Source organism: Vidua macroura, chromosome 2, assembly GCF_024509145.1.
Source record: "Vidua macroura isolate BioBank_ID:100142 chromosome 2, ASM2450914v1, whole genome shotgun sequence".
Taxonomy (NCBI): domain Eukaryota; kingdom Metazoa; phylum Chordata; class Aves; order Passeriformes; family Viduidae; genus Vidua; species Vidua macroura.
This window is the reverse complement of record NC_071572.1, coordinates 67,156,598-67,209,173: the sequence shown is the minus strand read 5'-3', so window position 1 is coordinate 67,209,173 and position 52,576 is coordinate 67,156,598. Positions and strand designations below refer to the sequence as shown.

Genomic DNA, 52,576 nt, shown 5'->3' with positions numbered 1-52,576 from the left:
ATATTCAGTATATGCTCAGCTGATATGCAGAAGAACAGCCTGTACACTAGTGACAGAAAAGCTTCATGCCCCACTTAGCAGTGTGAACTCACAGTACCATCCATTCTGCATTACCACTACAGCACACAGGAGAGGAATCAGATCCATCTGTACACAGGATGGTGGGATTTTATAGCTACCCCTTTTTCCCTACCACCAGCCTTAGCATTGCATGGTTCACCCCCTGCAAACCACTATCTTCTGTTGCTCTATACAGTCTTTCAGAATAATTCCCTTGTCTCACCTGTAACAAGGTCAGGACTTAAACATTTGCTTTTCTTTTTTTTTTTTTTTTGTGCATGTGTTTGTTTTGTAACTTTATATTAAATTAGCTCTACAGCTTTCTCTGGCATTCAAAAGACTTCCACATCCATAATAAAACAGACAGTATCTGATGTCAATTCTGAACTTGGCTGGTTCAGTATAACTAAGCAATCATTCTGATTTCAGGCTCATTCTGTTAGCATAATTCTGGACCATTTCACAGCTTATTACATGAGGATTTTTCCAAAATGGCCTCTACATTCAGTAACTTCCACTAAGAATATCAATTGCCTCATGGCACTGAGACAAATTAAAGAATTTGGATATGGTCATTTCATTGCCTTGTGAATAAGACCTAAAACTTCTTCTTAAACTGATCTTGCATCCAAGGCCTGCAATTCTGCTGCCTGGACAGTCTTTTACTGCATATAATATACATAACAAAGCTGAAACAAAGAGCCTTTGAAAAAGAAATGTGGTTTTACACTTGGTTTCCGAAGTCACTGAGCCAAATAGACCAGACTCTAAAAAACTTCAAGAACAAAACATAAAAACCAACCCACAAAAACATTCACCTACACTGCAGATAGCAAAATTACCAGAAAGACATCAGCTGTATAATTGCTATTCTGGGTACTTTCCAGGTAAGAAATGATTCATGATGGAAGTGGAAGAATAGGAAGAAGAGCTCTCTTTACCGTGACATGACTTAATTCAACAGTCCAGGTGCTACAAAATTAAAAATGGATAAAATGATCAGTCACTTCCTCAGACATATCTAGAGTTAGTTATTATAACTGGCACAATACCGCCCAGAAGCTCACTTCCCCATCATGACTTTACAAAGTAGGGTAAAGACAAGCACACCCACTGCTTTGTTCAGGAAGGAAAGGTACCCAGTTAAATGAATCAGTGGATCTTGCAGAATACAGACGATTCCTAAATTGCGAGGAATTTATGCAATTAGTGTGCCCTAAGTTAAGGCAGCACTGAATAACAGGAGTGCAGGGAAGTCCATCCAGCTGCTTCAGCAAGACCTGCTAAGCATCTCTCTTTGCAGTTTTGATGCCATAACTCTGAAAGCAAATTCCAACCAGACCAAGTTGACAGTGGTTGTGCAAGCTTACTACACTTAGATGCATCTGCAGGGGACCCTTTGAGTTTATAAAATTTATCTGCATTTTCATCAGTCATGCTATTTGTGAAGTATCATCCTACAAGGTTTATTCATCCCCCAGACCCGTTTACAAGACCTTCTAGAAATGTATGCTGGATTTTTCATATCATATTTGCCAACTAATCCTTTCCTTTGGGCCTCTGAAAGTAAACACTAAGATAAGAAGGAAATAAAAATAGGCTTTACATGTAAAACAATAGATCTTGAAACACTTCAAAAACATTTATACACCTTATACAGCCTCCAACCATAAGATCAGGTACAAGTTAGAAAGCATTTCCCACTGGGAAGTCAGAGGAAACCAAAACAGAGAGAAGCTAAGCCCGAGATAAGACAGAGCCCTGCTTTCTGTGTGACATGTTAGGCTGCACTGCAGGTCAAGTGCCCAGGCTGCAAGCAGAGATGCAGATGGGCTGGTGTCTGCCACAGCACAGCCCTTACCCAGGGCACACAGAAGCTGCAGGAAGGTAACATAAGCAGGAAGAAACACCTGCAGTAAGCCCCTGCAGCTGTGATGTAGGAATGTGCCAAAGCATTACTGTGCGTTCAGTGCGCAGGCTCCTCACATATGCCATTGGCCCTTCTACCTCACAAGCAGAAGGGCCACAGCAAAATTCAGAAAGGAATAAAAGGTTTGCAAGCAAGGTACAAAGCACAGTTAAGCAATTGTGCCCAGTCAGTTAGAAATAGGGAAGCACAAGCATTTCCAGCATCATTGACTCCATTGTTCCTTCAGGTTAATAACATCAGTGGAGAATGAAGCCCCCTCTGCCTGACACAGACAAGCACTTTTGAGATTGTTACAACTTCAGTTTGGTCAATGTGGAACTGCATCAGCAAAATGACAGCTCTGTAGCTGCTTCCTGTCCTGCTCCCAGGCACGCAGCTTGAAAGCAGGGTCCAGATCACTTTAACCTTCATCAAAGCCTACCTGAACAAGCTGCCATATAGTATTAATCTAATACAGAGCCCAGGTCCTTCCCAGCATATGTAAAGCTACAGTAGTTCCTTGGGTCTGGACACAATCAGTCTCAAGCACTACTCAAAATTCAAGAGATTTTATTTAATTATTATACAATCATGCTTGGAAGACAAAGGTAATTTCCAGTGTCCTACATCATTAGCATCAGATGCATTTAATCTGTTAAAGGACTGACTTACTCAGGAATAGAGCACCCTCACAAAGAACAGTGCAACTTGTGTACTCACAAAATATTTGTTAGCAGCCATAGCTGATGACATAACTGTAGTGGTGAAAGCTCCTTTCCTTTTAGGGGGGAAAAAGAAAAAAGAGAAGAGAGAGACAGAACTAGAAGGGGAAGGTAAAACACTCTCCTGTGTCTATCCAGGACAAGAAGTGATGGTGTCCCCAAGTGAGTGTCCTTGCCAGGCACACCTCCAGTGCAGCAGGTCATTTCTCCCCATCCCTTTCCCACAGGAAAAGATCAGAGCACATGCTGAGCAGGGCCAGGTGCCATGTGCCAGCTCTGTGCACACACCTTTGGGTGCCCTCAGGTAAAAGCAAGAGCTGCAGCCCAGCAGATAATGCTCACAGCTGTGGCTGTCACTTCAGGCTGTGAGTGCAAGGCCATGAGAATAACACAAACAACAAGGGAAAGGAAATAATGCCCTAGAGGCTCTGCAAAAGCAGAGTCATGGCAGCCTGAAGGCCAGGGCATGGAGTTGCCTGTGCAAGGCAGCTTATAGAACCACTAAGAGAAAGCCATGAGCAATACAAGGGGCTGAGGAACCTGATACCCTGTGCAACAATTGTGCTGAACAATCAGCTGTAAAACAAGAAGCAATACTACAATCTAGCTTGGATCACAACCTGGGATATAAGTAGGGCTGTCTGGTAAATACTTGTTAGATACAACCTTCAGTGCACACCATGGAGGAGGAGATGTATTTACAGCAACTACTGCTACTTCTAGCTTGATACCATATTCTCTGTCTTCATCACCAAGATCCCAGCTTACACTTCACTGCATTTCCAGATGACACTGTTGCCCATGGTCAGCCATAAAATTATCACTAAAATAAGCCAAGGGAGTGATAACACAGTTTTAATACTGGAAAACTGTCAGGTAATTCACCTCTCTGCTGTAACCATGCAATAGTCTTGTCAGAGGGAACCCACACACACATCCTCAGCTGTGTCCTGAGGTATGAGATGTGTGACCCTGTTGTCAGCATCCTGTGGGCTTGCTGGTGCTTAGGAGGCTCCTCATTGCAGCATCCTGGGACTCTGCATCAGCAGCTGCACTGCTACAATAATTGTGGTGTAACAGGGTCCAGCAAACCCTGGGCTGATCTGTTTAAAAGAGGCAGAGCTGCACTGTCTGCAGCACAGCTCTGTGCTTCTGGCTCCTTTTGGTGAGAGCATGCCTCACTGAAGGGTGTGAATTTTCTTCAGAAAACTGGCACTGTGTCAAGCAGTGGGCAGGATGACCTGGCCACCTCAGAAACACCACTGAAACTCTTTTGTTAACACTTGCTTTCCCTTCTGCACTTACCAAATCACCTGGGCTGGAAAATGAAAATGCAGGAAGATGATCAGGTGGCAAAATTCAGCTCTGCATTCCTTCATAATCAGGTTTAATGCACAAACTCCCTGCATGACTTTTGAAAGCCTGTTCCTAGGAGGTTTTTCTGCAATGCATTCACATACCCAAAATTACAGAAGGGTTTTCAGCAGTATTTCCACAAGACCAAGGTGTTCAACTTCAATTATTTTAATGCAGAGAAGTATGTGAAGAACAGAACAAAACACACATGAAAAACCATAAGCAACCTCCCTGACTTCCATTGGAAATGTGACAGTATGTGCTTCAGGTTCCCATCCATAAAATAAGGGACACAGGGCTGTCATGAGCGTAAATAAAATGTACTGTCATACTACCCAGGGTGCCTTGTAGTACCTTGAATACATACCTTTCCTCCTCGCTCTCACCAGCCTGGAAGGCAGGCAGGAATGGAATTTCATTACAGTGCTTGAATTCCCTAGAAAGCCTAATCACTTATTTGAACTAAGCATGAGAAGTACCCGACTCATTCATTGCACATCCCAGTTAAAGACATGACCAACATAGCAAAAGGAAACAAAAGAAATAGCTGTAGCCTGCAAAAGAAGAGTATTCCCTTATTCAGCATTCCAAGGAAAAAAAAAATAATCCAGCACTCTAATATTTTTTGATCAGCTTTTCTCCCACAAAGCAGGGTCTAATGAAGTCCACATTTACATGCAAAGTTTACCTTCAATTAGGAAAGGCAAAGTCATGTACTAACTGCTAGTCAGAAAGATGAAGGCTCCCATTGCTTTCACAAACCTCTCAAAACAAAAAAAAAACAAAACAAAAAAAAACCAAAAAAAAAAAACCAAAAAAAAAATCAAAATAGAACAGCAAACATAATTCAGAAACTACTGACCAGAGGGGAAAATCAGGCTACCATATTCTGTAGCATCATAAAACACTTGTACAGAAACAAGATTATTAGATTGAGAAGTACTTTAATATCTTTTGATCTTTTTTTTACATGTTGTAAATTTCTTGATGTTTGGGGAAAGTGGGCGCACACAAGTCCATGTGACTTTCCAGGAACAGATCCAAGCATGATGCTTCTCCGAAACAGATTTGTTTCCTTGTACAAAGACTACAAGATGCTCCATTCATGTTTTGTGCCCACTTCAGACTAGGCAGCATTGCCACAAGAATTCGTAGCAAGCTTGCAATGGCTCTAAAACCTTCTCACTGCAGAGACTGAGCATTCAGGGGACACTGGGCAGGGATTCCACCCAAGCAACAATGCCAGCCCACAGAAAGGAAACTAAAAGCAAACAAGCCATACTTCAAGCAGCAGGTTGCCAGGTCAGCAATCCCTGTGACAGAGCCCTCACTGCCACAGGGGGATGGAGCTATTCCTCATGTCAATTAAAGCACTACTACCATCTATTCACTCTAATTAAGCTTACAAATGCCCAGACAAAGGTTGGATGAAAAATTCCCCTCAAGACCATTCTGGTGGGCTTTCAACAACCTGTCAATCTGCTTCATATGAAAACACACTTTAAGTAAGGCATCACTCAGAACCATTTCTCTAGGTGTGACAAATTTTGTAAAAAGCAGGAAATTACATACATTAAGATATGCATGCCAGCAGTATTTTCATTGCTTAATGCAATTAGAGTGCTGTATAACAACCAGCTCCTGCTGCCCACAGAAAAGCAGGACTATCCTTGCAGGAGATCAGATAAACCAAAATATCAAGGGGCACTTGTCATTTCATGCCCAAGCCTTCTGCAAGGCCTTGCTATCTCACTTCCCGGGCACACCCATTAGTTCATTACAGCAACTGAAGAAGCAAACAAAGCAGGCATTTGATCTTGACAGCATCTCCAAAGACTACACTTTCAATCCTCCTTTATAGCTCCCCACTGCAAGATGCACTCCACACCAGGAAAGATAAGTCTTTCCCTTGCTCCATGATCTGCATCCAGACCTCTGCTGGTGTCTGAACCCAGGGAATGTCATTGTCCATACACACACACAGAGCCATCCCCATTGTGCTTACTGTTCTTCAAACATAAGAAACCATGCTTTACAGCTACAAAGCTTCCAGGGTGGTAGTTATCTGGAAAACCTCATCTCTGGGTGAACAAATAATTTGAAAGGTCAGGAATACTCATAGTCCAGCACTGCCTCTGCAGAGATGCAAATGGCAAGGCACAGATATGCTGAAGGATCACTCTATGCTCTTCTCTTACTTCTATGAAGAAAGAACCTATGGCCATGCAAGTAGCAAGGTTCATACTGATTTACACAGGGATCAGCTTGGAAATTGTTTTATTGCAGATACTTGTTTGCTCTCAATAGGTCAGAGCCCAAATGTATCTGCAAATCTGCCCCAGCGTCAGCTGGTGAAAGAGAATAAGTGGTAAGTGGAGAAGACCTTTTGCCACTTGAGAGCTGTTCCTGGGACACCTCTCCAACTCCCCTTCTCCCAGCCCCAGGCTGCTCTCAGCCTGTCCCTCCCGGGTGCCAAGCAAGCAGCAGTGCCAAGGAACATCAGCTACTAGCCTGGAGATTGCCGAACGAAGACATCAACCAGGCCAGGAAATACTTGCATGCCAGAGTATCAACAGTGAAGAGAGACTATCATGGAGAATTCAGACCATCACCTATTTAAAAATGAACCTCACTCAGCTGCTTCTTCACAAACAAGATATCTGGATTTCACATCCCATCACAAGGAACAGTAAGCAAGGAAATAGAGAATTAAAATCTAGAAATGAGTGACACTCCTCTGCTCAGCCTCTCTACCCAGCCAAAGTGACTTACCAACCCCCTATATCCTTCTATCCAGTTCACTCACTTCTAAAATGAGACATTTTTACTCAGAAAAGACATTGTCAAGTACTAAACCACTTAAAGTCCTTATGCCTGCCAGATTTTCTAGAAAGATCTCTACTATAGTACATGAGACAAACTGTCTCATGTCTGTCAGACCAACACTAATACTTCCCAACAAAAACTTGTGATAAGATTTAAGTGTACACACAAATACGAAAACAGAGCTTCTCTAATTTCTTAAACAAGTACTGGAAATTTTGTTTCCCAGGGAAGAAAATGAAGGACTCTATACTAGAAACTACAAAAACAAATTACATTGAAGGATGATGGAGATAAAAATTACAAATAAAGTCAGAGAACCATAGCTGTCCTGTTTTCAAAACACCAGGATCCATTTTCCTGTCGTGACCAGTCTGTAAACAGCTATTACCTCTGGAAAATGGGTTTCACTTGGTACGTGAAGGATTTATAGCTTAATGTGATTACTTACATGAGCACATTAGTGCTTCACTGACCAAATGATGAGACACAGCTGATCTTTTCCTTGAAAAATTCATAGAACTCAAAAAAGAAGCTGTCTGCCTCCATTTCCTGTTGGTGGTTCTTCAAATGTATGTGAAGGTTTTCACACCTTTGATGTGGGTATGGGGACAGGCAGGGGAAAAGTTATTTTAAGACACCTATCCCATCTTCTCAGCAGAACAGTGACATTTACACTCACATCACCAGATTCATTGAGAATTTACAATACAGGGCCACAAAGACTTAATTTCTTTGCACTTTTCAGACAAAAATATCTTCCTGCAGTAGCAACCATATTTGTTTCCCTGCCTCAATTTACTTATTTTTCTACCTCACTTGCATAGCCACACTGCTGATCCCATCTCTATTTATGCCTGCAGCAATACTGTTTGTGGCTTGATCTCACCAAGCACAGCATTGCCCAGTTTTACCGCCAGAAATAAGATCAAGAATTTACAAAATCACACTTTTCTTCTACAGCAGTGCCACATCACAAATACAAATACTGAAGTGCTGTAAACACTAGGGATAAGTCGAAAAGTAAAATAGACAATTTGGTGTTAGAAAGGATACAGCTGTAGTAACACATTTGGATGATCCTACACCCATTCACTGGGAGTAGAGGAGAAAGCCCAGCCTGACATCAGCCTCCTAACCATTCTGGAATCAGGCACGGGTTTCCAAAGGGAAGACCAGCAGCATCCAGCCTGCCTGCAGTGTCCTCCCCTCTTCATTTCATTCCTCAGATAGGACCCAGAATCTGTCTGCTATGCACACAGACCCAAGGTAGACTATATCCCAAAGGCAGCAGGCAAATTCTCAGAATCCTGGTTTTGTGGGGTTGGGGTTTTCACAGTGAACATCAGATAGGGATAAGAACTCCAACACAGAATTGATACTTATGTTCAGTGATTAATGTTGAAACTGGGAAGTGTCAGAGCTTCATTATAAAGACCAATATGAAAGAAAAAAAAAAACAGAACATTACTCCAAAAACCATCCTTTTGATATTTATTCTCCCTCAAAAAAGTTACTTGCAAATGTGTTGGTTTGACTGTCCTGAGTTTGCTTTCTGTTCCTATTGACCACACATCTCTGAACAAGCACACAGATCTGCTCCACATCAGCAGATCTGTTTATCAAGTCCCAGTCCTGATTACTTTGACTACACGTCCCTCTGAGATCAAAGCTGTGTTCCATTACTTCTCTGATAACAAAGCTGATTTAAAAGATTCATGCTTGTCCCTGGCCTTTCTCATTCTTCTCTTCTCTCCATTTCCCATCTTTGCCTCAGAGATGTGGGTGATCTCAACTGTGCCAGACTCAAATTTGATGACTGTTTAAAGTGGGAGAAGCTGAACCCCAGGACTTTAAGTTGTTTACATTGCACCAGCGCTAGAAGAAATATACATGGAATTGTAACCTTAGCAAACATCTTTTGAGAGGAAGGGCTTTTCACACCCACAGCAGACCAGTTTTAGGCACAGCTGCTCAGCTGCAGTTTGAAGCAGTACAGAACATGTGACAGAACTGTCAAACAGCTTTATTCTTTTATCCCAGCTACCAAAGAAGAGATAAAATGACATGGCATAAAATCTATGAGATAAAACCACCCCTTTGACATTTTCCAGTCAAACTTTAACTGGCAGAGTTTGTACTAGTTCAGCCTTTTTTTGTGTGGATAATCTTGTCCCTTTCTGTCATGGGGCTCATCACACAGAACCAGAGCCTGAGTTTGCAGAGGAGATAATTACAAAAAAGGCTCCCAGGTTTCTACTCACAGAATGAACACACTTGGTACAGAAGCATCAGGTTACTACACTTTTGGTTTTTTTTGTTTTGTTTTTTTTTTTTTAAGTAGAAAGAATGCATTTTTAAAGGCATCTCTATCAAACATTTTTGGAAGCTTTTTACAGTGAAGGGGTTGGTAGTTTCTATACCAAGAGAAGATTAATTCCCTGTATCTTCCACAGATTCTGAACTCTCCTACAGGGTCACAGAAGAAAAAAAGATAACACCCAATTACCCAATAACAGTGGCAGTAACACATCTGTTCTACAGCCAAGATCTCTCTGACAGCTATCATGTCCCAGGAACCATTCCATTATTTCAGATAGTTACTTGGAGTTGGAGGCCAGATGGCAGTAGCAAGATAATAGCTGGCAAACTTGTATTTGCCTTCACTTCTTCCAAGGTACAGAAAGATAGTTTCCAAAAATACTCAGTTAAAAATGGCTCTTCCTAGTCATTCCTGCTATTTTCTAATGGCTGCCTACCTCTGCTAAATTTGCATCACAAAATCAACACAGGAGTCTTTGTTAAAAGAGCACAGTCAGAGTGGGACCAGCCAGCTTAGGTATTACAATCACACTGAGCATTGCATTTTATTTTTAAGCCCATCTGTTTAATGAACAACCAGAAATAACTTTGATCTTTCCTACTGTAGATTTTTCTTCTACAGACATCATCTTGCAGTCTGCCTCATGCCTGATGATTTATTAATTGCCATCCTTGCTACTACTAAGAGCAGAAGTGTTATCAGTAGGGTACTGTTGCTTTCTGATAAAATAAGGGATGTTATCAATTACATATTGTAAAGATCTGTCAAATTGTACAGATCTACTGGCATTTGTGGATGAGGTTTATATGTGCTTCCTTGACTTTAAAAGGAACCTTCTTGTCCCATCCTGCTTCTCTATCATATTCTGGCTCCCAATATAGCTATACCATGGTTAAAGAAGCTACAGTTAAAAGTGGTCTTGCAAGAAAATGCAACATTAAACCAAACCACAACCATCTACACTCCATGTTTTCATCATCCAAACCAGGTGGGAGGCATAGAGATTTAAGTAACCTTCAAAAGAGAATCATTCATAGATCTCTGAATATTTCACTGATATACCTCAGTTCTCAGAGACCCCATAGAACAATGTGTTTTAGAAGAAGATATTATCTAAAAATGAATTGTTACATTAATAGTAAGAATAAAGATCTCATTTAACTTTAGAGCAAATAAAAACCAGTAAGATACCAGTCCAGAAAATTACCCTCTTTTTAGGGCAGTGCTTGAGAAAAAAACATAATATATGCTTGAATTTATTTATCTATGCTTATTTAGGGTATTTAGCTTTATACACAAATATAAATAAAGACACAGGCAAAAAAAAAAAAACCAAAAAAACAAAAAACAATGCCGCCTCCTTCCCCTGGGAAAGAGCTTTCTCTCTGCTGCTGGTATCCCAACAGGGCTGGAAGCAGAGAGCTGGGAGGCAAAGCCACACCAAACACCGACAGGGAGAACAGGCAAGCACCTCAGCATTTTGAGCTCTCACAGCCAGGCCTCTGGCTTGCACCCTGCTGCCAGAAACAAAGCTTCCCACTGCTGGGCTGTATTCAGGAACCCTGTGCTATTTCCTTGGGAACCAGTGCTAATTGAACACAGTTTTTCCCCTATAGAGATCTTTTGCTCCAGCCTCTGCAGTGGCAGGCAGAACCAAGGAAACCTTTTTGATTCTACCCCCTCCTTTGTACAGCACTTGTGTTTCAGGACTGAAGCAAGGTACAGACCTTGTCACTCCAGCAGGACACATGTGAGGAATAGAAAGAAAGCTAACAAGGGTTGAGTGTCAAGCATTATGGTGACAAAAATCAAAATCATTGAACAGCTTCCTGCTGGTGTGTATTATAAAGTAGAAACTGCTGTTGTAAGAAACCCAAACTACTCAAATGCTAATTTTGTGATAGGATGGTGCACCATGTTCATAGCACCCAGAAAACACTTCACACATATGCACTCAGTGGAGCAAAGACATAGAATATGAACAGTGGAACTGTTTTAAGGAAAAGTGTTGCTCTGTTCCCATCTCCCTCTCCACTATCCAATCTGCTAATCATGAGGGCAAAGTGTAGAATACCAGGCAAAAGCATAGGGAGGGTAGGAAGCTCTACACAATTACTTTCATCACTAAACAAATGTCAGAAACAAAGTTCAAAGCAACTACTTTCCCTCTTAACCAAAACAAAAATTCCACATCTAGTCAGTAGGCCAAAGAAAAGGCACAAAGCACAAATCCAGAATAACTCAGGACTCAAACCTGCAGGCTAAGTCCATCCTAGTAACACTAGATCTTGATTACTCACTAATAATTTGTCAGCATTACAGCATCTCTTAGCCCCCACATGGGATGAAACACACCCAAATATACCCACTTTTCCTGGTTCTGAACAGGACAGGGTTGATTTTTTGCAGCAGCCAGAAGGGGGCATAGCTTGGACAAGGAGTTTATTCTATACCACCCTCACATCACGGCCAGGGGAAAGGGACTCTTCTGGGGACAAAGGGTACCTTCCTGTAGAGAAAAGGTGATGGAGGGAGCCATCTACATTGTCTAATATTAGGTGTTTTTCCTTGTGAATAATTTATTTCCTTATATCTTTTGCTATTAATATTGTTGCTGTTACTGTTCCTTTTCTTTCCTCATTGCTCTTTACAGAAAATTTGTCTTATTTCAACCCATAAGCTTTGCCCTTTCTGCCTCTAATTGGAGGAGCAGAGGGGAAGAAGCAGCACATGATTTTTTTCCAGTGGGAGTACTAAATTGAGAATACCATTCCTAAACCAGGACACCGCTTTACAAGGCCAGGATTTACCCATCTTGTTGGCTCTGCCTTTTGATGCACAACCTGCTCTCAGAAGCAGCTCCCAATGTTTTGAATCACACCCTGTTAGTAATAATAGTGACCTAGCTTATTAAGACAACACTTCAAGTGTTCCAAGTTCTGCCTTTTACTCTTCCCTCACTTGTAAATGAAACTCAGAATAAACATTATTTTGCAGCCCCAAGAGGGACTGGAGCTGTGCTCGGTTCAGTTCTCTGCAGACACATGCTGAGAATCAGCCCCACACCATTGAATCTGTAGTTAGAGAGATGGGGATAAGGTCCAGAAAGCTATCTTAGAAAGCAAAAGGTTTAGTCCACAGTCAACTTGCAGAGCAGGAATAGAACCTAGGCCTCCTAGCTCTCTTTTCCTGGCTATTTAAAGCCATCTCTGTGTCTATCAGGTACTAATGGTAGCACATCATCACAGTCAGATTTATCTTAAAAAGGGAAACTGCCTGATCCAAAGATGCAGCTGAAGGGGAGCTCTTCAAGTCATCTGGTCCATATGTTTTCTCTGACACAAGATCAATTCTACCAGGATAATACCCAACATGTTAGTATGATAGTTGTAAAACACCTCCAATATCAAACACTTTATAACTTCCCAACATTACTGGATCTCATATTGGAACATTTTTTTTCCTGAAGGTCTATGTTAAATAACCCATGTTAGTTAGAGAATAATCTAAACCATGCACCTATGACCTAATTACTACCACAATAAATAAAGAATACAATTTTCACTGACATTTCTAAGTTGCAACTGTTTCTGGCACTTTTTTTCCCCTAGGCTCCAAGACAATGTGGTGGAATTAGCTACCATTTGCATTTTCAGCTGAAGCCTGGGAATTATTTGTCAAGGACTGTCCTTGAATGCTTTACTCCCAGAGTGAATTCAGTTGGATTTCATTTGAAAGACTAATTTATTTTTGACAATCAAAAAAAAATAGGAGTTGATGGTTCTCTCTGCTATGTCAGCAGTGAGAATGTGATTAGATGGCCTGGGTCCAGAAACTGTCCGTCCTTGATGATATCTGCCAAATTGACAAGCTCTGGTGCTCATAATTAAAAGCACCTTTCAGAGGGGGACTGAAAATGGTATCCAAGCCTTGCTTACTCTTAGGATACAGCAGGAAAGCCTGTTAGGTGAAACTCGAGGGCTGAACCAACGCTACTGAATGGTTGAGATGCTTTTGCACCCATTAGGAAGCCTCCAAGCATTTCCCTTTGTGTAGATCATTACCTTTTAATGAGTAAGAGGCAGCTGTAAGGGGAGGTGGGAGGTGCCCATCCATTTGGAAGCAGCAGCACCCTAACCGCCTCCTAGTCACATCATCCAGGATTCCTCCCAGGAACCACACACTGCTACAGCAGCAGGAAGGAAAGCCCAAAACAAAGTCCAGGCTTGGGACCCTCCATGTAGACCACATGAAAAGCTGTAGCCTCAAACTAAGATACACTGGGGAAAAGCTGTTTTTCTTGACCCATCAAAACCCTTGTGGCAGTCTTGAGTGCAATCCTCTCAAGAAGGAAGCTTTATGGGCTTTCCTCCACTGCCGAGTACAGGAATGGAGCATTCTGCATCCAAGTGCTATTCCTTAAGGCACTTTTCCTCACCTACCCTGCAGAGGGTTCATTGAGCTCACACTTGCCCATATTCGAGGTGTGGCCACACCATTTCATTTAGCAAGTGAGGAAATACTGCATGATACACTCTGTGCATGATCTGCCATAACTGCAATACTTGTAGGAATAAAAAGATTATCCTCTGACAAATAAGTGTGATAAGTTAGAGAAGACACTTTGTTCATCAAGACAGAAAGGAGAAGCCTTGTGTAGATAACAGAAAATCAAAGGAGAAGCCTTGTGTAAGATAACAGAGAGCCAAAGGAGAAGCCTTGTGTAAATAACAGAAAACCGCCAGACAGAAACTAGTTAGTATGTTGATTACTTAAGCTGGGTGTGTAATTAGAACTTAGGTGCATATGGAAAAAACCATTACAGGGCCGTGGACTTTCACCAAGGAAGAAAAGAGGAGCCTTCGTCAAACGACCACCAGAGAGTGGAAGACGACCCCCTAGCAACAGAGGGCGCAAGCGCAGAGTACACCCAGAGATACCGCGGCCCCGGAGAAAAAGAGTATAAAAAGACTGCGAGAAGGGGGAAACGGGGTGAGCCGTAGGCGGAGCGGGGACTCCCCGGCTGCACCCAGCGCTGTTTGCTTGCCATCGCTTGCTGTAATCAATAAATTTCTGATTGACTCTTGAAAGGCTGAACAAATTATTCGCCTCAATTTATAACAATCAGCAACATTTTGCCATCCCTCAGCATGCAGAATGAGATTTAAATCCCCATGAGTTATTCTCTGTGCTTGAGGAAACCATAATGTTTTCACCTTTGTGGTAATAACATCGGTCAAATCCTGTCCAGCTCTATTTAAATGCATATGAAGCTTCCATGCAAGAGCACAGAGTTCTGGAAGCTATGCTGTGCTGGTTCTTCAAATAAGAGTGATTTCATCTTATTGTTTATTGACTTTTTTAATTATACTTCACAGGCAACATGTCAGATAAAGGCATAAATTCTTATTGAAAAGAACTGCCACTCCAAAGTCATAACAAGAAAACCAAACCCAGACCAAGAGTTACAAGTGTCATAAATAGCAATCTCAAGAACATTTACTAAAGCTGATGAACTAAATTAGTAAAGGATAAAGCAAGCTCATGCTTCATTATAGCAGCGCCTGTGTAATGTTCTCACACTCCCAACAAGCTGAAGGACAGTGGCCTTCAGGTATTAGCAAAATTTTATGTTTCATCCCTAGTTACTCAGCAAGAGAAGCTCCCATATGATGTGGCGCTGCTGTCCCCACTTTGCTAAGGGCTGCAGAACTTGGGAAAAACCCAAGGTAAATAGGAATGCAGCCTCAGGCTGTGTTCCCCTTAACTGAAAACACTTCAAGGGCTGCTTTAATATGCTCCCTTCAGAACAACAAAAGGCTCTCTAGCCCTCAGCTGACTTCCAAGTAAAATGAAAGCATTGAAGGATCCTGTAGGAGGACAGCGTGGTGTATTTCTACAACATAATTTATTTCCACAGTAGTATCCTTAAAAATATTCATTCTTTTCATTAGGTGAGAGCTGCAAAATGGAAACATCTTTTGAAAGATAATTTCTACTTTTTTTTTTTTTTTTTGCCCTCTCCTAAAATAAAGGGGTTTAGATCTCCAGTCTTCAAATGGCATATCATAGGGGGGAAAAAGAAAGAAAAGGGGGGAAAAAATTAATTATGTGGGGGAAAATTCTTTTTTTCTACTGATGCTCCCAGGAATCCCCCAAAGCAGTGGTTGTTGTCGGTCTGGGAAATGTAAGTGCTGCTTAAAATAAAAAAGGTATTATGGAGAACCTAGTGGTAGCAAAAGGTGCCAAATACTCCTGGCAGCAAAAGCTCCAGACAAATAAGTGACAGGGTGCAGGGTGTTGATACACAATGTACAAGTGAGGAGACTGTATACACAGGTGACCTGTTAAAAAGGTTAGAAGAAAGGGCTGCTGTTAAAATAAGTGGTCTTCACCCAAATTCTTTGCACTGACAGGTCATTCAAATCACTTTGTCCTGTACTAGAGATGCACAGGAGGGGTCTTAAGTGAACTTACCTGCAAAGCCAGAGGAGGCACTGACACAAGTGCCATAATAATGAAGACACGATGGAAAAACAGAAAATAAAAGGGAGGGTGCGGAAGAATCAAGAGATTCCCCAGTCTCTTCCCTGACCTGAAGCCTGTGCCCAGCAAGCCACCCAGTCACAATGGTGCTAGTTAAGCTTCAGAGGTGACACGCAGCTGCTGAGCAGAGGAAATTAGGAAATTCTGCAGTGCTCAAGGGTGAAAACGTATGAGGAGCCAGCACAGGAAGAAAGCTAAAGATAACTTTGCTCACTGTTAAAGGCAACTGCATTCGCTACTGATAGTTCTTATCTGGGCAAAGCAGACTTGGCCCAAACTTCAGAGACAAATTTGCAGAGAAATCTCACCACACCTTAGGGGACAATGCAAAAGATAGGAGATGGCACTCAATTCTGAATCAGTGCCCAGGAGTGGCATAGATATTAGGGGCACACAGAGGAGAGATGAATAGAATTGACTATGAACACATTATTTTAAAAAAAGAGAGATAAGCCAGAGCTCTGCTAGACTGAGCTGCAACTGTTTCATGAAACAAAGACAGGAGATTTCTATCCTGTGGAAAGTACAGGCAGCTTAGGTTCACCTCCCCCCACAAAATAGAGACTAAATTTGAGTGCAATAACAGATTACCCAAAGCATTAGATTCTTCTTTGTTAATTACTTCAGAAACTTTAGTATCACAGGACCTTGACTACAAACAGCTTCTTCTGTGTCTCTTATACAGGAGATTTACTAACAGACAGCTCCATGCATCCCTAAACAAAAGAAATTCAGGTAGGTGTCTTTAAGGAAGCACAAAGGATAAAAATCAGTCCCATGAACAACAAGGAGCCCAGGAATGCTACAGGACTTTGATTTTCTCTGCCTTCATCCAGAAATGCTGGACCCACCTTCTCACTCATCATCCTGGTACTAGAAGGCATTGTGCAAATAGGGCATAATTTCATAGCACTGCGAGGAGTCGTGGTGCTATTCAGAGGTGATGCAGCAGCCATATCAGCTAGGATTTGCCATGCCAGACACTTCACAGCACCTACTCGAGGAGATCTAGCACCTCTCCCAAAAATTCAGTAATTGTGGCTTTTAAGGTTTAAGAAAGAAGTATTTCTACTGCTTCCCCTGCAAACCTATCAAAGTAATACATCTTACTACCAGGAAATATTATGCAGGAAAATGAAGGCAAACAAATTTATAAATCGCATTAGTGGGATGACTACGCTATCTCTTCAACAGCCTTCAATATTGTTTTCAAAAGACAGTCATCCAAATGCCAAAACTGAATTAGCAGTAAGTGGCTTCTCATTGGGAATTTCCATACAGAGGTGCCAAGCACTGACCAAGATGAGAACCATGCTTTTCTCTCCCTTGTTGGCATAGAGCATCATCAGGTATGATAAACCTGGTTTTTAAGTTTCCCCAAAGCCTTACATCCCAAAGACAAGATTCCTATTTTCTATAAACACTGACTTGGATCAGAGGGTTTTAAAGAGCACGTTATTAGAACAGGCAGTTTCAAAATCCAAATGAAAATATAAGCTCAGTTGTTTAGAAACTGGGATTTAGTTCACGCTGTTCCCAATGCTTAAATATTTCTTTCCTGTAAACTAACAAAGCCACATGTTTTTTAAGATATGAAAAACAATAAGACCCATTTGTACAGCACTTCCAGGGAGATAACTGAGCCTGGAGCTTTGTGAAGTCAAGGGCAGCTACTGATGTCTCCCAGAGGTTTGATGCCACTGTGTCAGTTTTTGCAGAGCTGACTGGCTCCATGGGATACCAGCTCAGTTCACAGCCATGGATGGTGCTCCTGCTCCAGCACCTCCAGGCTGCCAGCTGGCTCAGAAATCACATATACACGTGTGGAACTCAACCATTCTTCTGCCTCCACTGAACACACCTTCACACCTCACTCACTACACAAAGACTTCAACCACCAGCAAAGCTTTTTTTGATTTCCAAATCTGTTAATATTTGTTTCTGCAATCCAGGAAGCCAAGCCACTGCACTGCTGGCAGTCCATGGCAGGGGCAGACTTGGACACACAGGCTGGATCCTTTGCTTGCATGCAAGGCTAGAGGCTTGACCTCATTCATAGCATGGGACAGAGAAGAGAGACGAGACATCTTTGTCAGCTTCAGCAGTGGTTTTCTCTGCTTGATTCTGGTACTGCCCTGGATGACTTTGAAAGGGAGGTGGGTGCTACTTTCCCATAAGGCTCCCATAGTACAGGGTATCCAATGAGTAGATTTGGAAGAGTGTACCCTCAGTACAAAAGGCCTTCAGAAAGAAAATATCAAGGAGGGGACAGATTTCAAATATGCAATTTTACATATGTTGAGAAGCAGCAAGGGTACTAGTGTATGATTTGTGCATCAACTCCAAATATCCCATGGGTGCCCTGGTTATTAAAGGTTTTATCCACTCAGTTATTAGCAATTATGTCTTCCAAGAGCAAAAAGATATCAGGAAATACATTGTTGCCTTGTAAAGAAGTGAGGCTTCTATTCCTTATTAAATCATTTCACAGGTCTAAGAGTCCTTGGGGACCTTCAGGGGGTACATTGGTTTTAGCCAGCTTCTGTCCAGAACGTGCCTCCACAAACAAGCTACCCAAGAAACCAGCATACAACTCATTACAAATGCTGTTATCTACAGTCAGCATAGCAGATGTCATTCCATGAGATTTCAGGCAACTTACTGAAGTCTAACTGATCACAAAGTGCATTAGCAAGTCAATATATCCTTATCAGTAGTGAATATAACAGCATTAAAAATGCTTTTCCAAAAAGACAGAGAACGCACAAAATATATATGAGCTTAGCACAATTGATGATTTGATAATTTCACATAAGGATTTTGCTAGAACTGCAGAGCTTTGGGTGCTAACTTAAAATACATTAATAATACACATTATAATAAAACTAGCACAGCTAGGCAGGCCTGCAGTAATTGCTGCTGAAATTACAGATATGACTAACAGTATTTTTATTACATGTCATGCTGCCCGGGTAGCAAACACTCCCCATCTTGAGAGGTGAGATTAATCAATCAAAAATCTCATCTTCGGCTTTCCATTTTTTATTTCCAAAACAGTCTGCTCCTGGAAAGGACATCTTTCAACAAATTCACCAGTGCATACTATACTTAGTTCTCAAGAAAGGATGTGAAGTGAAGCAGAGCTAGTATCCTAAACCAGATATTCTAACCTGAACAAGGTTGCAGCATTAGGCATTGATCATAGAACAGATTTCCCCTTGGATACCCAAGATCTGACCATAGTTAGGAACAGCTGCACACCAAGAAAGAACTGTGGATCCCACAAGAACAAGAGGAGCCTCCACTGGTGATCTTTCAAACTTATTTCCCTTGAAGAGCAGCCACAGGACACTCATTAAGTGCTTACACATCCCACCCACTAACAAGAGACAGACTCACGACAATACATATTCATGTTATATAGGTACTTATTAGCAGATGACAACCACAAGAAGCAGAAAAACATCACAGACAACTTTCACATGCCTCACACACTTGGTGGCTTTACATGGCTTTAGCTTCAGCCAGCACCACATTGCCGAACCTGTCAGCAATGCAGCAGCTTGGTTCAGCTGCACAGCCTCACAGATCTTCAATGAGGACTTGAAAGCAAGAGGCTGCATTGTGGAAGGAGTTGATGGCCTCATTTGATTCACCCACAGAAAGCCATCTGCCTTCCAGGGACTGCATGAGACAGCAGCTGGCAGCATCAATACTTTTTGTCCCCTATGTGATGCAAACACTTAGTTCTATTGCTATTTTTCCCTGTTTCCCCCACAAGCTCTTCCTTCTCCACGTGCCACAGAGCAGCTTTGTTTTCCCCACAGCTAGATGAACTCACTTGAACAGGGAAACAATTCCACCACCACACTGTGCTAATTGCTCCCCTGGCTCTAGGGAGGAATGTGTACCTTCTACATAAACAAGCTGAAGCTACTTTTAATCAGCTACACTTGGATTCTTCAGCATCCTATGGCAATCACAAAGAACTCCACATCACCACCAGAGCAGGTAAATAACTACTCAGACATTCATAAAAGTGCCCCACCTGAGGCAAAGCCTGCATTACAATGCAGTCATAGCAGGAAAACCCCAAGGCAGGTATCCCCTGACATGGAGGGTATTGCTCCTTTTACTGCCCTTTTCTTCGGTAAGGCTCTTAACCTGCTCTGTTTCATTACACACAGACTGAAATTTGCGCACAAAAATTAGTAGGTCATAGAAATGAGAAGCTAATTCATGGAAATGAGTGTGCTGAACGCAACTCACTTTTCTCTTTTTAAGCACATTTTGTATGCAGCACAGGGACAGCCTCATTACTGAGAGAATCAAGATGAACTGATTTAATATTTCATAGCTGTAGTTACAGTAAATGTGTTGTTATTGGTGAGATAGAAATTGAGGTCAGCCAATGACACGCTGGGGTATTTTTGCAGACGGACAGTTTACAGTCCTATTTTTAACCACCTTTGGGGGCTACAGTTCAGTCGGTGGAGTAGCTCATCTACATAGCCCAGACACGTCTCTGTAATGCCATCCTGGGTGAGCACCACAAAGGACTGCTCTGATCACGTATGGCTGCAGGCTACGTGGGTCTCTGAGCAAAGAAAGGCAGAGGAGGATTTCTGCCTGTCAGCAAGAGAAAAAAAAGCCCCGAGAGCTGGATTAAGCATCTGGAAAATTACTGCAGCCTCACAGCTTTTGCTGCCTGCTACGCGGGTGAGTCATCACCGGTTGCCGCGGCAACGGCTGCTCTCCTCCTCCGGCTGCTGATCAATTTTGTCTGTGCGCAGGTCCCCTGAAAGCAGGAGCTGCACACATAATGCAACAAAGGCACAGAAACTCCTAACAAAGAGTGTTTACATTTTGAATGTCCTAGTCCTGGGATTTAGAGAAGGAAAAATAAGAGTTGGGGCAGAAGGGCAGAGACAGCAAACGCTTGGTTTGAGTCAACTTTCATACCACTGCCAGGCAGGCGTGGTTAACAAATTACCCTGCTACCATTTTCCACTCACCAATACCTATAAATAAAACAATATCCTCTCCCAGACGTCAACATACGATGTTCGTCATCCCTGTCAGATGCTCCGTAATTTAAACTCATGCTCTGAAGTGGGGGCTGGCACAGCCTAATGCACAGAGGCAAGAGGCCAAAGCGTTAATGCTTCTCCGCCCAACTTCTCCCCTCCAGCCTTGACAAAATGACCCCAGGCAAGGCAGCTCATCTTGGAAATATTCACCGCTTCTTACCTGCAAAGACAGGGTTGCAGATGGCTTGGAACTTTGTAGCTAAGCAATACTCAAGTCCTCAACACCTATCAGTTAACCCTTTTCTACCAAAGTTCTGAGTTACATGAGGTGGATGTTAGGTTACCTCTGCTGAAACACGGAAATCTGAGTATTTGTCAGCTCTGGGTGTCATAGAGCTTACTTAATACTTCCAATGAAGTTCATCTGCTACCCTTGGTTTTCAAACCTTCTTTTTTAATTAACTTATTCCCTGAGGCAGTTTAAAATGGCTACTGCTAAGAATCTGATGCTGTTCTGTCAGTGTAATGGATGGCCCTGCCATCCACTTGTCCGAGATTATCTACAGGAATGTGAAAGCTACTGATAAGGCAAACCTCCCCGTAAGACAAAAAAGGGAAAGTCAGCCAGGGCAGCATTTCTGCTGCAAGCAGAGACAAGACTCATGTTTGTCATGCTGATTTTAATGTTGACCCTTGACTCGTGTGCTCATATAGTGGACACACTTCAACCTTAGAATATCCAAACCTTAGAACCTCTCATCCAGCTCTCATTTCTGTTCTCTATATCTATCAGCTTGAGGCGATACTCCTCAGAGCCATTCAAGAACTGAATGGGGAACACAGATTTTTCCCTCCATAGAAACTCTTTTGACTCAGTTCCCAAGATGAGAAGAAGAGAAGTCACATAGGCACATCAAGGCCTGAATGACTTACAAATCACTTATCTGTCAGGTGTTCTTCCAAGCATATCATCTGAAGAGAAGATTTGCATCTAGGTGCAAGCGAGTTCTCTAAGACAGGAGCTCCTGCTGTGGCAGGACAGGCTAACTTAGAGCACAGCAGCAATCTGATGGTAACTTGAAGCTAAGACATTACAGCCTTTCTCTCCCCCTCCTGCCATCACCCCTCTTTTTTCCTTGTTTTTGAAGCAATCCAGTAGGCACACATGCCTTTTCAGCAGGAGGCAGTTTTTCTTAGTTTACCTCCTAGATTGGTTTTAAAATTCAAGCATCAGGTACAATATTTAGGCATTTGTTTGTGAAAGGATAGATGGGGTAAGCTGTTCTTTTCTCCTGAGTTTTTTCGAGGGGGGGGGGGGGACAATCAGATATTCTTTTCTGTTCTTTATGTGTAGATATCATATCACTATGTGATATGATATATGAGCAAGACCATGACCCATTCATTTAAAATTGCTTTTGAAGCTATCTACACAAAACCAATCTTTGCTACCATCCGTCAAAAAAGTTTGTTGTTTTGACCATGCAGACTGTGACTTTTTTGCTGGTGACTTCTTAACTGCTGCAACTCTCAGAGGAACAACTTTCTGTTTCTTTCCTTCTCCAGCATCATGCAGTAATCAAATTATGAAAACAAGTCATACAGAGCAGCAAGACAAAGAACAGCAGCAAGACAAAGAACAGCAGCAAGAAGGATTAAAATTTCTGTAATCCCACCAGGGAAATACTTCCAGCAAAACATTCCAGCCCATCTTATACTTAGGCTCAGCGACAGTTTCAAAACAAAAACCAAACAATCTGCTCTGCAGTATCCCACTGGCAGAGCATGAGGAATATACAATTGGAAGTAAAGGAAAGCAGCTACTTTTATAAGGAGCTGTGATCCATGTCTGCTCTACAGACTGAGCAGAAAAGCCACAAGGGTGAAAAATGTGCCCAAAGGCTCCTTTCAGATGGCACTTACAAGTCTGGGAGGATGAGCTTGTGAAAAGATGTCTGCAATATGGGAGAGGCTGTGTATCTTGGAGCTAGAACAGTTGCGGTAGAGTGGGAATGGCAGCAGATCCTTCAGCCACTCAGTAAGGGGGTCATAACAAAAAGAAAGCAGAAGTGACTGCGAAAGCTTTGCAAAAAATGAAACATAATTTGGTCTTTCATGTCGAGCACTTTAGCATAAACAGCTGAAGATAAGAGCTTCTAACCATTTTGGATCTCATATAGAAAGCACTGGACTATTTTGCTGACCATGCAAAGTATAAGCCTAGTATGACCTTTCAGATCAAACTCCAAAGTATGACAGCCATCAGGCTCCCCTACAAAGGAGAATTTTGCAGCAGGACTACACTGGTGTGGTTCTAATATTACTGTGCACATTAACTTCATCTTCAACACAAATACCTTTTTCTGGTGCCATTTACATTGCTTTGGGCATCCACAGAGGGAATCACAGGAAGACCACCACAAATTCTAACCCACTAATTGAAGTGCTGCTGTCCTATTCTTTCCCAGAGCTGGAGGCAGGGAGAAGAGAGAGGAGGGAGGAATATAGGACTTTCCACTCATACTAAAACTAATTCCAGCTGTCAACAGTAGTTTCTTATTTGTGATAAGATATCAGAGGAGGACAAAGTGAGTGCTGGCTCCCTTCCCGAATTCATCAGGCACTTTGCAATTCACCCAAATTTCATTTCATGGTTTAAATTCCCTTAATATGTTGACAGATAATACCAGGCCTGAGGACAGAACTGAAGGAAGACTGCAAAGCTGAAGTCTCAAAGACTGAGCCTTACACAGGGACATGGTTTCAGCAGTGAGAAGCTTTCCTTATCTTTGTTACCTTACTGATTTCTAGAATGAAGCTGCATCCTTTTGTCTCAGATGAGAAAAGTGGGGATAAATACTTTAGCTCCCTGTAGCATAGGTAAAAAAATATTAGTTCTTTCCACTCAGCCCTTAACAGCATGAGGAGATCCCTCAGCTGATGCTCTACCTTTGAAGCAGCCAAAAGTAAATTGGCAGAACAGGTTTTCTGACATGATCAAAGTTCAGAAGGTTTTGCAGGACAGGTAGGCTGTATCACACACTTGCAGGAAAGATAATTCCCACCTGTTCCAATTGTTCCAGAAGAACAATTGGCTTAAATATGGAGTGAATCAATTTAAGAACCATGTTGTAAGGCTGCATGTTGACCCAGATGCACCTCCAAAAAATACATATTCTTCAGTAATGGTCACAGAGGAGTTTACAGGCCTACACTGCCTATATTGGCAAAGAAGCACCATTATCAGTTCTCAGACACCAAATCAGTATGAGGCTGTTGAGTTATTGCAGTTATTTCACACCAAAGGCAGACAAGCACTTCCTGAATCATCTAAACCAGACAGGAATACTGCTTTACTAGGGAGAATAAGAGATTTGGTTAAGTTTGAGATTCGTATCATAAGGACATACAGGGAGGATGTAAAATTCTTTAAGCAAAATCTGCTGGTGACAAAAGTTCACAGAAGATCAACAGTTCATAAAAATAGAATAAAATTTAATATCATATAGCAATTGCTGTATCTGGAACTTCTGAAAGCCCTGTCATCAGGCAAAACATGGTAATTTAAGGTGCATTAATGTGACCCTGCATGCACAGTACAGGAGTAACTATCTTAAGACATCATCAAGAAGTCCAGAAGAAATCATCATGCTTCAAATTAACTAAACATATTTTGTGTGAGAAAAGATGAGGTAGCAGTGAGAAGTTATTAAAAGACTTCCTTTTAAATCCAGGATTATAACCCATGAAATCCAAAGCTACTCCCAGAAAAAAGATACTTCATATAAACTGAAGCATGTATGATTTAATTAATCCTGAAAATAGGAGATATTTTAGAAAAAATAGACCTTTCAAGCGCCACAGCTGCTATACAATTAGAAGTAACAAATATCTTTTCATATAAAAAGGAAAAAAAAGACCAAACAAACAAGAACACATCCAGAAAAAAAAAAGACAAAATAAACCTTGCTTCATCCCAGGAAGATTACTCAGGGACAGAATTAGTGCATACACACCAGAAAATAAAATTGAATATAAATACAATTAAATTACTCTCACTCAATTTGATTTGATAATGAAGACCAAAACATAAACATACAGGCCATTTGAATAATGCATGCTGTTCTTCCACTCCAGAGAGAATATTAATATATGTAAGATTAAAAATGTTATTTGTAGCTGGCCTCTAAAAATAGAACAAGTTGTTTTCAAGAAGCATAACTGGGAGAAGAAATTAAGATGTTTACATTCCTAAGTAATGCTTGTCCTAAAACCATCCCAAAGATTTTGACAGCTTGGCCTCAGCGTGGACAATGCCTCAACAGTATTGTGTAGATTTTCAACAGTATTTGGTTAGTGGTCATTGGCAAGGAAAGGAGGATTTTGAACACATCCAAGTGCCTCAGTTTCTCATCTCAGCCCTTGGACTTTTTGCTTAGACTGTCAGTATGAAGACAAAGGAAAGCCTGGGGACTTGTCCACTTGTATACCCACATTTTCTGACTGGATCACTAAAGAGCCCAAACCCACTAAAAGCTGTGTTATCCCCTCACCAATCTGCAGAGCCATCTAGGCAAGGACTGAATGTTTTTGCTTAACACACCTCAAGTGGTTAATCCCATTTTGCAGCTCTCTGCCACCACCACCACTCCCAGTCCAGGTTAATAACTTTAAGAGTTAGCACCTACCAGTGAAAACTCAGCACAAGGACAGTGTTGATGTGTTACCACAGCAATAGTTATTTATGAACTTGCACCCTCTTGGCTGCCAAGGGCCATTTGGAGAGCCTCTGCTCCCCTCCAGCCCACACAGTGTGGGGACACATACAGCTGCCTTAGAAACTGATAAGCTAAATTGAATGAATTCAGCAGAATGAAAAAAAAACCAATCAGACCCCACTAACTTAAGAGAATTGTTGTCTGCAAATGTGAGGATGAGTCTGTTTCCACCAAGGACACATCTGTAGACATCCAGAAGGGATGAAAGCAGTTAAGAGAAATTTCTAAAGTAACTAAGAGCTAAGCAAACCTAAGGAAGTTTAATGCCCAAGCACAGTACATTACACACTCAGCCAGCCCATCTACATCAGATCTGCAAAGCAGAATTGCACATGTATCACATCAAGGCAGTACTAGCATCCACAACATTCTCCTTCTAACCAGCAAGGTCTTTGAGAGGCACTAACCAGCAGCCTTTCCTTACATAGGTTTTCTTTTATTGTCTATGAGCAATCCAGCACAAGGAAAGACATGGAGGAAAGCAAATCCCCAGTGAAAACTCGGGGCATGAGGCAAAATCACAGCCTTCCCTCCTCTAAAGGATTCCGAAAACTGACTAGGAATAACAGAATAGAGGTAGGAGGGTTTTTCTCTTTGGGGCAGATGGGGGGGATTCCCTCTGCAGGCAGGAATGGACACTTGATTTCCAGCTAGGAAAGGGCTGGTTACACTTAGGGATGACTCAGCTTCCAAGATCAGATATTGATAAGGCTCTCTTTGTGGACAGCAGGCTGTAAATTGCTTTAGGATGCTCTACGATTAAATACCACAGGATAAATGATTCTAATTACTGAGTGTGGATTTATGAACTACAGGACAGAAAACAGCCCCATCCTGTCAGAGGAATAACTTCTTAAAAAAAAAAAAAACCTCTTGGCAAAACCCAGCAGTCCTGCACTTTATTAACAGACAAGCCATGCTAGTCTATCTTTCTTTCATTTCTTGTGCCTCTCCCCAGAACATTTGTAAACCCCAGTGTGTGCTATTTCTAGTGACTGCTCTGGAGCAAGCCTAACACCTAGACTACATTATGCCACCATTAAAAGCTGTCACTTTATAAAAACAAATTTCCTGGGATTGTATAAATTATTTCCTTGACTGGTACATCAAGACTTCTGTGCTGATGATTTTCTGTGTCAGCCTGTTAGCTGTTTGATGTTAAGGTGAATCTTACCAGCATCCTTGGCCCAGCCCTAGGGCTGAAGGCTGCTTAAAAGGCAGAAGCAGATACAGGCTGAGCTCTATAAGCAGCTGAGTCACAGGCTGCAGGAGACACCTCTAAGCCTACAGTACCAGACCTGTAGAGCTCCACCTCTAAAATCCATCACTTAAATATGCATCTCACAGGAAAGAAAGTTTGTAATCCCATTTCCAGTAGCCACTCAGTAACCACTGAACAGACCTATAGTGACCCATCAGAAATTGCTAGAAAACACTATACTTGGCAAAAGACTAGTAAGGGAACTTGCAGGCTGACACCTCTCATTTTATATTGCCAGTACCTGCATTCATGCAGACATACCTTGCAGCCAACAATGGATCTTCTATATTTGCCCAATCTTTTTTAGATGCATTTATTTCTCCTAATTCTACAAAGAAGAAAGAAAAATCAAGTGACAACAAGCTCCACAATTTCCTCATGCACTATAGGAACCAGCAGGCTTTAAAAATCCCAAACAAAAAAATCCACATAAAGTTTTAAGGTATTTTCTCCAATTACATTAATAAATAATAATATTTCCCTGTTCATCTTTAGCATATCCCTTATTTATAGCATTCCCCCAAATCCTGCCCCAGTCCCTTCGCTTCCAGGGTGAAGGGTCAAACTAGTTATGCTCTCTTCCACATTTTTCTTGCTCTTCTAAAAACCTTCTAAGACAGTTGTTAGAACTAGCTACAGTGCTCAAGAGGTGGGTTACACCACTGACAAATACAGCCACAGAACAGATGTTTGACTACCTTTCTCTACAATTCTTAACTTTAAGTGCTGTGTGCTCACCAGACAGTCTATGAAATATCCACAATACCCCCAAGATGTTTCCTGAACAATAGCAAATTACAGCCCATCTGTATCTATATCTGTCCAGGCTGATTTTTTTTTTACCCAGAGGTACTTCTAAATTTCAGACATCAGTTTCCTCATGTAATATCATCTGTAACAGATCCAGGTCAGTATAAACAGACACTTGCTCTCTAGGAGCTTGATCAAGGCCCAGCACATTCATCACCCCAGCTAACAGAAAGCAGTCAGAAACTGATGCCATGTTTTAGCCTGGCTGGAGAGTGGACAACCTGCTGAGCTCACATCTTATTCATTCCACCTCACTTATCTCCTTTGTATGGACTGTGGAATTTAGGAAATACTTCTGTCACGGGAATCCACTGCAGAGAGTTTGTACCACTTCACTTTTCCATTTAAGGTGCATACAAGGAAAAATCCAATTTAAAAAATCAATACCAAAATAACTTATATACCTCCCAACCCCAAAGTGCTCAATGAGGGCCATCAGTTATATTAATTTTGCTCCACTGCACTCAAGCACACCTAAATCTTTAGAGGGAAAATATTATAGATGTCACAAAAACCTCAATTTAAAATACATACTACAGCCCACCCCCTAGTAGTAGTAAGCCGAAAGCATATGCACAGATGCTTAAAACAGGAGCCTATCACAGCCTTCATATATTCACTGAACATCCCTACAAAACTGTTCTTTCTTGCATCCTCCCAGCTCTATCACCAGGATCTTTCCGTCCCACGTGAGCCATTAAATAGCCATCTAACACCATCTGCTGGATTTGGAAGAAAAAAGTGATACCAGCAGCTCACTGCGAGGCAGAAAGGGAAAAAAATACCACCCCAAACACTGAGGTGTCTGTGGCTCTGCTTTTAATTGGTCCTTCTCCCTCACCCATGCCTTATTTTTGCTCTCTTTCTTCTTTCTGAAAGGCAAATCTGGGCTGCTGACACTAACAGGCAATCACACTGACAAAAAGTCCCCTGCTCTAGAGTGGCAAATTTTACAGGGGGCTGTGCCATGCAGTGACACTTCTGCATCACTAACCTGTGCACCAGCTTTAACCATTCCTGATTAAATAACACCAGGAAAAAAACCAACAAAAACATACAGCTACCCTGAAAACAAGGCTTCTGCAAAGTCAGGATAGAATTCTGCAGGAGTGTAAAAATGAGCTGGCTTTCTGCTGAAATCTGGTACCTCAGTATGAGTCAGAAGCTGGGGATGCGGAGGCCACGCAGCAAGAGGAAGCAGCCATTACACATTCAGACATTATCTCAGCCATCAGCCCCTGGTTTTTAACACCCTGTACAAAGGCCAAAGGGCCAGCTCTCACTGCCATGCAAACATGTCCTTCTCGAAGGCTGGCAGGCATATTTTTAACATCCAATTAGGCAGCTGCCACTGCTGTCAGATACAAGATGATACCTTTAATTAGTTATTTAGGGCAGGAGACTGCACCCCCTTTCTTTATTCTTCAGGTCAAATTGATTTCCCACATCACCTGGCTCCTTACAACATGGGATGCAATGGCTAAGCTTTTTGTTTGACTGAGGTGAACACTGGCTGAAATTACATCATGTATAAAGCATACTGTGGAGGTTGAGTTTCCTACTTCCCACTGCTTTTCTTCCCCCTCTGTTTTCCTACTTCTACGCTGAAATTAGGGATGAATCACATGTTCAACAGTCAGACATCAGATTTTATGTAAGGTCCTGGTTAAGTCAGTCAGACATGGGGGGAAAGGACAAGTTCTCTACTGACTCCTATTGCACATATATTATGCCAGCACAAATTGCTACCAGGATTTTACCCTTCATAGGTGAAATGCATCTTCTCCCTTTTTCAATGTTTCCCTCTGCTACACCTTTTTTTGGTAGCACCAATAATTTAGCAAAACCTCACAGCAGTAAACAGGCTGGTTCAGATAATACTGTAAAAGCTACAAGAGTCCCAAATCATAGGTTCCCCTCAGCAGCAAGGGGAAATAAAGGTCATTCCTCATGTATCAGTGCTGCCCAAAATGGAAACTTCCCTTCTGTGAGAGAGGCAAACATGACCATAGGGTGAATCTGAAGTATTTCCAGAAGAAAAAGGGTGGTTTTTGTGGCACTGTATAGAACACTAGTAAGAATGACTCAAATACTGCAGACATTTCTGCTCACCAAGTTCAGGATGGATGAATTTCAACTGAGTCAGCACAGAAAAGAGCACTAGGATGAACACAACAACAGAAAAACAATACTTCAGAAGGGAGTGAAATAAAACTAAACCTTTTCTTGATTGGGCAGCAAAATTAATTCAGGAATTGCAGTTACAAAACACACTTAATCTACTCTGACAGCAGCTGCCCATCAGAAAGGAGTCCCACTTGCCCCAGCATCAAGTGAGGGAGATCACAAGTCCACATAGCTCACTCTGAGGCTGCAGCATGGAGAGGCTGGGCAAAGAGAGCAGCAGGAACGTGCAGCTGAGGGAAGAGCAAGCATCTCTCTCCCCCTTCAGCAGAAGAAAAGGCAAATGAGACATAGTGTAAAACTGTATTCAGAAGGCAATTTGTGAAGTGCTGCCAAGCACAGCAGTTAAAAAAAAACAAAAACAACACAGCCAAAATACCCAATACCACATTAAAAAAATGAAAGAAGAAATTAATAATTTCAGCAAAAGGACATCACCAGTCCAAGAACTAATATTTATGAATTAGCCATAAACACATTTAAGCTAGAAATAAGATTTCTAAATGTCAGCCTTTTCTCCATGGCCTACTGGGTCCTAAGCGTGAATTAATATTCCAACACATCTTGATTAGTTCATAAAATGAATAATGTTTTCCTTTCAATGGCAGGGGAATAGAGCATACTCCTGGAGCTCCCTGACCTTTCTACATTCCTATGTTGATCATCTATTTATAGCAGCCTTTCTGACAGAAATTTTGAACGCATTTAAAGGCTCCAGAAACTAGATTTCTTGCTATAAGCAATATAAAAAAACAAAACAAAAATACAGACAAACAAAAAAACTGCTCAAGGTGACTCAAACCAAAGAGTTGAATAAAACATTTTATCACAAGCTGACAGAATAAATAAAAAAGCAATGTATCCCTTTTGGACACTAGACTTTTCAGGGCAAAATTAGTCCAATTGACCAGCATATGTTACACAAATGCATTCTTTTGCCTGGGTATTTACTTGGGTAGAGAGGAACTTCTATAGGAAGAGACAGCAAGGACCTGAGGACATTGAAACACATCAGATAGAGAACATGTCCAGTTTCCTGTCTGCCAGCTACTGTTAGGGGAAGGGTTACACACACAGATTATCCATAGGCACACATGCACACAGCTATCCTAGGGCTAAAATTGACTGATCTGGAGACTTTAGAGATTCAAAGGAAAGTGCTCAGCTGGTGAAACCCTTTCCATTGCAGAGTGGAATTTCATAGTAACTGAAAATCCTGCCTCAGAACAACTCGGTTCCCTGATCCTCACACCACAGTCAGCTCAGCCCTTTTGCCAAGTTACACAGCCACCTCAAAAGGAGCAAGGCTTGACACTCACACCTACCCTCAGTTAAACTGCCACACTTCTGCTCTGACAATGCCTTAGTCCTCTGGGCAAGAGGCAGAATCTGCACCTTCTGCATTTCATACTGCCCTTGGCGACAGCTAATGAACAGAAGAGAGCATAAGACATGCAGAGATACAACATCCACAGAGCAAAGTCATAACTGTCTGCAACAGCATATATAAACAAAAGAAAGGCAGACTTTTTTCAAAAGCTTTTTGATTTGGATTTTTTTGTGTTGGTTTATTTTTTATGGTGGTTTGTTTTGATTTGTGGGGTTTTTTTGGGTTTTTCTGAACCAAGGATTAGCTGTACAAAAAATAGCTTTATTTAATAATTTTTAACTGACCTTGCGGGAAGAAGAAATTTTATGCATAAATATTTGCAGATGTGTATATACACTTGAGTCTTTCTTTCAAGTTAGCTCACCTATAATTTCTAAAGCAGTTTTTCCAAAAAGAGTTAAAATCCATGGATTTTTTTCCTTTCTAATTAGAGTGTGTAGTTACTTGAAAAAATAACAAACTCTTCAGAAGTACAATCCCACTTTATTCTCACCAGATTGTACAGTTCTGGCAGAACTAACATTTGTTTATGTCTTTCCTGCCCTGAAAGAATAATCAGGAAGACTCCATATTCCAAATTGACAGAGTATAAGACAAATCTAGAAAGAAATTATGTCAAAGATCTCCATTGCAGGATTTCAGTATGCTCAAAGTGAGTTTCTCTTGTTTAATTTTTTAAGCCATAACAATTCTGAATTCCAAAGTGAAAGTCAGTTTAAGCTGCAATAGTGCCATTCAGCCCCACTTGTGAACATTTTAAGCAAATTCCACCTCTCCAAAACAATTAAATTATATCCATGAAAATAGACCTTTCCCAAAAAGATTTTTTTTCATTTGACAAAACCAGCACTTCATTGTAATAGCAGCAACACATACTGGCCATAAAAAGTCTTTACCTCTTTGCATACACACCCAATTTGCCATATTATCAATAAATGCAAATTTAAGACACTCCAGTTATTTATCATTACATTTGTGGCTAAAAGTCCTACTGTTTTTCCCAAAACATTGAGAAAACAAAGAGAAATACAGGGAGAGACTGTTCATTTTCAGAAGGGTTCAGAGCCTGAATAACAACTCAGACAAATAGAGGCAACACAGATGTTAAACAGGTTTATACCTCTTTTTCCTCTGCTCCCCCTAGAGACCTGGCTCTGGGAGCACCAACACTCTACAGGTGCCACCATGTAAGTGAGGAACAACTTCTTTACCAAGCAAAGTATAGATTTGAACAGTAAAACAGCACTTTCCTACAATGGCCCTCCCTTGGGCCTTCTAGCAGCATCTACAACAGAAGCCAACACCCCATGACCAGGGACATTTTAAGTATGTCACCCTTCTGCAGGTTCAAGTGCCATACCTATTATACAGACAAAGCCACACGTTTTTGAAACTGGTCAGGACACACTCAAGACTGCCCTGCTGAACTCCTCCTTCACCAGCAGGGACTACATAAAAGTGAGACAGAAATTAAACTTCTACAAACCTGCCAGAGGCAGCAGAAGCAGAGGATGGGGAGGCAAGGGCTGCCCCAGGGCAGGCAGGGCTCTCAGCAGCAGGGCACAAATCTATCACAGCTGAGCCCAGCAGACAGGGCAGGACTGGGGTGGAAAACACATCCTACCAACAGCCCGGCAAGCATCAGGTCCAGGGAAGTCAAACACCAACTCAAGGGTCAGAGCACATGCTCCCTAAAACAGCCCAGGTAGGAACTAACACCCTTGGGCTGAGCCTAAATAAGGCTCCAGGAGTGTGGATGGAGGCTCCAGATGAGGCTGGTCACAACTAAGACTTATTAGTGAAGCCAGGGATCTGACAAAAGCAAAGGTTACAGTACAGTTTTGTATTTTAAATTAGGCACTTTGTAAATGTCTCATCACCAAAAGTTATGGCTCTGTATTTTACCACGTCTGATCTGAAAAGCAATCTAATAGTAAAATCCAGTAAGTACAGGGTACAGCAGCCAGCAAGTACACTGTGGAATTGACTCTTCACTCCTTTTCTAGGAGTGATGTGCCAGCTACAGCCACAGAGATCACAATGACATGGGGACACAAACTCCAGACCTGACCAGTAAAGCAGCATTTTAGCAACAGATTTTCTGCAACAGCACCTCCATCCTCACAGTGTTTAGTACTCCTGGTGGTGGCACCCAGTGCAACACACAAAACCCACATTCTGTCCTGGTCCAGGGCTGCATCTGACCTCTGTATGAGACTCATCACAAAAGTAAAGGTGAGGTGAATTACACGGAAACTTCCCTGATTTTTCCCAGAGCAACCTAGAACAACAGAAGACAGCTTTACCTTGATTTCACTGCAAATGTACAGCCTGGCAAACAGATTTCAAAAACATTTTTAGGGACATTATTCCCCAAAGCAGATTACTTGGGCACATTGCTTCCTTCTTGGGGTCAAGTTATGTTTTGGGAGCAGCAATGATGTCCTGTTCAGAGCACAACTTACAGGCTTTTGAATATTAACACCACAGTGCTACTGCTTCTGTCTCTGCTGGTGACACACATACAAACACTCCAGGATATGGAATTTTTAATGTAAGACCACACCAGAAGGCCCCAGCAAGACAAGACCTCATTTTGTCAGTTCTGTATGTAAGGGCAGTAAGGGGAACTCCTGCCTCAGAGGTCTTTGGTTACAGAGGCTGAGAGGAAGGCAAAGTGCCTAGTTTTCAGATAACAAATTGAGATGTTTGATGCAACACTGCCCCTGAGACAATAAAGAGATGCTCAGGCACCTGATCTATAAGGCTTAAGTAATTTATACAGAGTCCTACAGAAAGCCTATGAAAACTATAGGTGTTCAGTCCATACAACTCACATCCTCCCCTAGTGCCATTAATTCTTCATTTAAAAGATGAGCTATCCTTGAACTCACCATAAATATCACTCATAATTTATGTTTTGACAACTTCTCAAAATGAGACACTTTCAAACCACATAGCAAGCATTAGCATCTCTGTGGTAAGGACTATTATTTATTGTTGCTGTAGACCTACCAGACTACAACACACAACAGCTACAACCATTAGGTAGTGTATTTGTACCAGTAAGTTACATTTAGAAGGTTTCTTTTTAACTTGTATAACCAGTATACATAGCTGAAATGTAAAAATGGTTAAATACTAGCAGTTGTTACCAGGCTTATTTTAAGAACAAACAGAAACACAGAGCCCAAACGAGCTGTGCAGAGGATCTGCCCAAGGATGAGAACCCAGAACCAACTTCAGGACAAAGCTACACCCGAGTGCTGAACCAAGCACCCAGTGTGGACAAACAGCAGCAGCTAAACTTAAACTGACAGGGCTATGGGTGTCTGTCTTGATGGGCACCCAGGGCTGGCTCACAGGAAACATCTGGACTCATACTGGAGGATTCAGGCAGGGGTTGTTTACCTGCTCTCTGGTTTTCTGCCTATCAGGGAGCATAGGGATGCTCCCTTAAGACACCACAGTCAAGGAAGGGAACACCTGAAGCCACATGTTAAGCCCTTCTCTTGGCGTGAGTGAGGTGCTGCTGTAGCAGCCCATCTCCCAAAGAGACACAGTGAAGCACAGGAGAAAGAAGGGACTTTCTGGGATGAGGACACATGGGCTGCTGAGCACACCCCTCACACTGCCCAGAGAGTGGCAGGCACCAGCCTTCCGTTCGTGCTCACAAACGGAACGTCCGGGGAGCTGGGGGCTCTGAGAGAAAAGCTGCTCCACACTTCCTTGGGCATAGCCAGAGGCACTCCCTTGCCTTACTGAGACACCCGTGTCCCAGAGCCAGGAAAAAAACCCACAAGGGAACAGCCTGAGACAAAAGGCACCTGCCTCAGGCCAGCAGGAAGGCTGAGGAAAAGTCCCAATCCAGGGGCTGCTGCAGCCCCCAGAAAGGATTTAAAGGCAGGCTCCCATGACAGAGACACCGAGGCCCAGTGGCAGCTGCAGACCACAGGGCAACCAGATTGTCCAGATATCTCAGGTTTTTTACCTTGTAGCTCTTCTCCTTTCATTAACCACTTCCCTCCGCTGTCGCAGTCGAGACAGCCACAAGCCACAGAGCATCACCACAATATATCAGAAAGCTTTAAGCATCCCCATGCAGAATAACACCATACCCCATCAGAAGGCTTCAAGCATCAGTCCTTCCTGTTCTTTAGCCCAACCTTTTATACTACTCATGTTCATGCACTGCACCTGTGTGCTCTCTGTTCCTGTTGGGGATTGGTCAGTGCACCTGGGCCCTCCATGGCTCATTACCTTCAATGTTGCTCACCTGCTTCTCACAGCTGTAGCCCACTGGGGATGACGCTCGGCTGCAGCCCCACTCCCAATGACCACAAACTGTGCACCTACACTCCACTTCTTTCTTAATGCGCTTAAATGAGGTGTCACAAAAACCACCCTGCAACTTCACATTTAGTAGGTGAGAACAGTGCTAAAGCCCTGCAGAAACTGAAAATAAAGGATTCCTTCCTCTAATAACATGGAGATTTGCATGGAGCTGTGTTCCCAAGCCCTGGCCCTTTGGCTGTCCTGGGGAGAGGCCGGAGGGGTACCAGCCATGTACCCAGCATTGCTTCTGGCAGGACAAAAACCTACTGTGTAGGCTTCGTGATCAAATCAGGTTAAAAACTACAACTATTATTAATACCAGGTAGCATATCTCCCCTGGAGACCTCTAAAGAGCTATTCTAGTCTTTTAGTATATTTCTTTTCCACAAAGTGATTTTATCAAAACATATATAAAAACTGCAGAGAGGGCTCTTTTCTCTCTTTTCATGCTGCCATTTCAGTTACTGCTTCCAACAACCAGGAAAATATTCATTCAGAAATTATCCTTGTATGGGTTTTAATGCCAAGCAGAAATCTGCTGAGAAACAAGTGCACTATCGGTGCAGAATCAAATCCACAGTAATGGTTTATTAGGAGGGGAACAGTTTTATGCACAGTTTAAGGGAATCTGCCTCCCATAGGACAACACTGCAGCCAGCATCCCAGCCTGTTACTTCACTGTAGGGATGTCCATTGTGCTGGGAAAGGAGAGCTGTGAAGATAGAACAGCAGTTTTTCTTGTGAACAGTTAGCAAAAGTTTTCTCCACTGCTTCTGCTGCTCAGAAGTAATCTGTCCAAACCAGATAGCAGTTCCCAAATCATTTACCAGAGTTGCAAAATTATAGATCAGACTCAGAGATCTCAAGTTGGAAGGAACCCATAAGGATCAAGTCCTACTCCCTGTTCCTTGCAGGACTCCCCATCACAAAACCCAAGATCAGCATACTCCCTGCTATCCTCAAGCCCAAGGATTTGGGGTACAAATACCAGCTTGTACTGAGATGGGGGCACGGATAGTAAGCAAACCAAGGGTATTTTATCTTTTTGTGCCATTTCACAGGGTCGTGCTAAATCAGATTTTCTGTAATGACAAAGACTTAGCTCAGTTTTTGAGATCTCAAAACTTTTTGCCTCCCGTGACAGGAGTCATGCCTGCTTTTACAGTGAAAAGGAAGAAAAATTACTTTGCCTCTTCATTTTGATAATTTTTTAATTCTTTCAATCCTATGGGACTGTCAGGAAAGCTAATTAGATGTTCCCCTAAATTGTTTGTTTGTGAAATGAAAATACAGTTTGAGTAACACCTTATAATTACTCATGTATTACTGTAATGCAGTATATGGGATAAGAAATTATCCAAATCATTAACTATGAAAGAAACATTGCAAGAAAGTCCTGGAACACAGAGAAGTCACCACTTGCCTGCTTTTTAGCATCTTTATGTAGATTCTATGTGTGGTATGTCTGTGGGGAGCTGAACAGCCAGAAGAGGGTAGCATAAGTTAGTTAATAAACCTCATCTGTAAAGCGGAGTTATTTTTGAGAGAAACACCTACTTACATTTATTGCCGCAAGGTAGAGAAACATAACATTGAAAAACTCATCACCAAGCTTTTGTCAGGATGTGGGAAGGCAGATTTGCAGTCAGAACTGACAAGGATTAGACTGATAGCAGGATGCAGAGCTTTTTGCACTCTATTAACTCTTGTTTGACCAATGCTGCTTATATTTTATATATTATTTTTATATTAATAAAAATGCACACCCAAAGCAACTTCATTACTTTGATCTTAGGGGATTGCAATACAAGTCAGCAAAACTAACAGTGATACTGAGGACATTCTGGCACATGATCTTGCCTGCAGCAGATCTGAAAAGCCAGATGGGGAAGGCAGTAAAATGTCTAACACTGAGAGCAACTTAAAGGGGTGGTTCCAGGCCAGGTAACAGAATATCAAACAGAAACTTGCTGAGTTCACCAGGCAGATGTGTATCAAAAGGCTCCTCTTGCTGCTGCCTCTAGTGTCTACCCAAAACAGAATGTTGCTCACAGAGTCTGTATGCAGTAAATGAGTATTAACAAAGAGAATATTGCTGTATCTAGCAGAAGCAGAGACATCAGCTCACAGGAGATTTAGAGAATCCTCTTCTATGCTGGAGATGGTCCCCTACCAATGCACATGACTAAACAGACCAGAATTGCTGCTGGGCATTTCATTATACAGGAACATATCTACATGAGTTAGCTTGCAGATTTCTTTAGTTTTTCTTTATAGAAACCAAACAGCAAAACTCTTCTCTAAGAATTTGATAGGGCTTGCCTCAGGACATACATGAAAGGATAGAAGACTGGGGGATGACTGTTATTATTTGCATCACAATAGTGGTTAGAAATCCCAGACAGGATCAGGGCTCCACCGGGCTGAATGTTGTATACTGACGCAGGATGGAAAAAGCAGTAGCCTGAAAAAGGAAGCTGAAGCAGACAAAGTGAGAAGGGTAGCTGGTATGAAGACATGAAATACCGTGCCCAGGAGCTTACACCCAGTCACTGGACAAGAAATAGAAAACTCCTGTTCTGTCAACTGACTTCTGGCAGAGCTGCTTTGAATAGCTCATAGGTTGTTAGATGAGAAAGACTGTGTGTGTGTTTACAACTTGGAAAGGCACTGAGGAGATAATACACCATGTATTCATAGTTTATTTGTACTGTATAGCTGAAGCAAAGTGGAAATTCAGGCTGAATATTTTTTCTATAATTGTTTTCCCTCCACCCTTTCAAAAATAGCAGATATTGGAAACACTTGAGCTTTGCATTTCCAAGACTGTAACATCAGACTCTAAATGCTAAACTAGCTGCCCTTCATGCTAAACTGCTGCTACAATGCGGCCACTTTTGCAGTTTGAGTGTGCCCACTGTCCCCACGGCACACACACAGCAAACAGCAGCTGGAGAAGGGAAGGGGACAGAGAATGCTGTATGCAGGTAGCATGAGAATGTCAATAATTTCATCCCCTGAGGGGTTTCGTTTCAGGTATTGTGAAAACCTCTATGTAAGAGATTCAGAAAGCCTTTAAAGCAGTGCTGTCCCTTCAAATCACTAGTTGCACACTTAGAATTTTCCCCTGACTTGGCTGTTAGTTACAGAAGGAACTTCTAAAATGACATGCTGGTATCCATCTGCCATGTCTGCTTCACTCAGTCCCATGTCTCTGACCATTTTTAATGTGATATAGAAGCAAAGCTAACTAAAAAGATTCTTTCTAGACATGATCCTGAATGATGCATAAAAGTTGCAGTAACAAGCTGGTTCCTATAATATTTCCTGCCTTTGGATTTTGGCTTAGCTGGCACACAAAAGGTACATTATGGGAAGTGATGAAGTCCTTTTCCTGCATGCATCTCTGCACTGCACTCCTCGGGGATCCTTTGCCATTTGTGTCAGTCTTGGTTGGCTAAGCTTCCCTCGGGAGCTGCCTGTCCATTAAAAGGAGTGTGAGGATGTCCACGCAGAGTCAGACAGTCTGGTGAGAGTGCCTTCCCCTTGTCCTTCCATGCTGCCAGACACCATTCCCTGCAGAGGGATTTGCACTGATGATGCAGCAGGTAAGGGGACATTACCCCTTAAAAAAACACTTGGAGAGCTGCTGTTCACCTCATTTCCTGGGTTGGCAACATTTACTGCACTGTTGCTCACTGTCCACAGGCAAGGATAGTGGCTGGAAAAAAAAAGCAGCACAGATTGAATGACTTATTTCAAAGCATTTAGCCCACATAAGACTTGCCACATTAAAGTCAATTTCATTATCTGTTCAAAGGCAGCTATTCAAATCAGGTTACCAAACTAGATCATCCTTGAAGGTCTTAAATGAAAAATCACCAGTAACCATAACACCTGGTGACCTTGGAGGGAGGCATGGAGAGAAATGTGCAAGTATATGTGAGATTTCAAAATGTAAGGATCTTTTTATGTGCCTTTATGACTTCTTCCCATCTTAGGAGCTGAGTCAGAAGAGTTTCTAGAGAGGGAGGTCACAAAGTCTCAGGATACTGCCTAGCTACTAGGGTATAAACATTGACAAGAAAACCTACTCAATTAAATAACAGTGCATTTGAAATTGCAGCTGGTTTTCCTGACACCTAAGTTAGAGAGGAAATTATTGCATTCATTTCAGGAAAAGAAGGGAAAATATTTGATAATTAATTGAGTCTCTAGATCTAAATTCCATTTACCCCTAGAATAGGTTTCTCATTTCATGAAGGATAACAGTGAGAAATATAGGAAGAAAAATAATTTTGTTTTTAAATGCTCACAGATTGTAGAGACCAGAATTCTTTGTGGGTGTTCCAAGATCCTGGTTTTCAGCAGTGCTGGGGAAAAATGAAACTCCCATAGATTTAAGAGCAGAAGATAATTGGCTTTTCAGAAAGATTTGCCCAGCAGTCTTAGGACACATTTCAAATCCTGGACACTGATTAAAATTTGGAACAAAGGGCAAATCACCAGGACAGTCCTACAAGCCTCAGTGCTCCTCATACCAGCAGTTTTCCTGTAACCTTACCTGGGTCCAGGGCTGGCACCTCCCTTTGTGTGTGGCACTGAGAGCAAATTAGTGTGTGGAGGGGATGGTAAAGTCCAGCTGTCATGTCCTGAGAATACCTGAAGATTATTGCTGGAGCTCTCCAATAAGTTAACTTTGGGGAGGAAAAAAAAAAGTAACAAACAAATCCTCAGTGACTATTGCAGACAATGTCTTAAGACAGCAAAACACAGGCAGGCTTAAGGCAGCAATCTGACCATGAGGTGCCCAACCACAAGTAAAAAGGCAAAATTCCCATGTTCATTTAAAGTAGCAAGGTGCCATCGCAATCCCAGGTGTGATACATGAGAAGGTACAGCATGACAGACATAGGATGTGCATTTCTGCAAGTCTGACTAATAGATTTTCATAATTGACATATGTCAGGCAATGTTTTGACACAGATTTCCTTATAATTTGAGCTAAAATACTTAATAAAGTTTTATAAATACTGCCCCATTCCTGGAAATTTTCAAGGCCAGGTTGAATGGAGCTTTAGGCAACCTGCTCTAGTGGTCTGGTGTCCCTACCCATTGCAGAGAGGTTGGAACAGGATGATCTTTAGGATCCCTTTCAAGACAGGCCCTTCCATGATAAATACTTCCATTAAACAGGAATCCTTGCTAAATTATAAATTATAATTAGCAAGCAGATTACTTTATCTCTACTCTTCTTTCCGACCCACTTCTGATCGAAGTAGAATCAATTTTTGGATTTGCACCGAGATTTAGAAAGGGAAAGGGACTCAAAGGATGTTCTGACAATACCAAAACACCTTCACCTCACATCAGCTCCTACCTGAGAGCTGCTTTGACTTGAGAAATCAACTGGGTCATGGCAGGACATTGAAAAAAGACCTGCAATGCTCTTTTTGTATAACTGGAAGCTGTAGTGAAAGCAAGACCATACACTCTGGTTTATCACTAAGAGCGCACCCAGCTCCTGGTACCTCTTGTTCTGCTGCCTCAGTCATGCTGGGTGCATGAAGGGTTCTGTGCAGGCTGTCCCAGAGACTCACCTCGCCCTTTGCTAGCCTGAGCTCAGCCTGGCTCCAGTGCATGCGCTAACCTAGGCAAGGGGCAGGCAGGCAGAGGCAGCAAAGCAGTGCTCCAGGAATACCTGTAGGGGAGTGATTCCTCTGCATGTAGGAGGGTGGGTATGGAGCAGCCCGATGGCCTCGCAGGGCTGAGTATCTCTCGCAGCTGTGGGGAGCCTGTGGAGCGGGCAGAGGCAAAGCTCCACTGTACTGGTAATTAGAGCTTCCCGAGGCACACATTGGGTCTGGGTTGGAAATCAACCAGCCACCCACTTTGAGGGAAAAGAGAGAACAAAATTATTACTATTGCCTTATTAAAGTGCTACAATACAATTAAGAAATAATCATCCCTCTTGCAGAATCAGCTGTGCCTCAGAAATACCAAGCAGATTCTAAGATGCTGGTTTGTGAAACAAATGACAAAAAAATAGCAACCCTCCACCCCCCTCCCAACCCACCAACTCTGAAAACAAGACCTGAAAGTAACCAGAAAATGTCACAAACATTGAAGAACAAATGAAAGAAAAGCTATGAGTAAAGCAAATGCAACTTCTGCTCCCCCTCATTTTTTACCTGTTACCTATGAAAGATAATTTTATAGGCGACAAAATCATTCACAAATACAAAAACAAAGGGGCAAGAAAACCCTAAAAATGTAATATATCATCTTGATTCTAGATTCCTTTTAATATTGAAAAACTGGATTGTATGGAAAACGATCCCTCTGCAGAACTTCTCACATTATTTCTTACTGTGAGGTCTCTTCAATCTTCTTATTTTTTTTAAAGGGTCCCTCTCTATGAACACAATTCAGGACTCAGTAAGTGACCAGCATGAATCAGTTAAGCAAGGCTCAGGTTCCCAGCACCCATCATATCTCACAAAACTTGCAGCTGACATGAATAAAAACCTTACAGTGAGAATATGTCATATGTTGACCTTCAGAGACTGTCTCTGGAACATCTTTAGAATGGTTTCTGAAAGGCAAAATACTTAGTGGTAAGTGTTCTCATTGAAAAATTACAAAAGTTATAACCAGAACTATTCATTAAAATTGGAGAAGTGAGTAAAAAAGGAGGGAAATCCCTCTTCTTTAATCTTGCTAGGCTCCAGTAGACCTTCCCACATTCTGCATCAAGGAAGCTGGAGCTTTTGTTTGATGACATAAACAAAAATGTTCCTAATTTTTTGCCATATTTGGGAGCTGAACATGGAACTCTAAATCTGCCTGTGGGCACCATTCCTGCTTGAGATGTTAGGCAAGCTGAAGGCAGCATCCCCCCTTCCCCAGCTGGAAACCCTGACGCTGAGACACAGCAGCTTCTTAAATGGTGAGAGGAATGAAAGGAAATACAGATTCTCCTACAGGCATATGGGACACTTGACATGTCAGAAGATAAAGCAGGTCCAAACAAAATTAATTAGAAATTATGGGATGGAATGCATCATTTGGATGCCACTGTGCATTAATATAGGTGATGCATGGAAAATTTTGCAAGATAAACTACAAATAATTTCTGATGGAAGCATCTCTGACATCTTACCTTTAATAAATCCATCATAAATTATCACATAGACTTAATAACAGCAGTGCAGTTACATTACAGTTACACTGTAATTTCACTTCAACTATGATTTTTGACACTTGGAGTTAACATTTTTTCTCCCTGACCTATTTCCAGGATTCACTGGAGTGCAAGTACACTGTAGTGGACATATGTGGAGTACAACACTACTGGGAAAGCTCACACCATCTCATTTCAGGCTTTCTGTGCAGACAGATAAGTGCCAGGATCCCCAAGAGCATGTTCACCCACTTCAGCACCTATTGTAATAATTATATAGTCTCCCCAATAATACCATTGGAGTGACTCTGGATTTAAGACAGCAGAAACAAGATTCAGTTATGTAATTTATCTTTCATATGGTGATATCACAGTTTTAACCATATCAGCAGCAAAAAGCTATTGGATCAAAAAAACAAAAGATGAACTCACCTTTCCTTTGCATCCAGGAAGGCTTTGGCAAAGGGATTATACTTGATTTTGAGAGCTGTTATCTTGAGTTTACAGAAAACAAGACATGTTAGTGAAGGTAATTTGAAATAGAAACTTGACAAAACATGCCCCAGAGTAATCTCAGTGGAACTGCCTATGTTAGCCTAAAATATATCCCCACACTTGATGTTTCCCAGGGCTGGGTAGGAGACAGCTTTGCTGTGTACTGATCAGTGCCACAGGCAAAAAAAAACAGCTGGGGCAGCCTGGCATGAGCTTGTCTGGTAAATGGGGTGGAATGGTGGACCCTTTCAAGAGGGTTTAAACACTGAATTCCTATCAAGTACAAATAAAATCTGCAGCAACATTAGCTAAGGGATGTGGCACAGGAGTTAGCAATTCTTACAGTCCAAAGCATCCCTCAAGGGCAGAAGTTTTCCTATGAAGTATTGTGTTGTTCTGCAGTTGTATGTATGATAGGGAACATGGAGAGATAAGGTTAAGATTATGACTATCAGTTATTGCTGGAGAAAGATATTGGGCTTGACTGTAGGGCTGTTTGGCTTTTTTTTTTTCCAGTAAAGGATTGGGATGCCAGGACAGATGAACCAGTCTGGAATAGCTGTGGCAGGATATTAAGCTAAACCTGGCTTAGTACTGGAGCCAGACACTAGATTAGTCAATGTTCTACTGCAGAGAAAAGACAGAGTATTAGCCTGGATGGAGTATTACACTGCCTGGGACTGGTGGGGAAACAAGAAAAAGGCATGCTGGTCTTGCAGTTAATCAGCTTCTAGCAGATGTCATCAGTGGTGACCAGAGCACAGCGTGGCACCCGCCTACCTCTTCGTTCTGGTAGGCAGTCACCGCTATGAACTGCGTCTCAGGGAAGGAGCAGTTCATCACCATCTGGTGGGGGCCTCCTACGCGAACTATGTGCACCTGGGGTTCATATTTGTGCAGGGAGTTCAACATTATCTGCAGGAAACAAAACAGAGAGACAGCCCCCAGTGCCACTCTGGTACCTCACAGCCACCCTCTGGCTCTGTGACAGAGCAGCTTTCACTGCTGAATCTCCCCAGCCAGTGACTCCTGAAGCAGGAGGGCAGGTGCCTTCCTCCCCTGCAATAACCACAGGGCTGAACAGAATGAGACTTCACTGGACTGCATTTAAGGCTTTGGATGCAGCAGCAGCACGGAGTATTTGTGTTAGCAGCTATGGCCCTCAAACCAATGGGCTCCCACTGCATTAGAGGCTGCTGAAACAGCTCAGGGGCATTCCCTGTCCTGCTTCTGCTGTCTGGAAGACTCAGAATCACCATCACAGAAAAGGTGCCAGGAGGGAGCTATGGCAGTCATTCAGTCTCCTCTCTGGGCAAGATGAAGTGCATCTAAACAAGCCTTGGCAGATCTAACCTGGCACTAAAAGCTGTGAATAGCATTGATTCCAGGAAGTCTCTTAGGTCCTTTAATTGGCTCTAGTGCAAGAAAAAGATTCTTTTTTAAAATTTGTACTTTTCAAAATGATGTATACATACATATATATATATATATATATATATACACCTATATAGATATATATACATATAAGAAAGAACACAGCTATTAGCATAGAGCACTGATACTCATCAATTACTTTCCAATACCATCACAGAAGGGGCAGCTGAAGTACAGAGTGGGGACATGGTTTACTTTAACGCTGTGGTCATGATTTCAAAAGAAAGCAAAGGAAGTTTCAGTCATTTGTTATTTAGTAACTTTTGTTTGGGCTCTGTTTCTCATTTAGCTTTTCCTCTCCTGCTTTCTACTATTTTCTTCTCCTTCATATATATACAGAGTGTTCCCCTGTTTTTTATCCCAGGCACTCTTTGACCCTCCAAGTTTCCTGTAGCTTTTTTCCCCCCAGTGCATATTTTTCTGAGGCTTTTGACTTTTCTGAGATCCTGGACACACGACAAGCATTTGCAAATTCATATCCTGTTCTATGCTCTACAATAATTCTTGTATGCTGGTTCCATATATGACTAAGGGAAAGTCAGATCATCTTCCTGTTCTCCAATCTGTAAAACCTGAGATAATTTATTACCTCATTAGAGCACTAAGCTTACAGAGGGACCTCAGAAACCTAATGGAAATAACAGACTGAGAACATATAACATTTACATGAAAGAAATTGATTCTGGGCTGACAAGTATCATCCACTGCAGGAGTTTTGTACCGAACAAACAAGCGAACAAAAGGTCTTGTGCAACATTTTGCCTTTAGATGCATCATCAAAAATAAAATATGAAACAAAACTAATTTTCCTGTTTGCATTTTTAAGCGGTTCAAAGGGAAAGTCACTTATTTCTGGTAAATGTGGTTTCTTTCCAAAGGCCAAAGCTGATTCAATAGAATATTGATAATTATCATGATGCAGAAGCAGACATAGTAATTATTTCATTTAGGAGCAGCCTTTTATTCTGCCATCTGACTCCTGCCAACATTCCACTTACACCAAACAACATTGGGGAGCACAACAAAAACCTAATACCTGTGGCCATTTTTCCCCCTTTCTCTGAAGTCCTATGTAAAAATCCCCAGCACACAAGACCAACTCTGAAAAGACCTCTGACGATTAAGTAAACCACAGCACTCTGTCTCTCTTAACATCAAGAAGTCCATTAAAATCTGAAAGTGCCAATTAAGGCCTGTTTATCCCTGTTTACATTTGGCCTCCAGAGAATAATTGGCATCTGTGGGTGAAGAGGCCTGTAAGGGCTTCTATAATTACATAAATGCACCCTTGATATTTCTTGATTGGTAGGTGCTTGCAATTGAAGCCAAGAGGTGATGTGGAAACATCAGGCCATACCTGCCCACTCCCATTGAGCTTGTTGGTAAGTTTGACTTTGCTGAAGGAAATGGCAGCTTTCATCCAATGGGCCCCAAAGTTGGGAGAGTCTGGGTGGATGTAGACACAGCTGTGGTTCGGTGGCTCTGGTTTCCCAGCTGGCACCCATTCTCCATTAACGTACTTCCAGCGGTGGCCATCAGTCGGAGCAAAGTCCAACAGGAAGGAGTACATGGCATTTGGATCCAAGCCTGACACGCTGATCTTCAAAACAGGGAACATCCGCCTGGCCAGGGAAACAAAAAAGGGGGACACCACTGGAAACTGCTCTTGAAAGACTCTCCTCGGTATGTTTGTTTCCAGATGCTCACTGACTAACTCAGTATAAAAAAACATCCTCCCTTCCTTCAATTCACCCTTGCCATCAGACCTTACACTTGGCAGTTTCTCCAGTAATTTGGTCCCATACTTCCATATTCCCTGACCTCAGCAGCTTGACCATGTTCTTTTGCTTTTGATTCCATCTTACATGCAAGCTCTAAACTTTTACCCAGCCTTCCATTATCTTGTGTGTTTAAAACTGGATTCCTGACTTTGTTTAGTTTTGGGAAAATGCTCCTTCTGTGCCCAAAGGTCCAGTGCTACCTTTTCTCAATCCCCTTTTATTATTATTTATTTATTTTGTAAAGGATATTTGCAGGAGCTCACAGCTTGACTTTCAGTGGTTTTCTATCTGTCCCAGTGCTTGTGATCGATGCCACACAGCTCTGAATTGGCACACCTCAGTGCCTGAAAGTCTGCAGCTGTAGAGCTAGTAGGGCTCCAAGACTTTCAGGAACTGGGAATAACTGTGTGGACATCAGAACAGAGGTATCTCCCAGAAAAGGTATCCTAGTCATTAAGCTTCTTAGCTTGTCAAGGAATACATGTAATTGCTGTTACGTATCGCCTCCTACATTCCTCTTCCATGAGTAACCAGCCTCCCTGCCCCAGACATCTCCATACTGACCTCTCCTGGCAACTGCCATTTCTCCACATCACATTTTTATGGACCATAAATTCCAATGAAAGCCAATGCATCTCTGAGCTCCTTTTCTCTATGGGTACAGAGAGTACACCGAGCAACCAGAGGACTAACCTGAGGTCCGTAGCTATGGGGCTAAGGTAAGGTAGCTCTTGAGGCTTGGGTAGCCATACAAGACATCCAAAATACATAAGAGAGCTGAAACTCCAGGCTGTCTCAAAGGACACTGAAAGTCTCTGCCCCTGCAATCATACTCTGTAGTGACACCCAAATGCAAATTGCTAACAATCATGACATCCCACTCACCTTTCTGGATACCTTGATATAGTTTTTGCTGCATACATTCAGCACCTTCTGCTGACAGGAAAAGACAGAATTTGAGAAATTTGAGATTTTTCATCTAATATTAATACTTGCTGATACAGGGTCAGTGCAGTATTGAAGAAGATATCATAGAATGGTTTGGGTTGGAAGGGACCTTAAAGATCATCCTGTCCCAATCCCTGGATTGCTGTCCCCAACACCTTCCACTGGACCAGGTTGCTCCGAGCCTCACTCACTCTGTCCTTGAACCACCTCCAGGGATGAAGCATCCACAGCTTCTTGGGGCAGCCTTTTCCAGTTCCTCACCACTCCTTGTATCACTCTATGTCCTTATAAAAAGTCCCTCTCCAGCTCTCTTGCAGCCCCCTTTAGGTACTGGGATGCAGCTATAATGTCTCTCTCCTCTCCAGGCTGAACAACCTCAGCTACCTAAGCTTTTCCTCATAGGAGAGGTTCTCTCCTCCAGACTTGCTCCAACAGGTCGATGTCCTTCCTGTACTGGAGGCTCCAGAGCTGGATGCAGCACTCCAGCTGGGGTCTCACAGAGTGGAGCAGAGGGTGAGAATCCCCTCCCTCACCCTGCTGGCTGTGCTGCTTTAGATGCAGCCCAGGATGTGTTTGGCTTTCTGGGCTCTCAGTGCACATTGCTGGGTCGTGTTGTGCTTCTTGTCCACCAACACTCCTGAGTCCTTGTCCTCAGGACTGCTCTGAACCAATTCTCCACCCAGCCTGCATTTTAACACAAAACCACAAAGTTCACTTTATGAAGTTTGCACAAGGCCCCACTCTCAAGCCTGTCCAGATCCGTCTGGATGACATCCCTTCCTTCCACATGTCAATCAGAGCACACAGCTGGGGGTTGCTGGCAAGCTTGCTGAGGGTATGCCCCTGTCACCAACAAAGGTAATGAAAAGCTTTAGTCCCAGTACTGACCCCTGAGGAACAGCACTCCTCACTGGTCTCGAAGGTACTATGAACCATGACTTTTCTAATTAAGTAGAAGCTTAGTCAAGGATTTACACACTACACGTGTCTTTCTGGTCAGGATGCACCAGCTACCAAACTGGGATGTGATAAAAAGTATGGAAGCATTGCTCCTTTCAACACTTAGATCTCCCCCAGTCAAGGTTCAAAGGAACAAATTTAGATACATAGCTGAAATTGAATTAGAGGAGAAAATTAATCTACATGAAAATTTAATTTCACTAGATTGCACAGAGCTGTTTGTGTTACACACAGATTGTTAATTCCTCTGCCCACAATGCAGGCAGGCTGCTCTGCCTTTTTATTTGAGAGGCTCAAGTTTATCCCCAAAGGACCTATAGACCAATCCAGAAAAGAATACTGTCACCATCCATTTTAACCTCCTGTAGCATTAAGATTATAGCACTTCCCTGTGTTAACCAGCTTCACTCCCAGTAATTCCCTGCCTCGCTTGGACCAGCATGTTTTGACTGTACAGACTCTAACAATGGAAAACTTACCACCTAAAAAACATGTTCTCCTGATTAAGTGGCTTTACTGTTAAAATCTGTCTTTTAGCATGGCAAATTGTGATTTCTCCAAATTTGTTTCAGTCAGAATGTTTGTTTCAATGATCAGGTAGGTGTATACGTGACCTCCATCGCTGCAATAGCCGAGCACTTCAGCCTCTTCATTTTATTTAGAGCAAATCTGCTGCAATTACTCCACAGTACAGACCTTGAGTGAGAAGATGTTCAATATCAAACTTGAATGTGCAGTAACCAGTAAAGTTGCTTTAGCATTCGAGCCTGGAAAGGGCTTCTTTTCCCCCACTCATGGCTGCCTGCACTGATCCCTTATGGATTCTCCCCATACACAGAGGGGAACAGTGGCACCTTCCTGTCTCCAGGCAATAACAGGGATTGCAAAGTGTCAGGATACTGCCTAGCTAGCTAGTATGGTATAAACACTGAGAGGGGAAACCTACTCAGATAACACTGCATTTGATATTGAAGTATCAATTGAATACAATAGGTCTGAGTAAAATAGGAGACGGTTTCCCACTGTATCAGCTGCACCCATTGGGATGTATTTTGTGATATAGCACATGTTTCAATTTTCATGATGTCTATCCTGTTCAGAATATACCTGTTTCCCCTAGGCATATTGCTAGGGCAGATGATTATTATAATGAAGTATGATACAGCCACGGAGACATATCTGTATATTAACACTGAAGTTGGTTCAACTAACTGTGACATTTTGGGACCCTCAGTACCAGTTAGAAATGACTCAGAGCAGATAGAATTGTGCATGCTAGAATTTGACACTTGAGGATAACTAATCAATTAGACTTTCATTCTCTGGGACACTCCTGTATTGGGTTTCTGTTTAATTTCTGAGCTTTGCTGACAAAGTGTCTGTCCACACCAACTGCTTTAGTTTTCACACAAAAAAGTTCAGGCTGGCTCTTCTCTTTCATTGTAGAACACAGTTTTCAAAAGTATTCATCTACCCTTCAGCAAGAATGGTTTAGTTGTACTCATTTAGCAGCAGCAGAATAAGATCAATATTTTTTCTACCAAGAATCTCTCTGGAGACAATCACTGAAGAATTCTGAACCTGAGAAAAACTCAGCACTCACAGGAAATTGTCTCAAGTTTGTCTCCTTTTGAATAGCATGGTTCAGAGTTCTTTGCTGCAGGCCACAGTTTGTGTTTTCTTTGTTTTAGCGTGATGCTGTGTTTTCTGATGAAAAATACTTTCAGAAATGCAGAGATTATTTTTCATAGTCTCTGCTACAGTAACTATGTTAAAAGGATAAATGCAAATGGCAATGTGACATACTTTTGTAATTTTTAATCTTGCTGTAGTTTGATCATAAAGAATTCTATTCTTGCTCTCACTGACATTTCTAGAGATGCCACTGGCTATAGGAAAAGTAGAATCAGGCTGATAAGGAGTGTAGAAGTTAAAATAAAAACATCAGGCAGCTTACACAATGAAATAAAAAGTACCCAGGCATATTCAGATAACAAAATATTCCCTTATCACCATTATAAAAAGATTTTATCTACACACTCACCCTGACATTTCAGAAGGAACTAGTATCACCGTGAAGTCATGATTTTCATTAGCTGAGAGGGAAGAAACTGAAAAAACCCTGTTGGCAGGTGTGATTCTTTGTACCAATTTAATTAGTCAGAGACAAACCCATCTTACCTCATTTTTAGTCACTTACACTGCTAAGGAGACAGTTTAAGCTACTGTACACCACGTGAAAGTCCACTTAGAAGTTATCTGTAGCCTAACAGCAGTTTTCAAAGCAATTTAAATGAAGCAAAAGCAGCTTCACGATATAAAAAGAATCTCAGCAGCAGATTTATATCAGTATAGGTTATTAGGAGGAATCAGAATGGCAACAGTGCTCTTACACCAAGAGCTGGTACTTTGGGAAGGTAACTTCTCTCTGCAGAATCACCTTGCTGAGCCAATAGACTAGATTTTTCATTTTTACTTCTTTCACCTATGTCCCTAATGAAGTTATAGTCAACAGTAATTTCAGCCACAAATTCTGCTAAATCAAAGTCTGCAAAATTACTGAAAGTCACACCGCATGAGTAAATCTTTCTCTGCACCTCTTAATTCCTCTCTTCTCTGTGGATGTCCTGAGAGGTCTTGTAAAACATGTGCATGTTGAGGGAACAGCTGGGGTGGGTGGCAGGAAAAGGCTGGCAAGGATAAATTAAACAAAAACTTTAGTACCACTGTGCAAATCTTATTCTGGTAGCTGCTTGTCTGTTATGGGCTCAACTCTGCTGTCAGCCCAGTTCAGAGCAGAACCTTTGTGAAGAGCCTTCTTCAAGCTAGTGCCTGATTCAGAATTAGCATCCTTCTCACCAGATTTTTCACTTTTTTCCTGTGCCTTTCTGTGTTCCCCAAATAGTAACACATGTGATCCATTTATACCACAATGTTTTGTCCTTCTAAAACACTGTATATTAAGCAATATTCCACACTTGTTTCTAAGGGCACCAGCAACAACTGTGGGACCATGCAATTCAGACTGCACATACAGACAGAGCATGTAGGGCAGTTTTATTGCACCCACTCTGGTACAGACTGCTCATACAAGCTGTTAATACCCGAGGCCAGAGGGATGGGAACTGCAGCTGGGGCTAACAACACCGATCTGCTTCTGTGCAGTAATTTGAAGCCTACAGATGAGGACTTGCTAATATAGACTGGTGATTACTAGCAATAAGAAATCTTTACAAAGGTTTTGAGAGGTATTCCCTTGCAAAAGTTTCCTTTTTGTGCAATCACAAGTTAGTCTATATATTTTTCCAGCATGCTTCATAGGAGGAATGGTTTGGCAGTGACGAAAAAGAAGCAAGGTCACCCCATCTTGTTTATACACTGGTTTTAGCAGACTGCGAGGCTGCAGTCCCCTATAAACTCAGGTGTGCTCATTGCAGTTCTCTCGAGTCTGCACACACAGTTTATTATTGTAGAGCTTAACCCCCCTGGCTGTCACCTCCACTGAGCCTGCAGTGCTGAGCAGATCACTCACCTGCCATTCTTGGTCACGATCATCTCATTAGTGACTTCCCTGAATCTCTGCCAGAGCGTTGCATCCTCCAAGACAACCTGGAGCTGTTTCTCCGTGGGGTCACCTTTGTCTCTCCCAGCCCGGAGTTCACTCTCCACTACGCTGAGGAGCCTGGAGACGGTGCAGTCACTGGGCTTTTTGCAGCCCAGGTCTGCCATGACGGCTTTACTGCCAGAAACTTCAGGTAGCTGCTGAAAAGACAAAAATAATAAGCTAAATAAAAAAAGAAGTCAGTTCATTGGGCACTGTCTGACAAACATGCTCTCCTCACTCTTTCGCCACTGCCTAGTTCTTTCCCCTGGAAGTCCCAATGGGCAGTGACACCAGTGTGTGGAGGTTTATGCACACGCTCCGCACAAAAAGAGGACTATCTCCTAATTACCTGTTAGACAGTCAGGTGGGTGGCTGGCTGATGACTCAATTGGCTGCCTTGAAAGAAGAGTCCTCCATCCAAATTAGCATGCTTTTATCTTTTTTCAACCTGAAGTGGGTCTAATTGTTCTGCTTGAGAACCAGGTTTCCATTAATGAAAATTGTTTCATTTCCAGCCTGAAACAATGCATGGAAATTGCATTCACACTGGTGCGGACTCTAACTGAAGGAACTGGTAAGAGTCAAGATAGTTACACAGAGAAGGTTGTCTTAAAATATTTTCACCATGAATGTTGCATAAATGC

The 52,576-nt window shown here is 42.1% G+C and overlaps 1 protein-coding gene across 1 annotated transcript; it reads right to left on the bottom strand.

Moving 5' to 3' along the window:
* Positions 1-39,013: 39,013 nt before the first annotated feature.
* TBX19 (T-box transcription factor 19) lies at positions 39,014-52,072 on the bottom strand. The gene is made up of 8 exons (XM_053971003.1): positions 51,861-52,072; positions 45,997-46,261; positions 43,986-44,120; positions 43,143-43,204; positions 42,061-42,122; positions 41,229-41,417; positions 40,092-40,224; positions 39,014-39,248 (listed from the first exon to the last, which is right to left on the bottom strand). Exons 1-8 carry the CDS (start codon positions 52,055-52,057, stop codon positions 39,014-39,016), a joined length of 1,278 nt encoding a protein of 425 aa, XP_053826978.1. The 5' UTR covers positions 52,058-52,072.
* Positions 52,073-52,576: the final 504 nt, after the last annotated feature.

Coding starts and splice junctions, on each gene's coding strand:
- TBX19 (XM_053971003.1), bottom strand. CDS start 52,057: ATGGCAGACCTGGGCTGCAAAAAGCCCAGTGACTGCACCGTCTCCAGG. Junction 44,121..45,996: donor AGCTCAATGGGAGTGGGCAG/GTATGGCCTGAT, acceptor TGTTTCCTGCAG/ATAATGTTGAACTCCCTGCA. Junction 41,418..42,060: donor ACATATGACATATTCTCACT/GTAAGGTTTTTA, acceptor TTTCCCTCAAAG/TGGGTGGCTGGTTGATTTCC.